Raw genomic sequence first — 72,089 nt, 5'->3', positions numbered from 1 at the left:
AGCTTAAAAGCGGTTCAGGATATGGCAAATGGAATGATTTAAAATGTTCTCCATAAATTCTTTTATTCCTAGTTTCCAACTCTCTTAATGAAGGACACCAGGCAAAGTGACCTGGATCTTTGGAGGGAAACAGGGGGTTGGAGGCAGAAGATCCTGCAGCAAGAGGAACATGAGGGATCAAATTCTGGGTGTGTAGCAGGAGTTGTGAAAGCCAATGGATATTGCAGGCTAGTTAGAACACTCCCCAAACAGAGTGCACAAAAGAAGAGAGAGATGGGGATGGTTGTAAGTAGGCTGGAAGGGAAGGGATGGAAATAGTAGGGCTGAAATACTTAAGTCTATGGGATAAAAAAATGACAAAATTTCGGATATTGTAGTCAAGAAGTTGTAAGATTTCCCTGAGTATACACAGAGGGCATGGTGGGTGTGACTGGTCCCAGCCACAGTCCTGCCATTCATGAGTCTGTAACTGGTTTTCTGGGAAGTCATGGTGTTAATTCTGGCTTTCTGGACTAATTCCAGCAAAAAACATCTGTGTTTCAACCTATCTGCAGCTAATATTTAACAGTGAATTTTACAGGAATTTGAATTTATAATCAAATATTTACAAGTCACAGACATTACGTAATAGTTATTGCACAGTAGTAATTAATGAAGACAGCAGGAACAGGCTGGGACAACCTGGGCTGGCTATTTGAAAGCTGTAGTGACACAGTCTGTGAAATCAGACTTGTTCTTAACTTCATACCATGGAAACAGCTATGGAGATGCTGCTGGCACTTCTGTGCTGTCACCAGGGTGCCTTCTTGCCAAAATGCCCCTTGTTGCCTGTTGGAGCAACCCATGCCCTGAGATTCTAGGACAAAATCAGGCAATACCATTCTTCACTGGGATTTTGGACCATGCTATAATGTGACTCAGAACTGCACTGTTTGAGCTTCAGCTGACAGAGGAAAACAACAGAGCACAGAAACAATGTATGGAAGAAGCACACCTCACAGTTCCAACATTACACAGTGACAATTGCAGAAAACCCTGCTTATAATAAGGTTTTGTTTAGAACAACCAGGATGTGTTTTCTCTTCAGTACCGTGACTATATAAAAACTATCTGGATGCAGCATTCTTCCCAATCTTGTTTTGAATAATATGTGATGAATGTTGTGTTTCTTTCCCCTGTTCTCTAACTGTTTGCCTTATCTGGCAGGCTTTCCATACAATGGCAAGAGACATTTAATTGAAATAAAAGGTTTTTTTCCACTTTGGGTCATAGAGTAATCTCAGTATAGTGACAGAGAATATATATGAACATGTATCCAGATCCTATACACTGAAGTCTTCTAAAGACAGAGATTAACCTTTCCTGTCTAGCAGACAGATGCTTTGTGAAAATAGAAAACAGAGGAAAATAATTTTCATCTTTCTTTGCACTGTGTAATACCCAGAATCATGTTCTGCTTTCTGGGACTGCAGCACTCTCCCCACTCTGACATTTCCCCATCTCTCTTCTGGAGCAACTGAAAACTGTGTTTTCAGCTTACCCTCCATCACTGCCTTCTCCAACCCTTTCAGCCATGTCTTTGTGACTGCAGAGCTAGTATTTCAGACCTAGTAAGCGACCATCGATGGTTTTCAGTGAGAGAGGAGGATCATATTTATTCAATCACCATTTTGCAGGGTTTTGGCTTCTGAGCTTCCTCTGGTAGCACATGATGAGAAAAGGCTTGATGAATTTTAAAAGGGATTCCTGTGGAAAACTGGGATCAGAGATTATTATCTTACTATGGACAAAGGTGTTGTGCTTGAAACCTAGAAAAGGGGTTGTGGAAAAAATTTTCTCCTAAATATTTTAGGATTGCTTCAGTTCCTTACTGGGGCTTCTTCAATGGATCAGAATGACATGAGGCCATTTTTTCCTGGTGTATTTCTTAGGATGACTGTGGTTATGTCTGTACTAGCAGGGGAACCTGAACATCTGCTCAATTTAAATTTTTAGTGCAGGCCCTCATCTTACCAAAGAAACCTCAGCCACTGCTCAAAGTCTAGCAAGGACTAAAAGCTGTTCTTGGCAGACAGTTTGGATGTACCTGCCATGCTTTAGAGGCTATGGGAATTCAATACAACAGACACGGCCAGGCAGGGACTCAGAAACACAGGATGTGCTGTAGCCCTGCTTAGTCCAAAGACACCTGACCTCTAGTAGTGAATCTTAACAGGATTAACTACTAAAAGTGAATGGTATCGTGCACAGCACTGCAAACCTGAGCTGTTCTTCTTCATCCAGTGGTTAGGAAAGATGTGGCCCACAGGGTCATGTAGAAAAAATTGCAGGAGTGTAAAACCAGAACAATCCCAGTGATGCCCTGGACAGCAGATGCTCCTCAGAGCTGGGTGGTTTGAGCTTTCCTTTCCTGTTTTCTGTTCTCCACTTCTGACCACAATCTCACTTGGTTGTCTGGACTCTTACCAGGTACTGAAAGTTAATTTGGTCCTGGATTAAAAAAGGAATTTAAATTATGGAATACCACTACACCTGTTACATCACCAAAGTATTATGATACTGATCAAAGACAATGACCTGTACATTTTATGACCTATGACTAGAGTTTCTTAGAGGCCAGTTTATAAACAAAACCATTTAAAAATAATTTTGGAATTTGGTCTGTGTAAATGTTAATATAATTTTGGAACTAGATCATAAATTTTTTCCTTGCATAAATGAGGTGCAGGGTATGACTAGGGCTCTTCTGTGCCATCATAATGAAAACAACAGTAGTCCAGGGTATTCCTGCAGACAATAGGAAATTTTTTTAACAAAGGAAGGCAGCCAAGGAAAAAGTGGACATGTACTCTATTTTGCAGGAAAGTTTCTCACCTCAAAATCTTCATGGTAGCAATTTAAAAAAATAGCCCTAAAAAGAGCACCCCACCAAAACCAGCCCAAAACCTCAAGCCAAACTGGGAAGCCTGGAAAGCATTGAGAACTAAAACATGCAGTAGGCTGAGGAGTAAAATACCATTATCCAAAGCATCCATTTGTAGCACTGCAGCACCTCTGAGATGTGGGGAAAATAAAAGAAAGTAAACCAGTAATGTTTTTCAATGAGATTTTTAGTATTGTATTTTAGTTCAGAATTTCAGGAAAAAATAAATAATTTGTGAAATTCTTTCGATTGCTATGTCATCTGCACATACTTATTTTAGTATTAGAAAGGAGCAAGACATCAGTAGTAATTATTATTAATATATTAATCCAGTCAATGCCTAGATGAAAGCTATCAGCGGAAATCATATAGTAATGTTTTTCATCATAATAACAAGAGGACTACAGAGAGATATAAATTTTTCCCTGGAGTAGTGATACTCCAGCGTGGAGATGTGTGAGCAGGTGGGTGGCACCTCACAGGCAAGCCAGAGTGCTGCTGGCTGGTGTGCAGCAGGGGCAGGGCAGAAGGATGAGAATGAGTCAGAGGGAAGGACATCAGTGTGCACATCCATCCACAGCTGCTTTACTTGTCTTCACTGCTGGCCAGAACACATTTCCATATCTGGGGAGATATGGCCTTGAAATTATTATGTATTTCATAATCTATCTACAGTGCAAGGCTGAGGACTAATGATGGAGAAAACCATGTACTCATGGAAAAGTCTCTTTTGGAAGGCTTTCAAGATCCTCTGTTTACTCTGTTCTAGACACCAATCTCTTGGAAACTGTGGACTGGCAGTTTGCATCACTTGGATGTGAGGACAGTGGGCATTCTTGTGACAATGAAGATGGCAGAGCCCCACGGCTTAATAAGAAGTTGTCACAATAAGATTAGTAAGAGAGATGATAATAAAATTATTGTGACTCTATAAAACAATCCTTTATTTATATCATGCCCACAGAAAGGCTGTGGGTGCATAACTTTTATCATCTCAAGGTTAAAATGGAAGACAGGTCAAGCCACAGGTATCCTAGCTTATCCAACATCACAAATGGAGAGAAAATTCCTAAAATAAAAATTTAAATCAGCTAGGTTCATCCTGAATTACATCTCAGTGCTTATAAATGCTTTCCCTTTGTATTAATACAAGTCTGTATTAATGCTGTGCAGGTGCCTCAGCTTTGGTGCTCAGCTCCCAGCTGCCTCAGTTTTGGCAGCACTCAGACACCCAGTGGTTCAGTCACCCTTGTACCCTGAAAGAAGGCACAAATTAAACACTTCCTCTCAGCCCCCTCACAGCCTACACCCTACAGAATGGACTCCAGGCAAAGCATTACAATTCCCTGTCTTTTATCCCACACCACTGCCTGTCCTTCTTGTAGAGCATCTGAGAGGGGCCTCCCATCCTTAGCTCAGCCGTGGGTTTGTGCAGGACCTGTGTGGGAGGGTGGATGGAGGGGCTGGAAGGATGGCTCCCTCTGCTCAGACAACACACAGGTGAAACCAGCCACACCAGCTGAAAAGTGAGCACAAAGGGGTTGCTCTGGCAGGGCTATTTTTAGCTTCATCTGGATCATATTAAGTATTCACTGGTGTCCAGGATGACCTTTCTCCCATTCAGTGATGCTACAGAGCCAGATTTGATCCTTCCAAAGGACCTATGAAGAAGAAAGAGCAGTGACAGCCTTGATCCAAAACAATTGCTGTAACTAATGTGTTGTCAGTAGTGACAAATGAGGAGGAAATATTATTTTTTCAGCTGTGAAAAAAAGGAAGGGTGCAGATTCCTTACTGAGCTGAGCCCTGGCTCCTGAGCTCCACAGCAGCACTGACAAATGTGAATCCTAAGAAGGAGGGATGCTTTGGTCCCAGAGGAGCAGGATTTTAGCCACATGCTTCCTTGTTCACCCATTGTCTATCATCTGCATTGGTCAGTTTTCTACTAAGTAACTTGGATTTGACAAATCTTCAGAATTGGAACAGAACTGCCTTTTCCAGTAGTGCAGGTCACTGTTTTCTGCTAATCCATTTTCTTTCACTGAGCACAAATCTTTCATGTCTCTCTCTAAATACTTTTTGCCACCATACTAGATTATATTCATTAAGAATTTTGTATGATCCTGGTTGGAGCTTGGGAGGATGAACATGGATTTAGCAGACAGAATGACTACTGAGTAAATCAGAGAGAAAACAACTTTTTCTAGTATTGTCAGACATTTCTTGTTTCCCCATGACAGGGTAACATGTTACTACCACTAATGCAGGAGAAAAAAAGGAGCAGAAAGAAAGCACTCAACAGAAGAAATTGTTTAATAAAGCTCCAAACTAAACCCAAAACCTCTTGCTCGTTGGGCACTGGCAGGTCACACATTGCTGCTCTGATATCTGATAAAGTGCAAATGGATTGAAGCACAGGAAGGTGTTCCATACTATAAATATTTTCTGAAGCAGGAACTCTAGATGCTGCTAACAGATTGAGACTTGTATAACACTCTTGCAAGTTTCTAGAAACTTGGATACTCTATAACTTTTTTGTAATGCACCATCTTTCCATAATGCAAAGTGCTCAAAAATAGCAATTAATGCTGTGATTTGTATTTACATAGCAGAGAGTATTAGGAATATGAGAGAGGTTGACAAAGATTGGTAGATGAAATGCTTTTCCAGTATCTATAAAGCTGGGGTATTTGGCACTTGGAAGGAATGAATATTCCATATTGAGGATTTAGAACTTTCCGTAATTCTCCCATATATAATTTGCAATTTTGACACCTGCCCTGTAAAGTGCAAGTGTGAGGAATGGACTCACAGGCATAATCATCTTCCATATACTTTTTTAAACATTCATATGACTTTTCCAAATAATTACTCTTTGAATTTTATACATTGTTATACCAGGTGGCAAACTGCAGTGGAATAAACTGCACAGTGCCATGTTATGTAATGGGAAATCACGCAATACCAGGCGACATATCCAATAAAATCTGCACCTATCACCTCATCCAGATGAATGGCTTGTTTACTACACTTCGTGGGTTGGATTTGTGTTTTCTGTCTGCAGGTTTCATGGGCTCTGTCTTCATTGTGTAAACCAATTTGCAGCATTCCTTCATGCCAAGACACTTGTATATGGTTTTATCAGAGGTGACAGTGATTTATTCAAAGAAAAATTTCTGTCACATTTCATGGTGAGTTTGGCAATAATTTTATTTCCAAACTTGCCATATCCTTCAAGAAAGAGGAATTAGGCTTAAGAGACTCTGCAGCTGTTTGGCATCTGATATTCAGAGCTTATTATTATTAGTGATTTGTAATCTCTAACCAGTCAGATCATTGCTTTCTCTAAACATTTTTTACTTTATTTTTTTCACAGGGAATGTAAAACTTTCCTTCTTTAAAGTCCAATGAAGGGAGGTGAAGACATTTACTTTTCAAATGTAATAAAATGAATTTTATATTATTATTTCAATGACTGATTAAAAATATTATTTATACCATTCCAGTGCTTCCATGCATATTATAGGGTGTTTCATTTGTGATCCAGCCGAGATAGAACAGTTCCCTTTCACTTAAGAGTCCTAGAGAATGACCCCAAATTATTCACAACCTTGTGCAATGTAAACAGAAGTACCTCTGAATAACTTATATGTTTATGGTTATATACATTTATTCTGTGGAAAAAAGAGATTTGTGTTTGCAAAGATTTTGAGAAGTCCTGTGGCTTGTTTTAAGTGGGAGGTCAAATAACTGAGCACAGTGATCTCGTTGGTGTTACACCCTATGAATCTATAATGAGCCACACTATGCACAGCAATCCCAGACCTCATTCCAATGGCTTTGAACGGCTTCCAGTGGCTTCCAGTGGCAGCAAACCCACTGGAAATGGTGGGGGGGATTTAGCTCAACATCCCCTCTTTCTCTCCTTTCACCAAATCTTGCTAATTGAATTGTCCTGGGCAGGTTCAGAATAAGCCTCCCCATGGTTTTTGTGAAAGCAAATCCATGAGTTTGTCCTGGTTCTGCAGAACAATCCGTGTGTGCTGAGCTGTGCCAGACTTGGCACTGGCTGTGAGCCACGATGGGAAACATGGTCAGGGCTAAAGGCCAACCAAAAGCTCTGCTTTCTAAGGAAACCTTTGCACACATTTCTAGCACCAGGGGTCAGTGCCATCAACTGTGTTTCCTGAAATTACATCTCATTCAAAAATTATTTTTTCCTTAGTATGGATCTGAAGTAATGTTTCCTTTGCCATGTGTTTCCTTGGAACTTGCTTTTGCTGGAGCCTTGAGTCGGTACTGGGGCCAACAGTTTGCCACAATCTGCATATGAGTGATAATAATTGCTGCAGAAAATAGCTTATTCTGCCCTTTAATGCACCCTTCATCTGGAAATCCTTCAAGAACTATAGCATTGTTACTGAAGTATGAAAACGTTCCTGAGGAGCATTAATTTAATTATTCTGCAGGAGAATGAATGTGACAGACCCTAGGGTTATGAAGCAGTCTCAACTCCTAGTTGCCTACCATAGCTACTAGAAAATATTATGTAAAAGACACTATGTTAAACTTAAAAAATCTTATTAAAAAGTATTTTAGTTGCATTTACATCATTCTCCTGAGTACAGCAAGCTTTTACTGGAGACTTTTGTTTTGTTGTTTCAGGATGTCCAAAACAAATTGTGTGATTGTTGTGTTAAAAATCCTCATGGAAATCCGTACTAAAAATGTGATTTTTCTACCTCATTCTTTGGCTTTTTCCCTTTTTTTTCCAAGACTCTGTTCTGTAAAATGCAGAGGAGCTTCCAAGATGACTCTTGCACTCAGAGATACTCACGGTACTCCCGGGTTGTCGCCAGTGGGGCTTTGGCCAGCTGTCCCAGCCCACAGAACTGGCAGAGTACACTCAGAGCTCTTGGCCAGGAACCCAGAGCCATTCCCAAAGCAGAAAATTAGTCCTTAAAAATACTGGTCTGGCCACTACAGCCGAGGAACAGTTTCAGTGCTATACTTGTAAGATGCAATTCTCATCTCCATCAAAAAGTTTTCTGGCTAAAACTTATTAGATTACAGCAAGAATAGGGTTTATATCAAGTGTTCAAAGACATCCTACAGTGACTATTAGATACAGTCTGGGAATCCAGCAAACTGATTTCTCCTACTGGCATGTGAGTGTTCATAAAAAATAATCTGGTTTTTCTGTTCTTCAGTTCCTGTGTTTGTCCAAAGTGAGTGATTACATGGATGACATTTATAAAGCACCTTGAGACCTGCAGACTACTAGTCTAACAGCTGGGTGTTATTATTACTCTGTTCAGCTGATGTTTTATACTATAACCATAGCAATGCTATATCTGAATGACTTCCAAAGGTAAAAATAAACAATGTGGTTATTTAACATAATTTCTCCCGTAAAGGGAGATATGTATTTCTCTTTAGCTCAGGCCTAAAAAATATCAGCAAAATCCAGATTGGGAGGATAAGCAGAAAGGAAAGTACAAACAAAAAGTTGGAATTGGACTGAAAAGTGAGATTTGCGTACCTCCCATCGGAATTAATTTTAGTGTTCTAACTTATAAATATTAACTTATGTAAATGAGTTTCACTGATTGAAAGGTTTCCAGAGAGAAGCTCCTAACAGTGGTTAATATCTCGATGGAGGGAGAGTCCTTTACATACGGTAATCTCTGTAGGCAAAAAGAAACACCAGAGTTTATCTTTTATGCATCATGGGTAAATGTTTAACACTGTGGGGAAGATTTCAAAGGCTAAAAGAAGTAGTTGATAGGAAGGCGTAACATTTGACCAAGGACAGCTGCAATTTTTTTTTCCTCCTGTATGCTGAAAAACAGTTAGAAAGATCTACTTGAGACTACAAACCAGTGGTTTTGCAGGTTTTTGATATAATTTCAGAGAAAGTTATAGTTCTATGTTTATTCTATTGTCTTGTATTTCCTTGGTGTCAGTTTTAAAGATTCTTAGAATTATGGTATAGAGTCATCCCCACTTGTAGATCCATCAGGCTTAAAAAAAAAAGTAATGATGTCCCCAGTGATTTCTCTCACTGTTGTGCCTTCATAGCTCCCTTGCCCACTGTATCCTTTGAGAATTCATGATATTACAAGCACAGCTCTGCAAAAAGAAGAATGAGGAGCTAAGCCCAGAAGCTACTGGCTACTTCAATTACTATTCTATATGCTAAAAATATTTGCCCTGGGGAGTGATTTGAGCTTGGGGGTGCAGCATGGTCACACCCCGGCTGTCCAGAGCACACTAACCATACACATACAGACAGCACATCCCTGTAGCTCTCCTTTGTCTCTGTGGGCCATGAGATTTGATTATTTTATTACATTTATCAGTTTATGGTGTTAAAAATAATTTCAGTGCTGTGCTGCAGCCCACTAGAATAGCATTTTCATGGCATGAGACAGACATTATGTGCTGCGTACCTTGGCACATCACAGTGTTGGGGAGTCTCCAAGCACCCTGCCTGGAGAGGGTCACAGGGCTGTGTAGAGATCTAAGCCAGGTACATTTATCTGTTCTGCCTACTGGGAGCAGTCTGGAAGTGAAATTTCCCCAATAAACACACCTGATAGTTTCTAATAGACCTAACTAACCCATTCCTGAAGGAAGCCCAGAAGTGAACTGCACTGCATCTGTGCAGGGTAGATTGCTATGGAACCACGGTGGTTGAAGGAAGTGGGGACAGTCATTTGAAAGTACAGACACATCCAGATGAAAAAAGATATGTACTCATGAGCTGAGTGAAGTTACAAATGCATTTAATAGTCTGGGTTCTGCAGAGAAGTCCACAAAGGCAGAACAAAGACAGTGCACTAAAGCAGCCAGTGAGACTGTCCCAAAGAGTCTGTGGAAACACAGAAACTTCAGCTAAAAGAGAGAATGATGCCAAGCACCCATTCCTTTGTTTCTTTTTATACACATGTGACTGTTTTTTGCTTATTATCACTGGTGTCTTAATCATCAAACACCAAGAACTGAGTCTCCATAAGCAGCTGCTTTAGAAGATGAAATATATGTGGTCAGTTCTGTCTATGAAGTTCTTTTGATGTGCAGCTACAGCAGCGAGCAGGAATCTGCAGCTGCAAGCAGAGGAGCAGAAAAGGAAAATCCAGATTTTATAGATTTATTTATTTAAAGCAAATCCCTTGATTAAGCATTGCCATCAACTCTGTCAGATGGGCAAGTCACACGATGTGAGTGAAGGCTGAAGTGCTGATTCTTGCTTAGAGTTATTCTAAAGCCAATTGTCACTTCCATCTTTAGTACACCAGCTTCTCTCAGTTAGTGTACTTCATGGGCAGTGAGGTAAATCCAACAAGATTCATCCAATCCAGGGCAAAATGAATGGGTCGGTGGCCTAAGGCCAAGTGCATGGGGTTTAACAAGTTGAGTCTCGATCTTGGGTCACAAAAACCCCTGCAGCGCTACAGGCTTGGGAAGAGTGGCTGGAAAGCAGCCCAGAGGAGAAGGACCTGGGGGTGCTGGTCAGCAGCAACTGAACATGAGCCAGCAGTGCCCAGGTGGCCAAGAAGGCCAGTGCCACCCAGCCTGTATCAGCAATAGCATGGCCAGCAGGAGCAGTGACATTGTCCTGCCTGTAAATCTCATCTCCACAGTAGACAGAGCCTCCGAGTGGACTACTTGTTTGGGCATCATAAGGGGTTATCCTTTACAGCTTTGATGGCCGAGGTTGTCCTGGTTAAGACACCTAATTCCAAAAAAAATTAACAGTCATTAAAACAGCGAACATGATGGACTGAGTTCTCGAGGGTCAGCAGAAATTCAGCTCAGCCTCTTCAGCATTTCCTCCTGAAAGAGCTGGTATTTTACCACTCTGGGAGCTCACTCTTCCGTGCTCAGGTTTTGTGATTGTTGGAGAAACTGGACAGATAATTATTGTCTTCTGATTCTTGTAGCTTGGGATGTATCTGAATGTAAAGATTTGCAACACTAGAGTTTGTCCATGCAGCTGAGAGTAGCAGCCTGATATGCACTCCAGTCACAGATCATCAGTCCAGGGGGCATCTACTGTGAAGTTGTGGTGGGCTGGCTTGGCTTGCCACCAGCTGTCCAGCAACTCACTCAATAAATCAAACACAATTTAAGGAAGCACCACCTTCTGGCTCTAGCAATATCTTTAGTCTTAGCAGACAGCATCAGACTGAATGTGGCAAGACAGAAATGAAAGTGCAAGTGAGCTGGTGATGGGATATGAACGCCTTGACTGTTACTCTACAGGATTGATGCCCAAATACCTCTTGAGATGTAGCCCTGATGACTGTGTTGTTGTGTTGTATCAATTTTTTTCACGATACCAAACATGCAGCCTGTATGATGTACGTGACCATCAGGACAAATCAGTCACCCAGAGACACTGCCTTGCTCACCTTTGTTTTTTGACATTAAGAAATCTAGAACAGGCATTTGACTATAAATGTATTTTATATTCCTAGTGTTTCAAGGAAACATGGGATTACAACATACACACAGCTAAACTTTCTTTACTCTAATGAATAAGAAAAACAGTATTTCCCAATGTGGCCTACTTAGCAGGAAGGTCTCTGCTCAGCCAGTGTAGTGGAATTGTACTTGACGAGTAACATTGTAAAGCAGCAATCTGAACAGCAGCTTCTTCCAAATAGTAATGACACAATTAACAGAAGTGTTTCTCCATTCCCCTACAACATAGCTGCTTCTGAAGCCTGATTATAATAATGACATCTGATGACTTGCAGGCCAAACACAAACCAGTTATTCCATACTTTTACATGAAGTAGAAGATAATTATTTTTTGGAAATTTTATTAAAGACACCCAGAAGCTGCAGTAGTTTATGCTTCTACTGACACAGATATATCTGAGGTATCAAAGTTGGTGGATAAAGGACCAATTCAGTTTACATTTTCTTTCCACTCTGCTACTGCACAGAGCTGGAGAGAGCTGAGTCCCACTGTTCCTACAAAGTGATATTATCCTTACAGCTACTTGTGTCAGCCAAGCCATATGGACCATGCATTTGAAGAATGACCTTGGTTTGGGTTATATTTTCACAACATTTTAAAAACAACAGGATCATTTCCTTTTGTTTATCTATTCCCTTGTTCAAATAAAAGAAGTTGAAATAATATGAAACATGTCGAGTTTTGTTATCAGTTGGACTAACTTACATAGGCATAGAACTATTCTAAGTATTTAGAGCCTTTAATTAGTATGTTTTCAGGAACGGACATTTGTAATCTCCTTGGACTTTCAAGCAGATGTTTCTGAATTAAAATCATTCTATTTCAAAAGACATCATTGAGTTTATTATAATATTTAAATAATACAATCCTTTTGATCATGGTATTGTGACATACCTCAGACATCTTCATTGTTTGTGCTATTTCTTCAGAGCCCCAATGAAATATGATATTTTGTTGGCACTGAATCAAGTGGTTGTGCTAGGCACTGCTCTATGTTATGCAGTGTTTATTAAAATCTACCCTATATACAATTTAAATCTATTATTATTACACAGGAGGCCTTTAAATTAATTTGTGCTGACAGAAAAATTACAAACTCTGACCTGCTTCAACAGTTTGCCCGTGAAAGCAAGAGCAATTTTTCAAATATTATATATAAAAGATAAAAATCTAAATTTCATACTACCTATTCCATAAATTACATTTGACTGGGGAAAGTATTCAACCAGAATATCATGTGTGACCAAAAAAAGGCTACCAGGTACATGGCAAAGGGACTGGCCAGTTCACCTTGGTTTTACTTTCAGCTCACATCTAACCTGTACATACGATATTACAAACTATTACAGATCTGAGATTCCCCCTCACTGCTGTTATCAATCTTTAAAAGAACTATTGCCACAACTCTGCTAAAAAGGAAGTGCCAATCTTGAGCTGCCATATGGGTATCTCCATTTTCCAGAAGAAGCAAATCCATTTTCTGAGTAAGAGGAGAAGCAAAACTTTTAAAAAGAAAAATGTTTATGGTTATTAGCTGCTACTTTTGATATGAATCAAAATTCTTATGTGATAACAAATACATGAGAGGATAAGTTTCATCTGAAATAGGCTTAATTCTGTCCCAAGTAGTCAATGTCCTGATTCAATAAATACTTATGTTTTGGTTAGCCTTAGAGGAATTTAGACATATGTGTCAGTACCCTGCGGATATAGGTTGCTATCCCAAATCACTAGGATACTTTTTATTCTGTCTTATTTAGCAGCATTACCAAAGCTGTAGAATTCAGATCTCTAGGCTAGAATGGGCAGAATGTGCATATATTAAATTTAGTCAAAGGGGGAATTTCACTGCAATGGTCTAGACACCAGCTTGAAAATAGTAAAATGTCTCCTAGGATATGAAGGTATCAGTAATATCTGTTCTCTGTCACATGTATTTGTGTATTTTATACCAAATGCATAATTAGCCCTTCAAAGCACATGGAACATTACATTTTTAATTTCTTCCTGCCTTCTTAAGATGCAAAAGAAAAATATGAACATATTCTTTCTGCTACTTCTAAAATTTAGAAATACAAGAGGCAATTTTACTGGAAAATGAATTAGGTATATCTGTCTACCAAGAAGTTAAACAGAAAACTTTCTTTACTCAAAATGCTCATTGGTTCAGTCTTTAATAACAACATATTTTAAGAAGTCTGATAAACATCCTTTACTTTGAAAATCTCCCAACCACCAGTTATTCTTCCAGACCATTCATTTATCAATTTTTCTAGGCAACAGAAGATCCACATTTCTTGTCAGTGAAAAGGGTAAAAACATATCTTGAGCAACATTTACAAAAATCCCAAAACCACAGACAATTTTACAGGCTGGGGTTTTTAGCTGGTTACCATCAGAGGCTGATTATCATTATCAATAAACTTGGCAAAATGATCTGAAATTATTTAATTTCTTCCTTGAAATCTCACTGGGTCCTTTGCTAACATGAAACTCAGGGTGAATTCATAGGGAGTAATGAAAAGGAATTTTTAAATTTATGAACAGAGAGCAGATGCATCCTTGAAACATATGTACAAACACATGGCCGTGCCCCAGTGCGAATTTCAAGCAAACAGTATGTTTCATAAGAAACAGCCAGTTTGCTCATTTCTAGAGAACTGGCAGCCACTTTGACTTGCTGAAAGATCCAAAAAACATAATTTAAGTACTGTATTTAAAGTTAATCCAGCTAACAAAAAACAGGGACAAACTTTCCTAGACTAAAATTGTAAATTAGATGCAAATTGACAATAGGAGTGGAACTTTAATGAAGTACAGTATTCCTCACTGCTGAGGAAGTCAAGTTGATGGTTAATGACATTCATTTACACATGGGTTCATTTGTTGACTTCCTCCAGTGCAATGGCACTAGCTACCCTGTTGGCAGTTAGCAATCAGGAAGGAGTTTTTTAAAAAAACTCATCTAAGAGAATTAGGAACAAGCAAAAGGGGGGAAAAAAAGAAAAAATCAATGGGACTGACATTTCTGAATCTGCCCCATTGACCAGTGGAAAGCTTTAAGCAGAAAGACTGACACTTGAGTAAGTATTTCCCTGATTCTCTAAAGGATGGTTACTGGGATGCTCTAAGGGTACCCAGTGGCCTGCCTGGTGGGATGCCAGTGGGCACATGGGGTCTGATGGTGAAGCACCTTCAGTCCTGCACCATCATGGGGTCTGATGGTGAAGCATCCTCAACCCTTTGGAGAAGGCTCAGCAGCTTGTAGGAGTGGAGCAACAAAGAAAGGAATCCAGCTTTTAGAGTCAAAAATTCCCAGGCTTTTCCAAGTTAACCGAGTCATGTCCTGCTCATTACAATTTTCTTCCAGCCATTCTATATAAGCCCTAAATGCATTCAACAAAGCTGTGACCAAGCCCTTAGTCTCTCTTGGCAGAGATCAAATCAATAGCACACCAAATAAATTAGTGAGTCAACAATGCAAATGGATTTTTCACTATATTAGTGGCTTCACTATTGACTGTGCCCTACTTTGTTCTGTTTCAATCATCTTCAGCAGTGGAGCTCCAATTTGCTCAGCTGCTTGGCATCCCTACCAGAAAAGAAACATAGAATTTATTAATATCTCTGTGAATTACACTGGATTCTGGACTGTTTTCCATGCCATATTATTTATTGTACATAGGGTGAACAGGAACCTACTGGAACAGAGTTCACAGCTGAGGAGAATTTATTTTTTTACAGATGGTAACATCTATGTTTTGTAATTTTTTTATTTGAAGAAAACAAAGGGGAGATTGAGAGAGAAAAAAACCCTAAAAATGAGAAAGAGAAATACTTTTATTAGAGTATTATGAAAACATTTGCCGTGCATATTTTGTTTCAAAATATATTAACTGTCTACCAAGATCAGATAAACTACAGCATAAAAAGAGAGCATTTGTTTTCTCTGTACTCAGCAGGATTATTCACATTTGTTGTTTCATCAGATATTATTAATATAATAAATTGCACATGTTACATGTTTGCCAACTTTCCTAAATTAATCTTCAAAGAAACATCTACATGATCTTCCACTATAAAGGGAAGAAAATCCTGAATGTACAGTGCACTAAAAATAACAAAGTGGCATCATAAATATCTGCATGCACATTCATTTTTGCTAACCCAATCTGCCCAGAGGTTTCACTGCCAGGGATCTCTAAATCCAAACTAGACCAATGGTGATATATTTGCTCAGGAAGCCTTTGTTTTAAGTAATCTCATCTCTTTGATCAGCTGTAAAAGTGGAAATCTAAAATCAACGGTGGCAGAACAAACTTCAGCAAACAAAGACTTGCCAGATGGGCAGGTGTTGAGAAATATTAGACTGCAGTTGTAGTGTTTAACTCCCTTACAGGGTGATGAAAGAAACACTGCATGTGCCACTGAAGGTGATGATAATAAATGTAATGAAAGTAATAATGAATCCCCACTGTATGTCTGCAACAGGCTTTGCCCCGTTTCATGCCATATCAGCTATTCAAATTATTCCTGAACACAGGTGTTTCTGAGGTAAGAACCACAATTTGTACTTTTTCAGTACTCACACAAATGAATATTAAAGATGGTTTATAAGTGAGAAGAAAGTCTAGACTGCTATTCATGTTTGTCAATAGATCTGCCTCAAGTGGCTGGGACTTATGATATCTGCTATCTCTTTCCCTCTCCACAAAGAGTAATTGTCCTCCAAGTATGACTGAACAGAGCAGTATTTTGGTCTCAAACTACCACAATCCACAGCACACTCTACAGCCCAAACTGGTGACGGCCTCTAAATATGAGTCTCATATTCACAATTTGAATATGCTGTGCTCAGCACTCCATACTTCAGTGAAAGCAGTTGCAAGGACCTTCCATGGCTTTCACCCAACCAGTGCATGCACGAACACACTACTGTTTGAATTTTGAAAACGCAGGAGAGAAGGCTCTATTTAATGTACAATTCTTACTGTAAGAGTCAGAGAAAATGAATTGAAAGTCTGTTTATCGCATCCATGCAACTATATTATATTCGTGGGTAATTTGGGCAAAAAACCTTTCTGTGATTTAGATGCATAACTATCTCCATAGGATTAGGAGTTGTGCACAAAAGTGAAGCTGAGCAGGAGTTCTTTCATCTAAGTGTTGTCATGAGAAGTTGAACTTGGGCTTTTAATTGTTCGAGTACCCTTACTGTCAGCTGTGAAGTGGGGAGAGGCAAATCCTACCAAAGAAAGAAACTGTTCAAAAACAGGCATCTGAGGAAAATGGGGTGAATGAAAATCAGGACATCTCTAACTTGACAATATCTCCATCTAGCTGAGATTATCAGTTGAGTCTATACATCCGTCTTCTAGATTCTTAAAGCAAAAATGAAAAATGTGTCTTTTTTTAATACTTTCACTGAAGCTAAAAATATCTGATGCCGAGAGGGTAACTTGACCATTTTAGGCTACCATATTGAACAAAAAAATCCGAGGAAATATTCCTAGAGGTAAACCCTTGAGCATACATGACATGGGATGTTTTTTTTCATCCCTGGCATGGTTTTAGCCTCTGCCAGCATTTTCCCAGATTTAAATGCCAACTCAGTGCTAGAAATTGACAGGAAGCAATACCAAAAAGTAGTCTGGATGTCGACATCCTGTTGTGAAAGATTAAAAGCATTCAAGAGTAGTGATGCAAACTATGATATTCCAGCTGGCCTCGGTGCCAGGGGGCTGCCCAAGGCATTATTATTATTATATCTAAAGCTATCAAATTAGTGATAACTTTAGAGTAACTGAGGGAAAGCACTGAGAAGCACTAGGATTGCCTACAAACGGACACACTGGAGTATTACATCCAGTTCTTGTTTCCTTGTGTCACAAAAGAGGTGAAACATTGGCTGGGATGTGGAGGAGAGCCACAGATATTATTGGAAATCTTGGAAAAGGGCCTTGCAATAAGAAAATAAAGGGGTTCAGTCTGTTGAATTTAATAAAAACATCCAGTGGTGATTTCAGTGATTGCAGTGTGCAAGTATCAGCACGGGGAGAAAATACAGAGCAGTAACAGCAGCACCCTCATCTCACACAGAACAGCATAATGAGAGGTGATGGCTGGAAGTGAAAGCCAGACAAATTCAGGCAAAACTCAAACCACACATTTTTAAGAGGGTGGGCTGCAGTCCCAAAGGAAGTGATGGATTCTCCCAACTACTGATGGCTTAGATCTTGAATGCACATTGTTCTAGAAGATAAGCCTTAGCCAAACCCAGATTGCTGGACTAACTGGGTTAAATTAAATGTCTTGTGTCATTCAGGGAGTTAGACTAAATAATCTAAGGGCCTTTTCTGGCTTTAAAAAAATCTATGGATCTATAAAATGTAACAGCATAACTCTGAATCTAGTCCAAGAATAACACATTTTGATAAAATAAGGTTTCCATAGTCCAGTGCTGATAGCAGATACAATTCCAAGAGATCAGACTATTGTTATAAAATTGGAAATGAATAAAGCATGATGACATGGTGATGTTACTAATACCAATTTCCCATCTGTTTACAGGGTCAGTCCATAGAAATTGCAGCAAAGTCAGTGGAATTTTCACACTATAAAATTATTAAGAGAAAATATGGTTCAGCTTTTTAGACCAGTCTCTGAATGCCATGGATATAGACTGGAAAATTACTTTTATCTATTGACATTTGAAAGAAGAAGGGCATTTTTTGGCTATGCTTATTGCACTCCACTAAGGAGTTACAGGGCACCTGCCCAAGCACTGAAATTCAATCATCAGTGCTGTTCAAGAGTTCTGGCAGTTCCTGGCACAATTCTGGCTCTAGCCGACTAATACTTTTCTAAATAGCTCCTTGCATCATTCAGGAGTCAGAATGGGCCAAGGACACTCCCAGAAAACAGTCTGGATGCACCTACACATTTTCTGGGAGAGAACAGGATATGGTAACATGAACATTGCCCAACTATCCCTGTCAACCTGTGATTAAGGAAACAATTTATTCTGGCAATAAATGCCCAGTAATACAGATACAGCCAGTGAGTTCAAAGTGTCAACTACTTTGCAAGAAAAGAGCTGAGCTCTCAATTCTTTCCCTATCTTCTACAAAAATATTTACACTATATGTATTTTAATTTTGCATTTGAGTTATAGTGATCGATATCTAAGGAAAATCAGCAATTTACAAATTGTTCAACTGCAAATGGAACCACAGAATTAACTATTTGAAGTGACCTATCAAGGCCATATCCAATTAAAAGCCAGAAGTGACTAAAAATAAGGTACACTCAATACTTATATTTTAGAACTTTAGACCAGAGAGCAGAATTTGAATACAAAATAAGAAATTTATGCACATAGAGTTAGGCACTGTGGAAAACTCAGTCAGACTACATTAAGAAGGGAGACATTACATTACATTACATTACCTTGAGCATAGAAGAGAATCAGAATACCCACCTCTCCTTAGAATTTAAACAAGAGATATAAGGGAATGCTTCTATTTAGTCACAGCTTGGGATTTGCTTCTCAAGGCATAATCCTCTGGGTATTTTACTTCCAGATATAGCCGTTCGAGGCTCTTTATTTTGCATTACGAAGTGGACTAATATTAATATAATAACGAAGTAGTTGGATCTGTTGCCTGATAAATAGAAATATCCTGATCTACAGACAATTTTGGCTCAGGTTAAGAACTGAGAGAATTCCTTAATGACAAAACTACTGGTTACATCATACAGCTGTCCTGCTAAAAGAAAAAAAAAAAGCTTTATTTCCCAGGAGAAATAAAGGAGCTTCATGAAGGACCTTACAGGAGAAAATACAATTACCATCAGGGCAAGGATACCATCCCAGGGCTTGGTGCTCACCACTCTGGTCCCATCTGAGCTACATGTAAGTGCTGAAATAAATGGGCTACAGCCCAAGTAGATCTGGAGTGAATAAAACCATGAAGAGAATGAAAAGGAAACATCAAACTCAAGGCAAATGCTTAATATAGGTAAAGGCACAATGAATTTGGCACATCCTTTTCCATAATACTGTTCTAATTTTAAACAACCTATTGTACTGTGCTGTTGATAGCCTTGTGTGAGCCATGGAGGGTTCAGCCAAGTCAGCTGCATGATCAGCAAAGAGACGATGCTACCACACACGGGGTTATTTGGATTAGTGAATACCATACGCAAGTAAATCATCTGCCAGATGGCATTGGAAGAAAGCTGCAACTCTCTCACTTTCATTTCCACAGCAGCAAACAATGTTCCGTGTTTAAAATAAACTCTTCCAGATGAGTAAAAGATAAACTTTGTGGTGCTTTTTTCTTGGTCTTCTCTTTGACTTCAGCTTTTTTCCTAAAAAAAATTAACAAAAAACCAGAAAAAAAAAAATCTCATCTACTCTGATTGAGTTACATTAATGAAAAATCCCAGTTTAGACCACCGTAGTACAAAGCCGTCCCTCTAGGCAGCATCAAAATTCCACGCTATTTACTGAACAAAAGGCAAAAATGAAATACAATATTTTCATCCATCAACTTCTGTCAACAGAACCCCTAAAAATGAACACCTACCACATTAAGCCATTTCCTGTCATTTAACAGGTTTTCCACAGTGAAGAACTGTGCCTCTTTGTTGAAACATGGATGTTTTAATATTTTATACAGTTTTAACCCTTTTTAAAGAAGTAGCAAGTATCTAGAATCAAACAAACAGAACCCCTTAAAAACCCAAATTCAGAAACAACATAACTGTAATCAAAGTTTTTCAATTATTCCTTTTGAATTTTCAAGTTGCCTCTTTTGTGACTACAGATGAGCTTGTTATCTCTTAGTCTGTTCTACTGGCCCAAGACCCCAGTCTTAGCTATGCTAATACAATTATTTCATAATACATCTTACTATATAAAATAAGAATTTTTTTAAATTTTCCACTAAGAGCAAAATTTTATGGACAAAAAGCCTTCATAAAACAATCTTATTTTTATTTTCCTATCTGTGGTAATTCTTCTAAGACACATCTAGGACTCTGAATATTTTGAGGAGTGCAAACTGAAGGAAAATGAAGTCTCTTCCCAAATATGTTCAAAGCCAGGCGATGTGCCAACTAGAACTCTCAATAATTTTTACTGGACCTGTAGGATCTCAGCCCTTTACAGCAGAAAATGGGTTGGTGGTACTGAAGCAATTTTCAATTTACTATCTTTTACTCATGGGATGCATCTACAGAGATGGGTATAGAGGCCTCCAGGGAAGCCTGAAGCCTAAAATATCTATCCATGTACACTGAGGAAAGCATTTCTGTCTGTAAATAAGTGTATAAAATACCAAAACTACTTGATGCAGTGCATGTTGGTTCTGAGCTTCCAAGTTTGTCACCTGTTGTCTTGCAGATGCTGTTCATGACCCCTTTCTTGAAGCATCTAGAAAGACCTTGCTTGTCTCCAGGGCAGGTGGCATTTGGAGAGGTGATGGTCATGCCAGGACCTAGGAGGACCCAGGACACCGACCTCCTGGTGGGGAAGGTTGCAACAGGACTTAGATAAACTTAAGATAGTTTATCTTAAGATCAGTCACCATCAGACTGCAGTCCAGGTGACAGACATCCCAACAACTGCAACAATGAGCTGACGTTTCTTTGGGGAAAAAAACCACACCTTTCTGTAGAATGCTGCAGGATATTTAATATATGCATAGCACTGCTACTGCCACCACCATCCCAGCCTCCTAATTTCCTTTAAAAATGCCATACATCCACAGGAGTGCAGCAAGACTCATTCGTCAAGCTTAAAACAATCATTATCCATCTGGCCGTAAGGGTCCTACTGCCCAAACCTAAAGCCAGGAGATCAAGATCAGCAAAAATATTTAGATGTCTGACTCCCAGTGCTTTTAGTGGGATCATGATTCCAGATTGCTTGTTTTGCCCAAGAAGCAGACATAAGAAAAGCTATCACTTTCTCAGCACCATGATAAAGTGATTCAAGCATGTGATGACCTTCTGAGTCTTTCATGGCAAATAAACTGTCGATATTTTCCTTATGCAGATTAACCAAGTTTCTTCCACATTACCTGAAGTGATCATTCTTAAATGTGGAAAGAAAGGGCTCTAAACCTTGTTTGGTGGTCAATGTGCCAGGCTTCCCTCACAAAAGGCGATTAGGGAGGCATTCCTTTCCCCATGTTACACAGGACATTTGGAATTAATTAACTTTTCTAATTAATTTCTCTGATCTGAATCCAGTTACGACAGGTGTGAGGCTGCTAGTGGTAGCTAAAGCTGTAAGTAAAAAGTCTAAAGGGAACCTGTCATTTTCTGTTATGAGAAATAGCAGCACCAGTCTGGGACAGATCAAAAATAATAATTCAACTGTGGAGGCCTCCTGGATCGTTTTGCAAGTCAATTACTCTCTAAATGATTAGTTTGGAAAAAGTTACGTGAAAAAGGGAACAGGCCTTCCATTTTAAAGTTATTTGTATGACTCTTGTAAGTTGTTTATTTTGTTTATAGCCTTAGGTGAAAAGAAATTAAGTCTGTTTGAAGTGAGAATTATCCACATCTTTCAGCAAAAGCATAATCATGCCACACATTCACAGGGCTCAGGCTTTGGAGCCTGTGAAGCATTCACTTAGTAGCAAGCTTAGGCAAACCAGGCAACTGCTGAAAAGAGGAGAGTTTAAATACGCCTAGTTTTATTGCATCATGGAAAAACTGAACATTTATCTCATTAAGATGAAGAATTTTTACTGGAGGACCCCCACTGGGTTTATAAGCTTGCCTACTGTGCTGACTGGAGTAACTGAAAGAGCAGAGTTGTCCCTTTGCCTGGGGATAGACGTTGGCCTTTGTGGCAAGGAAAGAAAGGTAAATTGGTGACAGATTCAGAGTGCTTTTTAAAAAGTAAGTCAGTCTCCCTTGGCTTAAACAGATGGGGCATATAAAATGAATACATGCAACTTCAATTTAGCTCGTTTGCAGAAATCCCAGCTATAATACATAGATGTGTGCAGGGAGAGCTGGCTGACAACTAGGGCTTCCAATTTAGAATCAAAATAAAGAAGTTTAAAAAAAAAAAAAAGGAATTGTTTCAATATTTCCTTCTTAAATTCTTGGTCCGTCCATAAGGGAAGTTGGTTATTACAGGTAATTTCAAAAGCACCACAGCCAAAAGTGAATAGATTATAGTGAAACAGTTAGAAAGTGCTCCCCTTAAGATACTTGAAGACTTGAAGTTTCTCTTGACCATTACACAGAGATGTTTCCACTCTCAGCTCAACTGCTTGAGCTCAACACAAACCTGACTGCTCTATCCCCAGCCCAATGCCTCACCATGTGCTGGCCCACACATGGTATGGAGTGGGCCCAACACTGCTTGTGGACTCAAAAATCAAAACTCAAATTCTAACCATTTACCTAAGAAAGCTGAAGATACATTTTGTGTTTAAAAAAAGTCATTTAACATTTATATTTATCAGAAACTTCAGCAAGATCTGGAACTCAGATGTGGCTTTCTTTAATGTATCCACTTATGTGCAGGTGATTAGGTATTTGTACTTTCATATCTGTAATGTACTTGCCAGCTATGTTGTCAGTGTCCATATCTGTCAATGAAAGCTGCATTTCCACAGGCTTTGCCTGACATCCCTGATCACTGCCTTCCTCTTTCACCCTTATTTTAAAAACTTTAATTTAATAGTAAGTAAGTTTAATTTGAGATAGGAGTGGTGATGGTGAAAGAAGGCAACTGGAGTACACCATTTTTGGCTGCATGCTCTTGATACAAATTGGTTATACAACAGTAACAGAGAGAGCTTGCCACATCATTCTGGAGGCACTGCTACACTGAGGCAAGTGGGAAGGTGCTGATCCTCTACCAGCTCCAAAAGGAGGCATTCAGCCCACAGTCCTCAAATCATATACATACACCTGAGTTTATGAGAGGAGGGGAGAGGGAGAGGGAGAGGGAGAGGGAGAGGAGGCTTCCTTAGCCAAAATGTTTGGTTCTTACCTAGACTGAGTCAGCATTACTTTTTGTTGAAATAAGGACTCTTTGGTTTTGCACTTAGCTTTTGTAGATCTGTTGACCTGTGAGGTCTCTAGTTCCTGGATGCTACTAGAATAACAAAGGCATCACATAAAGAAACATTCACAGCAGTCTCAATGGAGTAATCAAAGCTTTCTAGTCCACAAAGGTTAAATGACACTCAACCTTGAAGGTAATACATTTTACTTATTTCAGATGTTGAAAAAAGCCCACTTTTCCATAAGTACCTCAACAATCCATCCTTTCAAATTGTTTTCAGATAATATTCATCCTCCATTAAGGATCCATTAAGGATTAGTCTACTCTAGAATGAGGCTGTAATTTAGTTATGATTACAGGAATGTAATCCCTTTCTGACAATGGCTCTTATTTCAAAACTGTTTCAAAAGAACAAAAATAAGTACATTGTAGATGTATGAAGTATGGCCTGTGGCATACAACTAGGACTTCCTATTCTGCATCTCATATTTCAGTATGAATCCACCTTTGCTGTTTTGAAGGCAAGGGCACATCCTATGTAGGTCATTCACTCTGAAAATTGCATGTATCTCTGCTCCATCAAGCAGTTTCCATGCAGCTCTTTACTGCAGTTATTTTGAGGATAATCATCCTCTCCACTGTACACCTTTGCATCCAAGGCTCTCCTTGCAAAAAATGCCCACACATTTCAGCAGAGGAACGATGCAGTAGTGTTTCTTTAGAATTGCTACAGTAGTATCGAAACACAAGTTTGGCTCAGCTCCTCTGTAACTCTTTACACAGAAGTTAATGAAGCCGTCATTCTTTAGCTGCCTGCTAAAGGTGCTGCTTGCAGCTATTCACAAGTGTTAAAAGTTAAAATGTGAAATGCATCACTGAAGATCAAAGCAGGACTTCTTTAAGTGTGTAGCACAACTCCCTCTGCATCACTTAGAGAACTCTGTTCAACACTCACATGTGCTTTGACAACACATTCACTTCTACACCTTGCCTTACAGTGAGTAGTGCAAAGTTCAACCTGTTCCATGATTTTACAAACCTGCTCTGCTTTTCAGCTTGCCTTCTGATTTTCTGGAATGCTGCTTTCTGCCCCACCCATGTCACCCAGTATAGACTCTTGCTGGGGAACAGGAAGGCAAGATCAAGTCCACTCCACTGTGCAAAAGCTAAAGTATGCTGAGAGTCCAAGTAAACAGAGAAACAATTTTTAAAAATTAGTAGGGCACCACCTGAAGTGCAGAATTGATGTATTTATAACTAAGGAACTACTGAATATATAATTTATTATTGATTCTCCTTCCTTTGAGTAACAGTAATATAGATCACTCTAAACCATTCTTCCATATTCATACTATATATCCTAACTACTAGAACTTTTTAATAATGTAGACCAAACCAAAAAGGCATGTCACCATGAAATCATAAGTTACATGAACAAAAAAAAAAAAAAAGAAATCAGTACAGACTCACTCAACACATGTGTATTTCATTGTTTCATTGGGGCCCATTTTATTTCTACCAGCCCCACAGCACAGGCTCCCTAAACCAACACATGGGTTCATGTTCTGCTTTGGAACAAGGCTACTCTATCAAGGCTGCCGGTTTCTGACACATCTCCCACAATAAAAGAATAATGCTATGTCTTCTTTTTAAAAGATTTTATTAAAGAATACTCAGTCAGCTGTATGAGACATTTATGGAACCTCATTACTGAGTTAAAGTGCCATCAGTCAAGCCAAACACACTGAGCAGCTTATTCTCTTCAGTCTAATTTGCATGAGGTCTTACACAGTTCATGCCATGCAAAGCCCTACCAAGACCATTACACATTTTGCAACTACCCTTTTAATGAAACCCAAGGTTTCAAGAAACAGCAAGTTCAACACATGTGAAAATAAAAATACAACTTGCACAACCAAGTGTACTTACACACTGAACAGCAGCAACATCACAAAATAGCTGACTTTGTGCTTCATAGCAAAACTCAGCATGGCTCAACGATTTTGTTCACTGAACCATGGGGCTGAAAGCCTTTGAAAGGCACTCACAGGCCTCAGCAATTACAGTGCAAGATATCAGGAAAACTCTTAATTCCATTTGGCATTGTGATGGCTCAAAAAAAGATGACTATTATCAAGACTTATTTTCAAATAATTTTTTACAGAAGTGTTTCACCATCAGTACCCTGCATTGTCCAACAAGACATGTATTGACAAATATGTTTATATATTGCAAAACAAACTTCTGCTTAATTTTTATTTGTAAAACATGAGTTTCTAAGCAGATTTAACCAGAAATTATATTCACACTCACAATTTTTAAAAAAATTTCTCTGAATGCTTGTGCCTCTTGAAGATTGTCTTTCATTTCAAAACTGAGTTCCAAAATAAATCACTCTCTTATTTCATACTTACTGGGCAAAATTCTGTATTCCCACAGCATTTAAAGTGAGAATTTCACTGCTGCCAAAATGCACTGCATAGCTATCTGCATTCTTTTTTGCAGACAGTCCCTGTCACTTACTTCAGTAAGCCAACCATCACTTCACTGATATCCCATAATTTTCTTGCAACCAAGTCATCCATGGCTTTGGGCAGAAGTTCTTCCTCTTTGCAATCTCCAAAATACTTTCCTGACACGCCCTCAACGTCAGGAGAAGAGGCCAAATAAATAGATGTCTGGGCTCCTTCCAGAGGCGTTTTGAAGAAAGCCCACGACACCAAGTTGAACAGAGGTTTGGCCAGCAAAGGAATATTCACATGTCTGCCCAGATTTGTTCTGACAATCCCAGGATGAAGGGAGTTGACAGTGACTCCCGTCCCTTCCAGCCGACGGGCCAGCTCCCTGGCAAATAAGATGTTGGCCAGTTTACTTCGGCTGTAACAAAAGCTTTTGTTGTAGCTTATTTCACTGTTCAAGTCTTCAAAGTTGATCTCTCCATATTTGTAAAGCTTTGAGGACACTACAACAATTCTGCTTGGGGCAGAATTTTTGAGGAGGCCCAGAAGAAGGTTGGTGAGCAAGAAGTGGCCCAAGTGGTTTACACCAAATTGCATCTCAAAACCATCCTCTGTCTTCATGTATGGACACTGGAATATCCCTGCATTATTTATCAAAACATCCAGCCTTGACTCTTCCTTTAAAAAAAAGAAAGAAAAAAAAATCATTCAGGTTTAGAACTCCCACATATAACATTACTATGCTTCAAGTTCTCATTGGGGACTGTAAATAGAAATAATTTAATTTCTAGTTTTCTGAATTGTAACTTTCTGACATTCTCTTAAAGCATTGCTGGGAAAAAAACACCGTTAAGTTGAACTACCACTAACTGTGCACTGGACCCTGGTAGGATGCAAGTACCTGAGAGGAAGTCTGTATCAACTTCTAATGCAGGCAAAGAAAAACCACTGCCTTCTCCAAGAGCAGCTTTTTCTACAGCAATTCAGTGATAAATTACCTTTGTGAGCATTTTTTTCCTCTTCATAAAGCAACCTGTCTTTTGAACTGCAAGAGGACACACATTAATTTATGGCAAATCTCTGCTATAGCAGAGGGATCTAGTGTGCAGAAGACACGCAAGCATGGAGCACAAGGAATTAACCTCAGGGCTGAAGAGGAACCATTACACTGTAGACCCATCTTCTCACTGGGATGATATGAAAAACTCTGCCAAATAATGTTTTCATGATTTTAAACTTGTCTTACTTTAAAACCAGTACATATAACTTTGCTGCTGGTTGAGAAGTATGGAGCAGGACTCATAGAGAAGTAAGACATTTCACATCACTTGAGTCCAATAGGTCTACTCAGGAACTAAGGAATGGAGGCTCTATGAGGTGCGTGGCACATGAGATTTGATGGACCACTGTTCTGGTTCAGGTTAGTAAAAATCAGACTCAAGGATATATGTCACACTCTCCAGGATCAGAAAATATAAGTAATTAACAGAGAGATGGCATTGATAACTTAGATATATGCATCATGCACTTCATGCTCCAGAATCCACTCAAAAATTAAGAGCTCTCCAATTTACCCAAAACTGTAATTAAAAAAAAATTAAAAACCCAAGTTAAAAGTAAGCTGCATAAATAAGCTCTGAAATTCAACACTCTTACCCACCTCTGACAAAAGACTGTGAAAGAACAATTTAAGCTTGCATGAATCAGAGGCAAAGGTATTCATTTTCTCTAAGAGCACTGGGAGTTTTCTTTGCCTTTAATTCTTTAAACTCAACACAGGGACTGGAAGGCAAGCTGAGACAATCTTGAACCATTTTGATGATAAAAATAGAGACCCTCATAAATGACTTCTGCATCATTTCCTTTTTATTTCATTGCCATTAGCAGCAAAGATACAAAAAGCAAACCCCAAATTTGCACTTGGCATTCAGTTAAAGGTGCGGGCATCTGATCACTCAGAACTTCAAGTACTTCAACCTCAGACTGATTTCCGTGGAACTTGTGGCTGCTCAGTGTTTCATATAACTGGGTCCCAGAGACATGATCCAAAGAGCACCAAACTCACTTCTCCTCTTCACCCAAAGGGACACAATGGTCAGTCACTATCACTAAATCAGGACAGGAGTGAAGAAGCACTGACTGCAGAACTGCTCAGTGAAGCGATTCTCCTTTCTTCTTTAGTGAAAAACATCTGACTGGAGGATTTAGTTTGCAAGACTTAACACTTCAAGAAGCAAGACCTCCACACTTGCAATTCTGTGAAATTCCTACATGCAATAACCTAGAGGTATGTGATCAATGCCAAGAAGGCAGCTTCCACAACCAAGGGCAGCAGAGTGCACAAAACATTGCTTTGATGGGCAGTGATATTCCCTCCAGCCTCTAAGCTCACTTTCACTTTCTCCATTTTCCCATTGAACCCTCCAACATCTTAGTCCTTAATTTTTTTTTCAGTGAGACTAAGGAGTGAGAGATATAATCACTTTCAGTCATGCAAAGTAAAGCTCCCACAAATAAGGCTAAGCAGTGGGAGTGCACTGTCTCTCCATCTGCTGATGTTTATATCTTCTTTGTGTCAAACAAAAAACCACAAGAACCCTCAAACAAATCCCAAAATAACAGCTCCAAAAAGGACTCAAAGATAGGGAAGGTAAATAACATAAACTTGGGCGGAAAAGTTCTTGAAAGTATCTCTTGAGTGTGCATCCCTTGTCATTCAAGTTATAATGCAGGCATCAGCAATACTCTGAAGATAGCACACTCTCTTTTCCTTTATCTATTTCTCTATTTAAGAGCCACTCTGATACTATAAAAGATATAATCCCTAAAAGTTAAACAGTATGTATTTTCTTTTTGCTGTGTGCTTACTACACAAATTTTATATCCTTTCATTTATGCAGATTTTCCCACAGCATTGAAACAAGATTAGACCTTACCACTGGATTCATATATATATATAGACTACAAAGTATCCTACTGGAGAACTTGACACTTAACTTTTAAAAAAGCAGTTTTAAAATTAATACTATATAGTCCATGTTTCCTTCACCTCTTACAATAGGGTCTGAGCATCTTTTAAGTACTTAACAAATCCCTGAGCAGCAGCAGAACTTATTAAGCTTGGCTCCCCATGACTTCATGTCTCCTGACTTGAGTAGCTAGATGTGGTGAGATCAAAGTCCCAAAAGATGCTTTTGGTGGGAATGAAATAATGCCTCCAACAGTGCTTCCCTTTGCTCTACAAATCTAGCGGCATTTCTGTCAGGCAAAGCAATTGGATGTCCCCATTCCCCTTGAACTCAGGTTTTTATAGAATCTGCAAAAATTTTATATATTCAAAAATGTCTATTGACTAGCTTCTGCTGGTGGTGGGTGAGAGACTTAAATCCTTGTGGGGATACAACCTAAGGAGGCAGCAGAAGAATGTCTGGAGCATGTCAGCAGTGCACTTGGCAACTTTTCTTTTTCTGGTGGCAAGGCTGAGCTGTAACACTAATTTAAACCAACAAAGGTTAAACTAGTTAATTCAGAGAGAAAATAAGAAAAATCATTTATTTCACACAGAAACAAGCATTGCCTTCCCAGAACAGAAAAGATCCAGAATATTTTAAACCAAAACAGACCGAACTATCACGAAGTTCATGCTTCCACGAGCCAATTCACGGCCTGTTTGCTTACACCTTCTTCACCCTGCGGTGACCTCAGCGATTTCCCAGCCCCCGAGCGCGCTGCTGGCCGCAGGGACTGCCTCGTCCAACCCACACGGAAACCCGGGAGCCACCAGGGAGCCCAGAGACCGCCACCAGCACCGCCCAGCCCGTGCCTGCCGTGCCCTCCCCGGGCCAGGGCAACGGGGCCGGGGAGCCGCGGGCCCGGCCGTACCTGCAGGACGCGGTGGCAGAAGGCGCGCACGGAGCGCAGCGAGGCCAGGTCCAGCTCCCGCACCACCAGCTCGCCCCCGCCGTCCGCCCGCTCGCCCACCTCGGCCCGGATCTCGCGGGCCGCCCGCTCGGCCCGAGCCCGGTCGCGGCAGCCCATGATGACGCGGGCCCGCATCCGCAGCAGCTCGGCCGCCGCCGCCCGGCCCAGCCCGCTGTTGGCGCCGGTGATGATGACGGTCTTGCCCCGCATGGAGCCCCCGCGCCCGGGCCGCGCCGCGCCGCGCAGCCAGCGCCAGGCGGCCACCAGCAGCCCCGCGCCCAGCACCAGCGCCGGCAGCGCCGCGGCCATGCCGGGCCTGGCCGGGCCGCGCGGGGCCTGCTGGGGCTTGTGGTCCCGGAGCGGCTCGGGAGCCTGCGCGCTGCCCGGGGCCGGGCCCGGTGCCCGCAGCGCGGCCGTGACGGGGCGGGGCCGGGCGGGGCTGCGAGCCCTGAGGGCTCCGCTGCCCTTCCGCGGGACCGCCCGGGCTGCGGAGCTGGGCGGAGACAAACCTAGTGGGGCTCGACCGGCAGAAGTGTAGGGTGCGAGTACCCGCACGCGTTGGGGGCTGATTGAACGTCTTTAGCTGTTGGTGCTGAAGCTCTTGGGCGGCCTCTCACCTCTGCCAACTTTGTTGTGAATCCTTAACCCAAAATCTGTTTTCAGCCACCGACTTCATGTCATGTTTCTAGGCACTGTTACTAATCCCAACCACCCTGATGATCCCAACCAGGCATCATGAACCCATTGAGGGAGGCAGGAGTGGCCACTGAGGTTCACCCACTCAAAGTCCTTTTCACCCTAGCCATCGGAGAGTCAGTAGTAGAAATATACAGAGAGAGAATTAAAAGGTAACTGAATTTAAATCAAGAGCAAGGAGGTTTAAACAAAACAAACAAAAAAACCCCCAACAACAACAGCAACAAAAACAACTGACTAAACAAACAAAAAAACTCCCCAAAAACCACCCTAAAATCACACTTCTGGATTTCATTGCAGATTTAGGAATAAGATAAGAGTCAAAGAGGACAGAACAACACAGATTAAGAGAAGTTTGTGATGAGGACAGCAAGCAGAAGAATACAGGGAGACAAGAAACAAGTTTGACTTGGCTGATAAGGAGTATGTCTGTCCTGAATCAAGACCTGGCATGTTTGGGGAAATGACTAAGAAACCAAGAGGAAACCCATGAGCCTTTAATCAGGTCCCTTGTGGCTTGTCTGGACATGACAACTGTTTGCAATAACAAGCTCCCCTGAACTGTCACATGTTGGTGCTACCTGCAGGCTGTCACGTGGCTGCAGTCAGTTCTGAGGCTGACCTCAGCTCATGTTACAGCAGCAGAAAGAGCAGATTCCTCTGGAAGTACCCTTACCATGTCTTTTCTGACTGTCTCTCACACTTCTCAGGCAGTTTAAAGGCTGTATAGGCAGCACACCTTCTAAACACTCCAGATTTGTTGACAAACCTCTTCTGTCTTTGTCTTCACTACAAAAACCACTTTCTTCATTCTCAGTCCTTCACTCCATTGTGAGCCTCATGGTGACACCAAAGGGTATTTTAGCCAGGCCACACCATTGCATCTGTGAATGAAATGTGAAATTTTACATCCTTAACGTGGTGTAAGAGCCATGTTGGGGTGTTCTTCCATATGTTTTTCTCACAGTAAACATGTACTGGGAGGCGTTGCAGCCACACCCAAGTCAAGGACCATGAGGAAGGAAGAGTAGTTGCCAAAGAGATGTCAAAATAGGAGAACCAGGAAATGCCCTGTTGGAGGAACAGATTCATTCTGTAAGAAATCGTCCTGGTGGGAGGTAAAGAATCTGCTGTTCATCACCTGGCTGTGAGGACTCTCCAGTCATCTTTGATGACTGGAGATGACCCTACTTAGAAGGCCGCAGATGTGTTGGAGAGGGCACTGCCCCGAGGGTGCTGCCTGTGTTGATATCTGTCCAGCCTTCAGTGCAAGGAGCATTGTACTCAGGAGCTCGTGGTGATCAGAAGCTGCTCGTGCAGGCAGGAATGATGTGTCCATCCAGATGTTGATCCCAGATACTGAGCATGATAACTGGAAATTATTTCTTCTGGCATTGACCTGCTCCACAGATGTATGTACCCCTCTATTGCATTCAAGTTTGTGTTTAGTGGCAAGTTACAGGATCTGGCAGAGAAGCCTGAGGGGGTACCTGAGGATCCTCCTCAGAATGTAGGAGCCCTCTGAATCCCACATCCTCAGACCCCAGTCCAGAATGCATGCTGGAAGATATGTGATGATGACTATCTCAAATTTTTTGATCTGAAATACTTTATATTTTTGGTCCTTCAGATGACATGCTAGCCTGGAAATTAAAAGGGTGTCTTAAAGATGGGAAGGAACTGGGAATATGGTGATGGGAAATATCAAACACACTCTGAGAATATGTTCTGTAAAACAAAAATCTGAAACCACCTTCAGAATCCTATTTATAACATTTTTCTCCACAGGAATTGGTAGCAGTTGGAGACATTCTCATTTGACTTACTGTCTTTCCTGGACTCTTATGCAGTGCAGGAACCTGGAAACTACGGGAACAAGAACTGGGTTTCCCTGATGGAGCTCTGTTTGTACACAATCCATCTGTGTTATTACTAGTCCTCCCCAGATTTTGTCTAGGATGACAATTTCCTTTTCATGAATCTGTCTTTCAGTGTTGAAAACAGACTGATAAAGGACAGTTCTCTCTATTTCCCTACTGAAAAATATTTCTGCTGTTTTAATTGTGACTACCTTAGGGTTACAAGGGCATAAACTCATGGAAGCTTGATAAGCGTGAGAAGCAAGAAATTTTTTGTTGAGTTTTGTGGCTGTTGTTGTTTGCTTGTTTGTTTTGTTTTGTGGATTGGAATGCTATTAAGAGACAATTCTCTTCTATGTCTACAAAAATAGAAAACACTTTTCCTCAGCTCCCACCCCACTTCACAGAATTTTCTTGAAAAAGATTATTTCGGTCCACTAGCTAAGCTGTGCCTTGGAGCAGAAGAAAATAATTTTAACAGGCAGAGGCTGCTTGGCAAGCTGATTCTCCCAAACATCCAGATTAGTCTGGAAGGTACTTGCATGTACTAGTAGGCTCCACTCCACCACCATGCTGCCAGCTGGATATGCAGAGAAGCAGCCATTGAGCCTGGGGACAGTTGCCTGACAATCAAAGGACAGTGTATGATCTGAAACATCTAAGAGCATTTTGCTCAACTAATTTAGGAAAAGTGTGGGCCTTAACATCAGTTTCTGATCTTTAATGTCAATTTGAATTCTGTGACTAAGAATGTAAATTCTACTGGAATAGTAGATTTGTGAACTCTTTTTACACATGCCTTAGTGCTGTCAGGAGGACACTGCAAGAGGGAGTCCCCTAGTACTGTGTGTGCACAGATCAAAAAAATACTTGGAAGCTCTGGTGTCCTGGACAGTAGGTTTCATTCTTGTTGTACATGGATGGTTTGTTGGAAATAAAGGTAAACATAATAGAACACATGACTCAGCTTCCAATTTATTCACTGATTTGCATGCTTGCCCTGTCAGGTATGAGATTCACCTCTGCACTCCTACAGGGATTAAGGATTCCATTAACCTTCTCATTATCAAGATGTGATTGTTCAGTGGGAGTCAAATGCCAGTTTTATTTCCTGCACCCAACCTCTACAGCTCTAACAATGCATGGATGAAAACCAGATAATACATGTTCTGCTTCAAAAAGGCAGGACTGGTCTTTCTGAAATTTGCAGCCATGCTTTTGTGGTACACACACAATTTATATTCCACAGCTAAGGAATATTTTTGAATTCCTTGTGGAGTCTGATCTCTCACATAAAAACATCTGCTAATAACATTTTTCATAATCTCCATTTGGTAACTCTATCCCATCCTGGCAGACAATGACCAGGCCTCAGTTAATTCTTGTCTTCCTCACCTCCTGGCTGGGCTGGGAAATGTGATACGTTTTGGGCACCAAGCCTTTAGCACATACGAAGCTCCAAGTACACCAGAAATCTGCAGTGCATCCCATCGACATCACATACTGGTGTGAACACTTGAAAACCTTTCCAACTCTATTTGTGTTTCATGCAGGATCAAGGCTTTTGCCTTTGCTTCCAAAGAACTTTGTGGCTTGGACCCAGAACATTTAAATGATTGCCTGTGTTCCTGGGAGGGAAACCATAATTGATGCAGTGGAGCTTTCTATAATACCAGGACAGTTCATCTGGACAGAGGAGACCAAACTTTCAGAGGCTAACATGAGATCCTGGGCCGAATTCCCCCAGGAACCACAGATCATGACAAACTTGATTCACCATTTCTACTCCCACTGCAAAGCACATTCTTTTGGTTTTGTCTCTTCTGGTATGAATATATGACAACAATAAATAATAAAACAGGACAGTTGTTCCAGTAGGGAGAGAAAGAGAGCAAACACCACCTGAGAGATGTTAGTGGTGTCTTTTGGAGATCACTTAGTTACATGGATAACAATGAGACACAGGAATTTAGTATAAAAGAGAGAGAATAGACCTATGGTGTAAATATGAAGTCATGCAGCAACAGGCACCTGTCCCCTGGAAACTCATCAGAAGTTGCCAAATTGAGTTCACGCAGATCACAGAACAGTTGTAAATCCTCAGGGAATCTAGTTAAGAAGAAAGTAGTTCCATCAACAGTATTATTTCCAGGGAGATTATCTGCTGTTATGGAGGTGTGCTCTAAAGCTTCAGCCTTTGTCCCAGCCAAGATACAGCACCTCAGACTTCTACCCAGTTTTGTGAAGTATGTTGGGTCAAGGTGAGACCTCTAGTTCTCAGATTAGACTGAAAGTAGTCACTGCTGGTTCCAAACATCAGGAACATTCTAATTACACAAACTCTGCCTAGGAAACTATGCTAAAAGCTCTACATAGAAAAATGACAATGTTCTGTAAAGCCAGCTTTATTAAGATAAGAAAACAGTATAGAAAAATACGTGCAAACACAACCAAATGCCCTAATATTTTACTAGAAGCCAAAACCATGTGGTGACAGACCTACTGAACACATACTTAACCAGCAAACCACCAACAGGTAAACAGTTACATGTAAACTGTGCTTTTGAGAACTTCAGAAATAACTGTCAAGAACCAGCATTGCAGCATGAATTTTCTTATAAATAACCTGTCAACAATTTTTTAGATAAAATATAACTGTTATAAGTGTTCTGTCTTTCAGAATATGTCTCAAGCTATAAAAACAGTACAAATCTCTTAATATCAAAACCACAGTGTTAAGATACAGTCAGGTAAAAAAATCTAAACTCTTTAAGAACTATATTAAAATAACTCTATTAAAAACTTACCAATATTAAAAAACTTCCTTTAAAGGCTGTTCTAGCCAGAAGTTAAATCTTTAGACACAGTGCTCACAATACACAAATGTATAGGTTTACAGATGTTACTATTGGTAGATTAGAGGCTGGCTGAGTTAAGAACCTTATCCTTAATGGTACCCTCCAGTCATGAAGATTTTTGGTACTTCTGAGAAATGCCATAGGGGACATGCGCAGCTATGGCGCCTAATTTCTGTGCTCCTTCAATGTGGAACATCTGGTCATCAAAGAAAATGTGAGGGTGGATTTTCACCAGGATTGGTCCTTTCGGTGCTCCTGCCAGGAAAAGGGCCTCATCAATCTCCAGACCCCAGCTACGGAGAGTCTTCAGCACTCTGGCTCCAGAGCTCGCTGCACTTCTGGCTGTGACCAGGTAGGTCCTTATAGGACAATTTAGTCGTTCGTTTTTTGCATAGAACTTCTTCTGGAGCTTCCCCAGGTCTTCCAGAAAACCCTTCAAAGGACCCTGAGTATGAAATACAAGAAGCATATTAAGTATATGTCCACAGTTTCCAAAAGAATTCTTTTGCTTTCTTCCAAACTGCCAGTTAAACACAGAATTCCTTTTTTCAGTGCTGTGCTCCTCCACAAATTCTCTATGTAACATCTCCAAATGGGTCTGCACCCTCACTAGGAATTCACATGTTGGCAAAAAGTTAAAACCATAACACTACATGGTAGGATAAGTGGGAAAGTAATTCTCACTAAGGTTTACAAGATCTCTTACAATATTAATTTTTAATTATAGTCTTTAATAAAATGTTCATTGAAAACATGGAACTCTTTTTGCTATGAACCACAAACTGTAACATTTTTTCCTGCAAAAAATACAGTACAAGACTTAGTACAAAGCCATCAATGAACTCTTTCCAGACTAATGACTATAGTATATTCCAATTAATAGAAACAAATGACAATTTTGTTCAAATTGCAATATATTGTACTGTCCAGTACTTTCATAAATAAAGCTTTTACTCTGAATTTACACTATTTTTAACAATGGCAGAATCGGTCTTTCAGTTTAAGCTAATGTTAAAATATTTGTGTTTTTAGACAAATAGCATAGCTCTGCTTGAGAATAAGCAGATATTATCTTGTTTTAATAACCAGAATATCTCACTGTTTGAAATTAACATTACCTACTCTGATAAAAAAAAAGAGAGAAATCAGTACAAATATTTCTTTTTCTAATACTATTAGAAGACAACTGTAAGTCACTGTCTTATATATGCAGTTCTCTCAGAGAAATGAGAGAGGACTGCAGTGATGGCCTGGTAAAAGGACTGCAGTGGCGACCTCTTTTATGTGAAACATGCATTTTAAAGATTAACTTTGAAGAAGGAAATAAATAAAGGCATCAGCTTTCACAAAGAACACATCTACATGGGGGAAACAGAGAAATACAGCAGCAATGAAAATCATCAGATCTTTTGGAAACTCCCTTTAAACAAGAAATTAAAGAAATACAAACCTGTGCAAGAGGCTTATTTTCATTCAGCTGTTCATGTTCAAAAAATCTATCTAATCCTTGCTCTTTGAAAATCTGTTCTGATTCATCAGAAAATATAACAGCATCCCCATCAAAAGCCACCCTTAGCTGTGTATCCGAGTAAACAACATCTTTGTTAGCAGTGAACATCGTAGCTGATGCAATGCCTGAAAATGGATCAGAGAGCCTCGGTTAGCATGTCCTGCAGAGTCAGTCATGAAACCGTCAGCAGTTTGGTTCCAACAACTCATTGGTGGTGACCCTTCTATATGGTGAGCAATCCAAACACAAAAGCTAATTAGAGATGGCTGTTCTGTAACACAAATGCATGGAAGCTGTCCCACTGCCAAAACTTCTTGGACATTCTTCCTTCCGCTTTCACATAAGACTGTATAAAACTGCTTCCCATGCTGTGCTGCAAATAAGAGAAAAGTAGGGAATCCCAAGTAGACCACTCAATCAAAGTATTTGTTACTTGTTAACAAAAATGGGACACAGAAGTTGCTTTTTTAAGTTGTATCAAAAAGATGATGCTATTCAAACAGAAGTTGAATAGAGGTGGGAGTCTTGTTTTTGAAGGGGAGAAGACAAAGGTGTAGAGTGGTTGTCACTATCAGCAGGCTGAAGAGTCAAAGAAGAACCATATCAACCGATTTTATTTGGTTGAGTAAAAGTAAGTGATAAGCTTGCACCACACAAAGTGGTGACTTTCTCCATTTGATAAAGCAGAACTACTTTCTATGAGACACACAATGTATATAATTTTTGAACAAGCTCAACAGATAACGAAAGATATCAACAGATAGCAAAAGAAAGTCAGTTCAAACCTGCTTCTATAGCTTCCTGCACTTTGTCGGAATCCGCTGAGAGGTACAGGTTCGTGAGGTACGCAGTCAGGTAACCAATGGGGCTCTGTCCTCCCGTCATACAGAAACGTTCAATTGTTAAGCCTAAAGTAAGAACAGCACAAGGTGTGGCTCTGCTTGACACTACAAACCTGTAAAAGGAACCTATGAAAAGGTGCACTAGCCTAGCTTACAGTAAACTTAAAAAAAAATTCATTTTAATTTCAACAAGTTACACAACTTCAAATAATTACAATGTTTGATCAGCTCATCCTCATTAAGAATTTAGGGGAAAAAATTTCCCCTGTGACAGCAGAGTAACTGCTGTGAAGATGTATGTGTAGGGAGCACAGATACCAAATATGAAAAAGTTTAAGGACTTCTCAGAAGTTATGGTTCACACCTGACAAATCTAGAGCACTGGATCAAATTCTGTCTAATACTATTTCACTTATGCTGACACCCAAAAATAAATATCCAAGAATCTGCTTTTCCCAAAGTCAGAACAGGAAGAATAAAATTAATTCATATTATTATGTTACAGATGGCAATTCTACACATCAGTAATTATTTTATTTACCATAGTGATTGATGCTGTTTATGAGCCTCACTCCCACCTGAGCATGGACATTAGTCATCAGGACAATATCAAACCGTTCCTCATCATCAGGGTACAGCTCGAGAAGCCGGGTATTGACATGCTCCAGTGCCTGCAGGTTGGAAATGTGGAAGTCAATAGTCCAGTGTGCCTCCTTTCTTAGTCACTGTACTTTTAGTGATAGGATTGTCTTGAAGGAGGGTGTAAAATACCTGATAGTTTAACTTGCTGAACTTCTTTAACTCCTTTCTGCTTTGCTGCCCCCAGCAACCATTTGATTTGGGTTCATTTGAAAGGAAGCAAGTAAATTTTTTTTTTTGAGCTATGGAATTTCCTTTTACTGATTTACTGACAGTTCAGGTCATCAGGTGTCAAAGACAATCCTTAAGTAATGAGTACAAAATCACATGATTAGCTTGAGAGTTTGTGATTGCAGCAATGAATGAGACAGATTTTGATATGAGATCTCTTCTAAGATAATTGGCCAACATGTTATACCCATAGTCTGGCATTCTTATTTCCTTGACCTTTCATCTGCTCATCTCTCTCTGTATCCATCTGTTCTCCTATCTAGAACTTCATCTTGACCTTGAATGGAATTCTTTGGGACTGCAGCAACAAAATCAATAATGAATCATCAAATGAATGCAAGATAGAGTGATTTTTATTAAGGTGCTTTAAAAAGTCAGGCCAGTTGTTCAGAATTAAAACACAGATTTCATAATTAAATTCTGGAAATCTCACCTTTGAAAGCTATGTTATTATGGGACTGTGCTTAGGAAAATTCTAAGTTACAGCCTGGTGTAAGGCCTAGAAAAAAAATGTTAGTATGTGATCATAACTCACTTCTATTGTTAATACTCTACTACACAGTCAATTTCTTAAATTTTTAGAGAATAAGGGTGAGTGGAGGAGGGGATTCCATTTTTTGTCCAGTGTCTTTATACTTTGCAATCTAAGGACACTGTGGCCTGTACTACAAGCATGAGATATAATACTTTCAAGTTAGAATCTTAAATGTTTCAATAAGGGAACCCAAAGAAAAATACATTATTTCTTTTTTGCTTTCTTTGTCTCCAAGTAGAAAGGATGACTCAACAAAGCCACAGTTCTTTAGCCTAATGATTCCTGTGACTAAGCAATATAAAGAATTCAAACAAAAATACATGTCAGAAGGGAACAGAGGTCAAGGTGCATTGGGCTGGGCATAGCTAACAGCTCTGATTTCCAAAGTGTGAGCAGTTAAAGAGTCAAATCATGCTTATACTCTAAATTTGACACTGAACTCTAATCTTAAAAACTGACTGTGCTGGCAGGGCTGCTACACATAGGAAAAGATGCAGTTAATTCCCAAGTCAGTCTGCCCTCACTGGTGTACACTGTGCATTATTTTATGGTCACACTTTTATGTTAGAAACACCTTTACAGTGCTTGTGTCATTAATGCTACTAATAGCTATGTTATATTTACAGCAGCATGGGTATTGACATAAATGTGTGTGTTCATAAAGTTAGTAATGAAGAAAATGTTTTAAATTCCTGAGGCCAAAACTGAAATAATGCAAAATCATTTTAAAACCTGAAATGTTCTGCCACAACTCTAATTTGGAGGTATGATTTCTAGTTATGATTTCATTAATTTTCTAAAATTGTTGTAGTAAAGCTCAGCAAGTGGACATAAAATTAACTCTGTAGCCAGTGTTTTTCAAGACAGTCCTACTAAATCCTGTGCTCTTCAAAAACATACATCTTTTCACTTTTTTCGCTTTTCTGTAATTTCACTTCCTTTCCATTCTGCAGGGTGTTTTCCTTGGCCATTTCTCTTTTGTTGTGCAATGAAAGCAGAATATTCCATTTCAGCTCTTCTTAAACCCTGACTAAGAAGTAGGGAGTCCATTTTTTTTGCTGGTCCTCAAGAACAATTTCCAAGGAGACAACAAAAGCAAGGAAAAATTAAAGCTGACCAAAATAAATTTAAATCAACACTGTTTGTGTTTGGTTGTGTTTTGGGTGTTTTTTTGTTTTGGTTTTCTTTTTTGAGGTGAGGAGGGTAACTGAGTTGGTTTATTTGTTTTGTTTTGGGTGGTTTTGGGGAGGAGGTTGTGACAAACTTCAACAAAAAAAATTGGGGCTCATCTTGACAGAAATGGTCTTAAAAGGAGAGGCGCCTCATATGCCCCATGTCCAGCAGAAAAAGCAGGCTGCTCCTTACCCACACCCGGGCTGTGAGCCGGGTACAAACCGGGATGCTGAGGGTACCACTCCGGTCCTGGTGACGCGAGCAGTACGTGCTCTGCCGCAGGCGTTCGGCATTAGAGCCGGCGGGAGGGGAGGGCAGGAGAGGAGGAGAGGGAATGGAAGAGGAGAGAGAAGCGGTGGCCGCGGGACCAGGGTGCGCAGAGAGATGCGGGGAATGCTCCCGGGCTGCCCCGCCGCGACGAGCTCGGCGCTGGGAGAACAGCTCCCAAAGCATCTCCCCGAGGCAGGATTATCTCCGCTGAAGGAGGCTTCGGGCTCCTCCTCTTCCCGAAATTTGGCCTCGCAGCATCCTCCGTGCCCCGCCGCACCCCACACCCTCTCCCGCCCCGCCGGGCCTCCCGCTCCGGGCCGCCTCCTGGCTACCTTGACGAAGTAGAACGCCGGTCCGGGCTTGAGGATGATGTTCTCGTTTTTCTGCTGGTACTCCACGTACTTCTCCACGCCTTGCTCTTCGTAGATCCGCTGCTCCTCGACCAGGTTGAAGAGGGCTCGGGAGGACACGGCCACCGTGATGGCGTTCTGGGGCTTGGGCTGCGGAGCGAGCGCAGGGTAGCGCCGGCCCGCGGCCCTCAGCCCCCGGGCCCCCAGCCTCCCCCCGGACGCCCGAGCTCCGGACCCCCGGCCCGCCCGCACTCACCGGCCGGGGCCTCTGGGTAACCAGATTGTCGTAGAAAGCCTTGGCCGCCGCCCAGTCCTGCTCGGCCTCCTGCTGCCGGTCCTCCTCCGACGCCTGGCTGGGCTGCGGCTCCTCCGGGCCGGAGCCGCTCATGGTTCCTGGCGCGGCCGGGGCCGTAGCGGGCGACCGGGAAGCGGCGGCAGCGGCCGCCTCCCTGCCCCGCCCCGGCCAGGCGGGGAAGGCACCGGCGCTGCCTCTCCTTGGCGCTGTGCACGCCTGGGGACGCGGCCCGGAGCGGTCCCGGCCCTCCCCCGGAGAGGAGCAGTCCCGCTCCTGGCCCCGGCCAACCCCCCGCCCCTCAGAGCCCGAGGCGCAGCCCGCCCGCAGCTCTCCTCTCACGGCGGGGTCGACGGGTGCGCGGGCGCCGGAGCCGAGGCCCATCCCCGCCGCCGTCACGGCACCTGCGGCGGCCCCTTCGGCACACGCCGAGCCCGCCGCTGCCCTCCGCGGTGCTCGGGGGAGCCGTGCCCGCGGCTGCTAGGTGCCAGGCAGCAGCCGGCAGCCCTCAGCGTACCTGCAGCATTAAACGTGTATTATTGAACTGCAGTGGCTTAATCGATTTAATGTTAACTGCAACAAGTTCCCAGGAGAACTTATATAATATATTTTGGTAATCAAAATGGGGTCGATGTCTGTGGCTTTGGGTCCTTTACGCCACATAGAAAATATCTTCAGGAAACAGCAGTTTGGGCAGTGTTGCTGAGAGTGTGTTCACACCCACAAAAAATGTTATTCTGGCATAAGGTTGGGGTGGTCCTAAAATCTAGAGTCCCACACAGAGTTATGGGCAGCATCTAATACTCATACAGCTGTCTGAAATGGTCCTGTCTGCCTCTGCAGATCACCATCTGAGCCACAGCAAAGGTTTCAGCACTGGTAAGCTGCAGGAGAGAGTGGAAAGTGAAGAAGGAATCGGATTTTCTCCTAAGCCAGTACAGGACATGGCACAGCAGACCCATAGTGATATCTATGTCATAGCACATGTGATCACCATCCAAAACCCCTTTAACATTTTGAATGAAGACTCTAAATATTGATTCCAACCCTGATCACTGCATAATCTGTATCTGATTGTCAGAATTTCTGCCTCCACCCAGTCTCCAAAAAGAAACAGGATGGTTTTGTTATTTTTGCCCTTTTTTTTAATGTGGCTTCCCAGTGAAAGGAGGCTTATGTGATTATACCATCTGTCCGTCTTTCCCCAGTGATGTTCAACTGCAAACAAATTTGACAGACGGATAAAGATCTCAAAGAGATTAAAATTGTTAAAATGTTTAATGACAATCAACAGTAACATGCAATTTGTTGCCCTGCTGGGGAAAGCACTTTATCTGCTTGTTCCCCTGCTGTGTAGTAGCAAGTGAATACTGCCTGGCTGATCTGCCACCTTCAAATCTGCCACACTGCCTGATGCCCAGCTAACCAGGGAGGGATCTGGGAGCAGGAAGTAATGGAAATGAGGAGGTTGGAAGAAATGGGAAATGGGAGTTGACCGTACTGGGGAGGGGAGCTGGGAATAGGAGGTAAAAGGAGATGCACTGAGAGCAGTGCATTGAGAAAACAAATGCAAAAAGACAAGTTAGGATCATTGTAGTGGGTATTGTCATGGGAACCTGCAAAAGGCATAACTTCCACCTGAACAAACCTGATTTTAGTAGCTATACTACTGATAAATGTGCTTTTCCCCCTTGAATTTTATCCTGAATATTTCACTCTGAGTATGTTTCCATGTCAGAGCTCAGACCTGTGGCATATGCCACACTTGCTCCCCTCCACACAGTGAGATCAGGCTGAAAAGCCAAGCTGACCTGGAAAAAGGGTTCAAGTCATACAACAGCAGCTCTTGGTCCCAGCCACCACTGCTGTCCTGCTCAGAGGCTTCAGCACTTGTCTAAGAAGATGATCTCCAAGAAGAGACTATTCCTAGTTAAACTGTTGGGTACATTGCCCATGGAGAAGTGGGGAAAAGAACAGGAGGAATCAGGAAACAATTCTTTGGTGGTTACAAAACTGAATTGTCCTCTGTGTGAACATGGGACAATACTTTTACAGAGCTGTGCACAGGTTAACTTGTTGTTCTGGGTCCTCCACCACCCTGCATCTACTACAGAGCTCCTCAGTAACATTCTTGGTTTTTATTTTTGTTACCCCCTTTCCTGTCCACCCAAGAAAAGAGTCATCACACTGTGAAGATTCCTTTTAACCTATGCAAGACATCTGAAAATGTATAAAATGATAATCTGGTGCTGGGCCCAAGCAGTGCTGTTGATGTGCTGCTGCTGAAAGCAGTGCTATGCTAACAGAAACACTTTGCTTGCCAGATGCACGTGGTATCTCCACACAGCACTCAGCTGTGTGAACATATGCACTGAGCTGCCATGTCTCTGTTCTGTGCTTGGCTGCCTGCTGCTGACATACCCTCCATTTCCTCTTTTGCTGGAGATTGTGAGCTGAGGGCCTGACATGAAAGCCTTCCAGCTTCAGCACCTTATAAATGAAATCTTGACTTCCCAAATGCAGAGTGTAGCAGCCTTATCTACATCTAAAACATGTAGTAATGCCCATGGGGTTCCAGGAAAGAGCTATGTCTTGCTTTCACTAAACCTCCTGGGGAGTCTGAGAAATAGGAATAGATCCAAAACTGAATGACTTTGTGGTTTCTGAGCTAAGCTAGAAAGGAAAGGGAAGGAAAGGAATTTTCTGTTATCGTGTATTAATTTGTAGGGCATTTACATGAAAAAAAATTGTGTTTCTATCTTTGTATGTACATTTTTATAGTTAGTCATGCATATTCTCTGAAGTCTGTTACAAGTATTCAAATAAAAAGAAAGTGCCCCTGCTTGACCTGCTGATTTTTTTTTTTCTGTGTTAAGAACTACCAGTCAGAATGATTTATATGTTCTTTTTCAAGAAGGAGCTCAAATTGCATTACTGAAAATAATAAAAACATTGTAGGTTTTTTTTCTTCTCTTGATACCTATTTCTATTTGGAAAGACATGAAATATTTCCAAATATTTAAAATGATGAGAGCAAAATGATGAGAAATTTTTTATTGGAAGGATGTTATCTCTCTTTAAATGACTCCTGGAGTCATGCCAGGGTCACTGCAGAATGCAGTTGCACCGACTTTTTCATCATATATGCATTTTGATTTTTGGACTCTGAGAGCCCAAGACACATGGCATAAGTGTGGTGTTCCCAGAAAGAAGGAACCTGAGAATGGCTTTGATCTAGGTCAGCCTGGCATGGCAAAATGTGTGATAGCACTGCCACATTACATCTGACCAGCCAGATAAATAATTTTTAAAATCCTCCTGTTTGTAGATAGTATAAGCACCTCTAATACAATCCTAATATTCAGGAACTGATTCTATGAAACAGTTAACAGCTGTTTTTTTATATGGTTTCTACATTTCTACATGATTTCTACAAATCCTCAATGTGGATCTCAAGCAGTCTATATTCCTTTGTTTGCCTGCCTGCTGCTATCAAATTTACCAGAAATAAAAGAGCAGTTCCGTTGTGCCAAATACATGCGTTTTAAGCTGCATCATGCCTAGAGGGCACGTTTATTCATGCTGAAGAAACCTTCAGAATTGCATCATAATATTCACTTTCCTTTTTCATCTCATGACACTTTTCTGCAGCAGTGTTTTTCATTTTCTCTCTCTTCTTCTCCCACTTCCCACCCTCTGTGTTGTGCAGGGAATCAATAATGCAAAAAACCTGTAGCATCACATTACAATCTACGGCAACTGCCTTTCATCTTCCCCTGACATTGCTTTGCTGTGGTCTTTAACAATATGTTCATTTGCAACAGCCACATAAATTCCCTATGACAGAGATATTTTGTTCATAGATGATCTATCCCACCTCCATCATTCTAAGCATGACTCATTCCAATATTCATGAGACAGGTGACAAGGAAAGCTGAATCCAGCACAAATGCGGAGGAATGCTCAGTAAGATTTGTTATGATCTCTCTTCCCAAAGAAATCCAGTTTAATCATTGCAATCCAAGTTTCACATGCCTTATTACTAAAGTTAATTCTATTCTTTAATCTTCTCAGAAGGAAATCAAGAAGCAGCCAAGTTTTATCTTTAGCTTTTGGGAGATTTCTTCTCTTTAAAGGACTTAATATAACTTTATCCTATGAAAATATGACTGTAACTAAACTTTTAGAACTGAGCTCTCTTCCAGCTATTCTGAACAACAATATTTTACCTATCTTTACTCCAAGAAAGACTCATTACACAACTGACATGTAAAAACAAATCAAGAAGAATTTTGAAATTCAGATAAAATATTATTTTTACCTAGATGCTAACTAAAAAAGTAGAAAAATAGTGTCTTATCTCCAACGCTGAATATGTCTGCCCCATCTAGTAGTTTGCCACTGGTAGAATTGAGAAACATTCAGTGAGCAAGTAATCTTGGCCACCTTTTCAAGAATGTGGACTGTGACAAATAGGACAAAAATGGAGTCTTGTTGAAAGTCTGTGGTGAGAAAAAGGCACTACAAAAGGCACATATGCTATCAAAATAATCATAGTGGGGTTTTTTTAGTTAGACACAAATTTCTAATAAAGTCTTTACTTTTGTATCAATTAAAACAAAGACAAATGACAATAACCATATCAATAATAACAGGTTCAGCTGTTCAGGATTTGACTTTGTGGCACTGGAATCACTCTGTAGGCACTTAGCACAAATGGGGAAAAAATGAGCCAGAGAAAGGTTTGTCCCTGTTCCAAGATTAAACAGAAGAATATTTGCATTGCAAAACACTCACACGTAAGGTGGAATGCAGATAAATTGTACATACAAAAGACTCTGGGGTTCCAAGATCCTACTGAATAAAAAGTTCAATATAATGAAAAATTTTAGATTCAGTTCTCTATAATAGAGACAGTTGTTTGAGCATTTTTCATTATGCACTAATTATCTCTTTATTAATGTAAATTAATGGAGGGTCTAGTCACGCAAACAGCTCCACACAGGGACAAGTCTGTGCAAGACTGAAACCTAAATGTTGAAACCCTATTGATTCATTTTACCATAACAAAAGACATTAAACTATTCTAAGATTCACTCTGGTAATTACATGTTCTATTCTGTATTAAACATGCATGGTTTAGTTGTGCTATTTTCCATAAGGGTTCATGTTAAGTATTCAATTAGGTTAAAATCTTTAATAAGAATATCATATTGAAAAAGATTCTTAGATTTTGCTTGTGTGGTTGTGCAAAACTACCATAAAGATATCACTTAATCTCTATTGCACTGTGCTAGTTATAGTTTTAAAAGATGAAGAGAACAAGCAAGTCTATTAGATGTGTTTCTCCTCGCCCTGCTCCAGGGTGTACAGAGAAACCCATTCAAGCCAACTGGTTTCCCACCCATTTTCTGAATGGAGGAAGGTGTCAAACAATGTGTGCACCAGGGTGACACTGATGGAGCTGCTGGGCACCCCTGATGGGACAGCAGAGCAGTCCCACGGGCTTTGGACAGCGAGAGCAATGGCAGAGCAGGACTATCAGAGCAAAATCATCCACTGGCTGCTACAGCACTGATGCTATTCACACATTGGAAAAACATCCACTGCATTCCAAAACCAGAACTTCTGCCTTTCCTCTCCTCATGTACATTTGAGCCTTAACCCACAGTGTAACTCACATACAGAGCAGACTGGGCAACAGGAATTTTTTTTTACATAGCCAGCCATCCTGCTGCTGTCCTTGAGAACAAAGCTTTTTTGTTTGTCTCTTTATGAATATGAGAAAAAATACATTTTCTGCAATCTCTTAGGCAATGAAGAATAGGAATATAGTCATAAAATGTACCAATTGCTCCAAGCAAGGGATGTGGGATGATGTGAACTAAAAAAGGAGACAAAGTTTAATTGCAGCACGAGTGCTTTTGGCCGCACAGTTACCACCCAGGTCCAAAAATAGGATTGTAAGTGATTAGTGTAGCACTCCTGATGGGGAAAGAGGAGCCAGAAGTGTAAATTAAAAAGGAGATTTAGGGTTTCTCTAAGCTATGGCTTCAAACCTGTCAGCAACCTGCGCACAACATCTCTGTTACTTGAGTTATGATGTGATTCTCTTTTTCAGGGAATGTGTATCACATTTCTGGTTCAGGTCCCTTCCCGCCTTTTGGCAAGTAAAGCTTTTGGGAGAAAACAGGTAAGGACTAAAAGCAATGATAATGTGTTATTGTTTGTGTTGTGCTAGTTTCCAAGGGCCTCAGAAAGCATTGGGGAGCTCTTGTGTTTGCTGCTGTAGGAACACACAGGAAGGTGCTCCCCATATGACACCCCTCCTCCCTTCTCAAATCCTCTCAGTAGAAGGAAGATTATTTTTGCAGACCTTTCCAAGCTCAAGCATTAAGTGTGAGGCTCCCACAGTTGCCCTTCTCCACATGCTTTCCCACAGCTGTGCTGCTGCGTCGTGCATTTGCAGAGCAGTGTTTCAGTGCCTCTCCTGCACTTGGCCCCCGCAGAGCTGAGAAAACTGGGCTGACCTGGTTGGTGTGATTGCTAGTGGGAATTTCCTGGTGCAGAGGGTCATGAGCTGAGGTTATGGGACTCAGCTGCGACTCAAGGTGAGGCCCACACTCAAAACCTCCTCTTGCTATGTTTGTCCTTTTATTTTAGTGACTTGAATGTTCCTCAGACACGTTCATCAATTCTTACTGTGCTTGCATCAGCATAGAGAACACTTCAGCAGCCTGTTTTTAGTTCCCTTGAAAGTTACTTTCAAGTTGTATTATTTATATTAAAGCAGCATTTACGTTTCTCTGTTTTTAATATTTTTCTTGAGAGTGTGGAAAGATAACAACAATGACAGGAGCAACACCAGTAATAACATAAAAGTTATGTTTCCAAATGAGGCTTCTACAATTTAGTAGTAAGTACCTACATCACAAAATCATTTTAAAAGGTGCTATACCTCATTTTAGGTGGTTCTGTAAAATCACAGAAGAAAAAGACACTCAATGAGATTTCAGTAGGTCATGGATCATATAAATGGGTTATCAACTTCAGCTCCTGACTTTGAAGAAAGCACATTAACTGGTCAGCTTTCATCCTATTTTCCTTCCTGTACAGAAATTTCCAGCTTGGATGTATTCAATATGTTTTTTCTCACTAAAGAAAAAAAAATATGTGTAGAAGTCAGTTCATTGCACTGAAGGCTTAACTTGCACCCTCTTCTCTTTCACACGGAGAGCCTCAGGTGACTGTACTGCTGAGGTCAATGCCTTTGGCAAATGTATGTGTGTGTAATGCTGGCACAGTGTGGGGGAATGAATCCAGACCTCAGAATCTGAGACTTTTCAACAAGATTAATGTGAGGTCTCTCCAAAGGTACTTCAGGACTTTGCCTGGCAAACCCTCTGGAGGGCTCCGAAGCTAGAAGTTACAGACTTAAAAAAGATGGAGAGCTTGTGAGAACTACAGTCAAAGATTACCCAAGGATCTTCACCCAAGGGTCTTCAAAGTAGTTGTGTTGGGTATTGGTGTGTCAGTGTGGCAGCAGTAAAGAGCACAGGGCAACCAGCAAGTGTTTGTACAGCCTAGGCTGGCTCAGTGCTGCTGTGGCAGCTCCTGGCAGTATCAGTTTGAGTTTACTCATGGGCTGCAGCAACCAACATTGGCAGCCTGTTGCTGTGTAAGCACCACTCAACAAGTAGCTTCTGTCCATCTGAAATGCATATTCTGTTATTTTGCTGGGCTTGTATGTGTACTACTGTGTGAAATTCGGTGGTCTGTGGCATGAGGGAGGTTGTACAAGTTGATAGGAAGGGTTGTTCATGTATTTAAACTCAGTGAATCACTGGGGAATTGGATTGAGTGTAGTATTTGGAGAGACCCGACAGGTCCCAGTGGCCTGTTCAAATTTGTCACTTCTCTGGTGACAGTTCTAGCCACTGCCAGCTTTTGCTTTAAAGTGCACTTTTTAAAGTGCACTGAATGTTTTTGTGACCTGCAGCCATGTCCTTTTATTTTTGCCCTGTCTGCTCATGGAGACTCGAGGATTATTGTAAATCAGGATTTGCATGATGCCAGGACGCAACTGTTGAGTCAGAACGCTGAGCTGGTCCTGAATTCACCCTCTAGCCACATTAATGCAATATCCACTGGTAGTAAATTAATGCAATTTCTTTCTTTCTTTCTTTCTTTCTTTCTTTCTTTCTTTCTTTCTTTCTTTCTTTCTTTCTTTCTTTCTTTCTTTCTTTCTTTCTTTCTTTCTTTCTCTTCCTTCCTTCCTTCCTTCCTTCCTTCCTTCCTTCCTTCCTTCCTTCCTTCCTTCCTTCCTTCCTTCCTTCCTTCCTTCCTTCCTTCCTTCCTTCCTTCCTTCCTTCCTTCCTTCCTTCCTTCCTTCCTTCCTTCCTTCCTTCCTTCCTTCCTTCCTTCCTTCCTTCCTTCCTTCCTTCCTTCCTTCCTTCCTTCCTTCCTTCCTTCCTTCCTTCCTTCCTTCCTTCCTTCCTTCCTTCCTTCCTTCCTTCCTTCCTTCCTTCCTTCCTTCCTTCCTTCCTTCCTTCCTTCCTTCCTTCCTTCCTTCCTTCCTTCCTTCCTTCCTTCCTTCCTTCCTTCCTTCCTTCCTTCCTTCCTTCCTTCCTTCCTTCCTTCCTTCCTTCCTTCCTTCCTTCCTTCCTTCCTTCCTTCCTTCCTTCCTTCCTTCCTTCCTTCCTTCCTTCCTTCCTTCCTTCCTTCCTTCCTTCCTTCCTTCCTTCCTTCCTTCCTTCCTTCCTTCCTTCCTTCCTTCCTTCCTTCCTTCCTTCCTTCCTTCCTTCCTTCCTTCCTTCCTTCCTTCCTTCCTTCCTTCCTTCCTTCCTTCCTTCCTTCCTTCCTTCCTTCCTTCCTTCTCTCTTTCTCTCTTTCTTTCTTTCTCTCTTTCTTTCTCCCTTTCTCTCTCGTTCTTTCTTTCTCTCTTTCTCTTTTTTTCTTTCTCTCTTTCTCTCTTTCTTTCTCTCTTTCTCTCTTTGTTTTTCTTTCTATTTTTGACTCAAAGCTTTGAATACTACTTTGTATTTTCAATTTATTTTCAACTGACTTGATTGCTAGTTTTTTGATAAAAGAAACTACCCATATCTCTCTCTGTAGATACTGCTTCTCTAATATCCTTCCTATTTATGCTAATCAAGTAAAAATAACATGTCTTCTTATCCAGGCAGGAGGTGTGTGATGAAATATGTTGTTTAGAAAGTCCAGAAGTAATTAGTGCTTATCACTACTGGTACCATTTGTTCTCCAGTCTGGATCCATTCATTCCTAGTGAAGAGACACAGTTCTTGTTGATACTTGTATCTCAAATAATATCACAGATATTTGTACATGGTATTTCTCACTGTCTTCTTTAATTGGTTTTATAATATTTGTCCTTATGCATGACCTTCCTCCACATCTTTTAAATAAGTTATATGGTCAAAATCCTGTCTTTCCTGCCAGTAGTGAAGTATTTTCATCAGGAGAAATCTCAAATGAGCCACAGCAGGCCTCCAGTGACAAGGGTTGAATACAGCCCACACAGAAGTGAAATCTTTAACACTTAATAGACCATTGCAAAAATAGAAAATGGCACAGGGGTAGCTGGGTTTGTTTTGTTGGCTGAAAACTCTTTTCAAAGGGAAAAGTTGCACTATGTTGTAGCAATAGGTTTTTGTTTTCTTATTTTTGGGTTGTTTTTTTTCTGGTCCTGTAAGAATTGTTTAAGTTAGAAACCCTTTGTAAAGTCCCTTTGATCTCCAGTTCCTCTGAATTTCATAAAATTATTAATTATTGTCAGTTAATAAAGTACCACTGAGAGCAGTGAAAAAATTAAATCCTGCAGCTCTAGTTTACCTTGCTATATCAGCATCTGAATAGTTCAGAAACATTGGCCAAAAGACTCTTGATACGTTACAATAGATTTTATCTTTTGCTTTTGTTGATTTTTTTGTGGCTGTTTTTTTGTTGGTTTTGGTTTTGTTTGGATGTTTTGTGTTTTGTTTTTTGTTTGTTTGTTTGTTTGTTGGTTGGTTGGTTGGTTTTGATTTTGGCTTGGTTTTTTTTGGTTTTTTGGTTTTTTTTTTTTTTTGTTTTTTTTTTTTTTTTTTGTTTTGGTTTGGTTTTTTTTCCCTGTGAATTGCAGCATATTGCAGGAGGTTTTTGGGCATCTAGATGAGAAAAGAATATTCTCAAGTGCAGGTTAATTTTTGCTAACCCAAGTACATCTTTCCTGAGCATGTGTAAACAGATTTTCCAAAGCCTCAAAACTTGGCAAATTTAACTTTCAGAAGTATGACAAAAGTTGCCCTAAAGTATTAATGCAACACAAATTTTATATTTTCCCTAGTTACATTCTAAGAAGAGAAGAGCGAATTTTGCTTAAATAAATTTTTTCAGTGCAGGTTGAACAGAGCTATAGCATTTAAACTATATGTATTCTACCAACAGTGTATTCACTCAAAAATGGGAGAAGCCTTTGCAGCTGAATAAGCTGTAAAATAATTGGCAATCTAATTCTTGTGGTTTTTTTATTGCCATGAAAAAAGTTCTAAATGGCAGACCACACACTGTACATGATTCTGATGAAATGAAGAAGGTAAATAGTCAAATAAGTTATAAAAAGCATAGCATAAATGGATTTTTTTAGAGGATTTGAACATCAGTTTTATAATATGTTGGAAAAAGATGGGCAATAGTGTGAAATATGTGAAAACACCCATAACATTTTTCATACTAACCCTCCTTATGTCATGCAAAAAGATAATAATCTATAATCAGCACAAGTTTTCCTGTAAGACACTCCTGAGACAATTTTTTGTGAGTTGGTCTTATGTCATCTTGCATCAGTAGAGAGTTCAAATCCTGTTACCATTTCAAATACTTCCGGTTTCCATTTGTATAATTGCACTAAGAATCAACATTCTTCACAGATTAAGCTATTAAAGAAAACCAGGAGAAAAAAGAGAGAATAGACAGTTCTTATAGCTAACAGATTTTTTCCAGTTTGTTCTAAAAGTTCTTAAAAAAAAATCCAGCAAACCAAACAAACACAACCCAACACACAACTACAGATTTGACTCTTGGTGTAGGGCTTCAGGCCAGCATCAAGTGGCATTCTCTCCAGTAAATAAGCTATCCCATTGAGCTGTAGCACATGACATGCAGCACAAGCCATGCTACTCCTGATTACATGGACTGGGTGGTAAAGCCCATGCTGAACAGGTGCTCCATTTTGTGATGCTTCTGTATTTTGTTGCTAGTGAGCCCAGGAATACTCATTTGCTCCTATTTGCTAAAAACAGTCTTGGAATCCTCTACTCAAGCTTGAGGAAAGAATACTTTGGTGTTCGGGTGACTGGACACACCTTTGCCTATGCAGCATCAGTAGTTAATGATATCAGGGTTGATATGAATCAGGAGAAATATGATGCAATATTAATTTATTCCTATTAATATCTCCATCATTTAGGAAAAATAAGACTCTTTGGTATGTCTCGTCTTTCCCAACATGTCCACGAACATCTACTCAGTATTGACTCTTGGAAAAAAAATAAGGAGGTAACAAGGTGGCTCTGTGTGACTTTTTGCTGTATTTCTTCCTAATCTTCTGACACTAAAATACATAATGTGAGTTTTCCACTTCAAGGAAAACATTTTTTCTAACAGGGCTTTTTACTCCTCCATAACAAAGATGATCAGAGCCCTGGCAGGGATGTGGTGCCAGCAGAGAAGCTCCAGCCTGATAGCAGACTCAAAGCTTCTGGTCTTATGGGTGATGGTGGTGCCAGCTGTTGTGTCTCCTCGGAGATAGGAATGTCCATCTCACACCACAGTGGGACCTCTTCCCTTTGCAGCAGTCAGCAGCTGCTGCCAGGAGCAGCAGTGGTGGCATTGATTCCAGCTGCTGCTGCCCAGCTGAATGCCAAGACACATAAACTGTGGGATGTGTTAGCAACTCCTCTGTGAGGCAGTAAGATAACAACAGAAACATTAAGAGATATTAAAGAGCAGGTGATAAACCATTTTCAGGAGACAGCATTTCTCTAGGAAAAGAGGCTGAAGTTTATCAAAGGGAAAATGTCTCCTAGAGGACTTGCCAAAGAAAATCTCTTTGATGCAAATGGCTTAAGCAAAGACTTTCACCTTAATCTACTGTGTGGTGACCTGGTCTTCTGATACAGAGAATAATCATGGGTGTTTTCAGAATTGCTGTGGTATGCAAGCCCTCCAAACCTAAAATAAGTACTTACAGTATTCCCACTTCACCACTCTGATCTTAGTCACCTACATTTCTCTTAAATTTAATAATACTTAATGCCTTTAAACTTTGCTGCTTGAAAGGGATTCAGTGCCTTGTAAAAGACAGATTTAAAAAATGCAATTCCTCATAAACAAGTTTCTTTCATCTTTACAGTTTTATTATTTTGCCTGTGCTAGAAGGGATAACATCTTCTATAATGGATGACCCACAAAGAACTTGCCCAAAGGGTAGTACAAAATGGAGAGAAAAAGATGAGTGTGTAGCTGTTGAAATTTGTATTTTCTTGCAGATTGATCTCTCTGCTGGTTTGTCACCCTGGACATTTTCAGTTTAGTTTATTTGTGTTGCAGTAGAAGTGACAATGTAGTTAAATATAGCCTCTGAAAACAAGATCTATGCCTGTTTCATTTGAATTCTACTGTTCTTTCATTAAACATTTCTTCATCTTTGCAGAGCCAAATTCTTAAAATAATAAATCAGAGACACCTGAAGTTCTTGCCAAGTCAAATATCTACAGTTTCTGGCAATTATGTAATTTCCAGATTTGCTACAATGGCTCTTGCTGATAAGTCAATTGTCATAAAAAGAAATGTTCCAGACCAATCTTTATTAGGGTGTCCTTCACTGATCTATGTAAAATAATCCCCCTCCTGCCCCACTCTCTTTTAGAAAAGAGAAACATAATTACAGCTCTTTCCCTTGCTTTGAATGACTCTTCATCATAACAATTTATATCTGGAAAATGTCACAAGAAAATGTGCAAAAGGTAAGTTTAAACCAAAGAAATCAGGCACTGCTGTTATTAATAGAGCAGCTCAAGAATGTTTCCCATGATGTGTTATAAGGGCTCTGTCTTATAATAAAATTTAACAGTGATGTATTTCCCTTGTTCTCAAGTTGATTTTGTATTAGAAGTCCAGACAAAAGTAATTTGTAGCAAAGGTTTCTGATCCAATGTCTGTATATGGAAAACTCAAAGGACTTCCATGCCCATTTAAAAGCCCTTTTAAATGATTAATGGCTAAATGCATTACAAATTATCAAGTATTTCACACTGACAAAACAGAGGACTTGTCATGAGTTTTTGCCAAATTTTCCTCCTTTAGTATTTAGAGTAAAATATCTCATAAATAGTAATTTTGAGCCCCCATTCAGAGTGGTGATAAAGTAAGGGCAGATGAAATAAAGCCCTGCACCTTTTGCCCTTATTTTTTGCCTTTTTAAATGTAGTTGGTTTATATTTAAATGGATATTTGAAATCCTCATTGCCACCTCCAGCACCAAGCATTCCCTGAGTCCTTCATCATTTTGATGGCAAATGAGGAAGCACAAAATTAAATCCCAGGACTTAGATGCAAGTTCCCGATTTCTTGTCATACCTGGAAGTGATTCTGGCACAACTCTGAAAAATTGGTTATTCCTTTCTGCACTTAAAATCTAATGATTCATTTTCCAACTCTCAATATTTTTTCTTCTTCAGTGAAAAGGCAAAACTAGGTTATATAGAAATGAGACCTATCCTAACTAAATAAGCTGGTCAGTCTCATTCCCCGTGCTGTATTTGAAATAAAGTCCTAAAACACTGTTGTTGATTTTGTACAAGCAGAACTGTGGAGTATTAACACAAAGCCAGACAAAGGCAATCACAAACCCCATGTCTTTCGTGTAGTCAAAAAAGAAAACTCTTATTATATTTTACTTTACTTGTAACTGCCATGTTTGTCTCTGGTGGTGTTTTGGACTCCTCAGGGCTGTGATGGCCGCACAGGAAAGCAGAGATCTCCTCTCATGGAGGAAGGGCAGACACAGCAGTTTGTTTGCTCCCCTGGCTGTGCTGGCATCCCCCAAAGGGGCACTGCTCGCCTCACCTCTGCACAGCTCCCTGCTCACCAGCAGCCAGCACTCCCAGAGCTGGCACTGCCTGCCCGGGGGCTGCTGGCTGCCACCTCTGCCTGAGCTGCCATGCAGAAGCACCCAGAGCCCAGTCCAAAGCCTGCTGACAGCTAAGAATATGTCAAGTTATAACAGCTATTACACACATTTAATGATGGTATATTTACACAACTTTATTAGGTCATTTGCTTACTTTATGCTGAGACCTGCTACCTGTCAACAAATGTGATAAAACTGCTGATCCTATGTTTGAGATCGTTGGTACCTTTTTTTGCAGTTGCAAGAGGTTTGAAGCACACACACAGGGAGAGCAAGAGCAGAATTGTCTACCATCTCAGAAGCATTGTGGGGATTGCAACATGGAGGAGGCTAATTAATCAAGCACAAGACATGATCAGCTCTGTGTAATATCACAGAGCAAAAATGTGGACCCCTGTACGTCTGTTTATCCATTATCATATTATTTTCCAGTTTCTGTTTCTTTCTACAAAACATTGATTTTTCATCCATGCATGTCATGCCTCAATACTGTGCATATAATTCAATAACTCTTCTGAAGTCTGGCAGGTTTCCAACTGCCCTTGTGTCATCTTTATGAAATTTGAAAACATTAGGGTTGTACATATTATCTTTTGAAGTGATGATGTGATTCATTATTCTGCTGCTCTCATTACCCACAAGGGACTAAGAAATTTATATCATATGCAAACTCAACTGTTTAGTGGTTTGTCCAGGGGCAATGCTAGGGTCAAAATTAAAAATGTTGAACCTCTCTCTTCCATCTTTCATGCTCCCTGCCCTCTCTTTATTAGCAAGATCTCTGTAAGATATAAACAAACAAACCACCAAAAAAAAAATTGCTTTTAGATCTTTATAGACGTAAAGGAATATCTCACCCAATAGAAAAAAAAGTCAGTATTCATTCAAACAAGCTGAAATTCATCACAATGCTATTCTAAGAATCGTATGAAATAATTCTTTTCAAGCTTTTCATTATACCAATGCTAAAAAAAATTTTACTTCACCACCAATATCACTCCACCCTTTGCTAAGTGTTGTAGATGAGGGCTCAGTGAGCTTTCAAGGTGAGGCTCTCTGACTGATCCCCTACCCTCTGGAGGGTGAGGGGTTGGTCTCTGAGGCTTAACCTCCAGGTGGCACTTGCTATATTCTTGTCAGTAACTCTTTGTCTGCTGGCTGGGAGTCTGGAAACCTTTGCCAGCAAAGTTTTCTTTCTTCCCAATCTTGTTGGGATGCCGGGCTGGACAGGCAGGTCCATGCTAGTAAATAATGCCAGGCTGGGGAAGGACTCAGGCCTGAGCCCACGACTGCCTGCAGTGCTCTGCTGTCAGGGGGCTCCTGGGCACAATGGAGCTGTGCCATGCAGGGCTCTTCCAACCATACTCAGACCTGCTGCAGAGATTTGATGGGACAGGTATTGCTTCCAGCAAACTCTTTTCCATATAGAGACTCAGCTTTCAGAGGCAAGAAATGTTAGCCTTGTGAGCATGAGTTGTGCCCTGCCAGCCATCCTCAGCATACAGGAATAGCCTGGTCTTTATTGTAGATATGCCGTAGAATTTCCCTGAAGGCTGCACCCTCTGCTGTAGTGCTATGACTGGAAAACAGAGAAGCACATCCAGCCAAGGGAAAGGAACACAGTCCATGATCCCTCTTCAGCTCTTCTCACATCCAAGTGCTGGAGCACAGAAGGAATTCAAACAGTCTTACCTGAGCTCTGGAGCAGCAAGAAAGAGGTTAAAAAGAGGAGCAGGACACAAAATTAGCAGAGTGACTACAGTAAATCTATTAACCTCTAATAATTCTGCCTTTTTTTTTTTTTTTGAACAGGGGTATTAGGGGTATTTCCATGATATTAGTGCTTCTCCTATCACTATATTCAAGTATTAAAATATGGATTACAGTAACATTAAAATTTCCCATATGGGACCCAAGAGACACTTTGCTGAATTACAGGAATGCTTTCAGTGAAGTAGATTAATTGATGTGAATAGGGGAAAATCTACTCAAGTTTATGGCTAACACATCTGATGGATGTGTGTGTGTAAGACTATACAGTTATCCTAGCAAGTAAAAAATTTGGTTTGCACCACAGTTATCTTTTGGGTCTGTGGAACTGATATAAACTGATATAAAAAAAAATATTTCAGCAAAAGCAGCCTTACAGTTGCAGCAGAGCCAATATCTTACAGCTGTGACTGTGCTAGGAGAACTGCCATCAGTGTGGTAGTAAAAAAGAAACAGGCAGGAAATAGGTTTCACATTCTGGCCAAATGTAACAGTATGGAAAAATGTTTATGTCCTGAATCAGGACAAAGCAGTCAAAAATCTAAAAACATCATGAGCTATAAATCCAGAAGATATGGTTTTGGTTCAAATTGGGTGTAACATTTTGTTTTGGCGATTTGGAAATACTTCGGTTGTTTTCAATATATACTTTGTAATTTAAGTTGCTTATATTTCTTCATGAAATGTAATTTTGAGACATAGAATGGTCATTTTTAGAGACAAGGTCTTGGTTGCTTCAAAAAACATTTGCAAATGCTTTTCAATCCCTTTCCCAAAAACATTTCCCCTTGAAAAAATATTGTATGAAGTAATCAATATGTTCTAATTTGAGAAGTAGAACAAAAATGATTCTGACCAATTCACTGATGTATCCATAATGACAGCAATTTTCTTTGGTAAATGAGGCTTGGAACAATTCATATAAATTAGACTCATGTATGTGGGTGTTGCAGGACTGGCAATGATAGTTTTATATGTTTTGATAGTTTTATAAACTCTGTCTTCATTTGCTGCTGTTGATTCTTATTTATGATTTTCTGAAAGTATTGCAGGTTCTTTCACCACACTCACAGATGTCAATGAGCAGAGCTATTCCCACCACTTAATAATGATTTTGGATTGGTTTTAAGTTTGAGCTGGACAATTTCAGCACCCTAAATACTATGAGAAGGTAGGTCAGATTGGAAATAAAAACTGGAATGGGAACTGTAAACATTTTTGCAAAGTTGTATCACCTTTTTGTGGCCTGTAATATTTAAGAAAAATACATCTGAGGAGGCATTTTGACAGAACTTTCTGATATATGTTCACTTTGCTCCAGAGGATGACATATTCTCTCATTAATGCATGTGCAGAACACCCACATCTCTGCACGCAAGACACTCACCGCTGTTCGCAGCAGAACTAATATTAGCTAACATGATGCCATGCATTTAACAGAGGATAAATGATTAACAAATGTGATAACAAAGGCTGGCTCTAGACAAAGAGTTTGGTTTCATGGTTGGTAAGGAGTGGCAGGTTCTCCTAGGGGAGGATCCAAAGCAGAAATTTCCCAATGGGGCTCCTTGGCCGAGCCAACACTACAGGACTGACAGGTCCTTGCAGGATCCCTGCAGAATCCTTGCAGGATCCTTCCAGGCTCAGCTTATGCAGCACCATGGCCTCATTCCAGCACTGTGAGAAGGGTAGGTGGGGGTTGCGTTTCTTTCACTTGTACATCAGTATTTCATTCCAAAGGAAGTGCCAGTCCACAGGTACAGAGGATATCACACACCATTTCAGTTTACACCGTGATGGAAAAAGTTGTGGGGCAAGCTGCAGAGCTTATATTTCCCGTTGCAGGGATGCACATGTTGGGATCAGAGTTGCAAGGGGCACAATGAGGTACCCTCATGGTATTGCAGCCTCTTGCTCTCCAGGACCTCTAAGTCAGATACAGATGCAGTATAGCACGAATATACTGAAGTATAGCATGAATTACTACTTACTTCTGAAGTTATGCTCTGGATTTTTTGTCCCTCCAAACTCTGAAAAGTTTGGAGGGACAAAACTTTTGTCTGGATTCAGCTGTGAATCCAGATATTGTTTCTTTATCATCTGGAATAAAATCCAAGCACCATTGAGCAATGTCTTGCCTCTTAATTTTGATAATGCATATCCTTTAAAATATGTTATCTCCTGGAAATATATTATGGAATTGTTTTTTATAGACCAGCTCTTTACTGCTGACTATGTTAAAATACAGCTTCTCTGGAGACTGCAGATATTTATGACCATGACCAAATCAGTGCTGATCAAACTGCTTTGGTTGATATGGATATTTCAGACCTTCCCTTTTGTAACTATCTGGGAAATGCTCATTTTCATATATATATTAATAGGGTTTGTAAAGTAATACTTGAATAGTGTTCTTGTTCAGCCTAGTTTACCCCAGCATCATTTTCTCCGTATGGTCTTTTGCTGCTGAGCTATGACAACCAGAAGAAAATGACTTTGCAAAAATGGAGAGAGGATCTTGAGGCCATTATGCTTTCTGATTCCAACTGTTATTTTATATACCTATAGAAATTATATGTTAGCTAAACCATCTGCTAAAGTCATGCACAAGCTGTTGTTTAACAGGGTCTGCAAATGATCAGATAGAGCCTCACAACCAGGTCACTCAGTCATTACAAATGCGTTTCAAATAGGATAATTTGACCAGCTGAAAGATATATAGAAGTATTTTCTGAGGAGAAAAACACTAGAATCTCTCTGCCTGTTACTAGGCTTTAACCTTGAAGATATTTCTAGAAGGAGACTGGTGTCCAAACCACAAAATGCAGAGCTGGATTTTAAAATTCTTCAATTTGGGGGATCTGGTATGTAGTTTTAGTTCTACTCTGTGTTGAGGGGGAACTAATTTGTGAAATTTAGAGCTGCATCTGGGTTTCAGTTGGAAATTAATCCAGGAATGGGGTTATTTACTTCCAAGAATTTTGGTTCAGACCCCATTTCTAATTATTGTCACAACTGAGAAAGCACTGATCACTAATGCACGTCATTCAGGAACTCTGCACGAGTATACTTGCACAAAAGTTTCACTTTACTCAATTGGAAGCAAATGTAGTTTTTGCAGCCAGACCTGATTTGGCCATGAGTGAAACTGCTTACAGCTCTGTAGAATGCAAAATTGGATATTTAAGGTTAGCAGGTTAACTCCAGGAACAGTCAAAAGAACATCACTTACCTTGGACTTTGATGAAGACAAGCTGAGTTTATGTGACCACATTTGCATCTCTGAAAGCTTTTGATATTTTTGGTTAATTTCTGGAAGAACTACTGACCATACCAGGCTTCTACAGTTTTTATGTAGGATCTGTGTGAGAGTCCTCTTTGAGGAGAAGGCTGGAATGTGACTGTCAAAGGAGTTGCCTTTATGAATAAAAACAAGGTGACTGAAAGAGACTATCAGTCATTGTTAACCCTTTCTGAGGAAATGGAGAATCTATCCCTGAAATCCCAAGCCATAGGAAAACAGATTGAATTAGCTTTGTTACTTTGAGGACCATTGTTTTGTTTTGATTTTGGGTTTGGGGGGTTTTTAATATTTATGCAACTATTATGCTGTGGTTTGAGGCTTACTCTTTGCACCTCCCATGTTTCATATGATATTTTGACCAGAGAAAACATTCCTAAATCTGTACATTGAAGTCCACTTTTTAGGACAGTTCATGACAGACCAGGAAGATAAATATTTATTAACATCTTCCTAAGGCTCTGAACTTGTACTTGAGGATGATGCTGCCAGTTGAATTATTTATAGATATATGAATATATAACATATAAGCATTTTCAATAAAAGATGCTTTAATTCATTCTGATCTTTGAAGAAGAAGAATTCACTCATGTAAATGACAAATGAGATCCAACTTGTGTGAGCAAATCTCTGATTTTTGTGAAGCAAGTTGTTCTATCTTACCTACTAGAAATACCTTAGCAGATAAAAATGAAGGGGGTATGTTTCAAGTAATTTTGAAAGTAGTTTACCTCTTTCTTCTCAGAGGAAAACTTCCTTCTCAATTTGAAAGCTTAGCATACTCTGGGAATAAGGCTCTAGGAATTCCCACAGTAGATCAAATCCATTGTTAATATAATCCAGTAGTCAGTACCCAACAGCAACCAGTGACCAGAAGGAGATGCTTCAAGGGAGATATGGTTCATCTCCTCTTTCCTCAAGGTCTCACAGGATAGATCTGTTTTAACATAATATTGAGAGGGGTTTGTGACCAGATTAGTGAGGTTTAATAAGTCATATTTATTCCAACTCTGTGTAAAGGAAGAGGATGTGATGTGTTTTAAAAGGGTTAATGCTGACCTGATCCAGCCCGAGTCAATAGGGTTTATTTTACTGTTCAGCAATTGTGGAACCACAACAAGATTGGGTTTTTTTGAAGGCTTAACCCCCAACAATCCAACACTCAGCAAGCCTACTCATTGCTCATTACCAAGATTTCATTAAGGTTCCAGGATTTAAGGTTGGAAAAAACTGCATAATATACAAGCTCTGATAAGGCAAAATTGCTTTTTTTTTATTAAAGCTGAAAAATAAAGATGACCCAAATAGAATTTTGAATTCTACCTCTCTGCACTTTATTTTACACATTACTGTGTTTAACATCAAAATAGCAGATGGATCCAATACTGGAAGGGGCCTATTCTTTAGTTCAGACATTCCTGAATTTCATAAAATCAGCCTCAGGATATTGCTGTTAATATGTCTGAGCATTTGTCCAATTTGCCCTTGAAGCTAAATTTCAGCCCTAACCTAGCTCTGGACACTATCAGCCAATTCCTAATAAAAAAGTGGACTTTCTTTATCACAATGGATAGTTTTATCAGTTGTGATCCTTTGAGGCCAAATGTCCTTATAAATGATAATTCTGTAGTCTTTTATGATCTCTCTTTTGCAGTCATCTAAAAGCAGTTTACGAAAATAATTTCTTACATATCAGCAAAATACATAGTTGATATCCTATTCTTTATGGACCATTCAGTGCCCAAAGATCTCTGGAACCCAAAAAAAGAGTCTGTCTGTTCTACCTAAGAAAATCCCTGAAATCCAACCAATCTGTTTCTGTGATGAGAAAAAAAAGTTGCTTCACAATAATTGCTATTATAAAACCCTGAATTGCTAATATATAGTTTTTTTTTTTTTCATTTTTTATGCTCCTGTGATTTTCCTAATAGCCACTTGGCAAATATAAGGTGATGTGAGTTTAAGTCAATGAGCTTCTCAATGCAGAATGCACAGAGTAGAAAATAAAGCAGTGTGAGGCTGACACTAGACTAAAACACAGGACACAGAGATTCACCTCATGTATTGATCAAAGCTAACTGGGGTGACCAAGGACGTCACATTAACTCTTTGCATGTGGAGTCTCTGATGGTTTAGAGGACTAGTGACACTTCTTTATTTCTTCCCTATCTGATCTTAAAATCTTTATGGGCAAAGCTGCCATTCATTAGAAATCATTATATTATCACTGATCATCAGGCTTTGAGCCCCTCTTGAGCTTGTTGATAGTACTAGAATGCAAATTTGAAGTAACACTGTAGGAATATTACACATTTATCTGGTATCGTAAATTAACTAATAGGAGGAATTACATTAAAGTTTTGAGGTATTTCCTGTCATCTCATGGAAGCCAAAATATAGTCACTAAAATGTAAAGTGGGTTCATGTCCTGCGCTGCTTCTGCCAGAGCTTTAAGGAGCGTTTTTTTTTTTCTCTCATAGCTTTAAGGAAAATCCCAGGAAATCCTCCCGGCTCCATGCAGCACTCTGTGTAGCTGAGCACTGAGTCACCACTGGATGGCTGCACTTCCCTTCAGCATCTCCTCGCCCCTGCTCCATCCTGTCATCCCAGTATTCTGTGCTTATTAAGATGAAAAATGGAAGGATACACCCAGAAATCTGGAAGTATTCAAAACCCAGGCTTCACTGTTCTCTTATATGTACACTGTGGCCCATCAGCCTGTACACTGAAAAGTTACAGTGCTGCTGGAAAACACCATCAAAAGGCAATAAACGTGCAGGGGAGAAAGGGAGACACAGAGATGAGCTAGCAATAAAGTGAACATATTCTGCACATTTATCTTGTTAGTCTCCATGTGCTGGCCACTTCCCAACCTGAGCACTTCTGCTGGGTATCCTACTCATTCACAGCTATTTCAGATTTTGATTCTCTATCGTATGCTGGTACCCATCAAGAAGTCCCCTGCCATGTTCTTGGATGATCTCCTGGTTACTGATATGGAGCAGGGATTCTGATCTCTGCCGCCTGACTTCTCTTCATCTCAGCCCCATTAGGAGGACGATCTGTTACATTAGAGAGGTCACATGTGTGAAATCATCAGTGTAGCTTCACAGCACTCTCATTTTCAGAGATGAAATGTTCCAAACCAAACTTGTAACTGAAGGTCTATTTAAGTTCTGTCCCAAGAGCATTTGACACCAGGAGATTTCTGGTGCAATAGCAGGACCAATAATATGAAATGATAAACAGCACCAGTGCAACCAGCAGAGCAGCAGCTCAGCTGCAGCATATCCTGTGGTCCTGAGAACTGGAGGAGCATCTATTACTTTCTTAATAATGAGTGCTGTAGACTGCCATTCACAGCGCCATTGGAAATGGTAGCAGAGAAGAATGGGAAGAGAAAAAATATTCTGATTGTTTCTGTGTTTATCCTGAAAAGTGACAGTCATAACTCTTTCTGCCTGATTCTCAGTAGTCTTATGTGTCTTGGGAGGACTTTTTTTTCCTATTAACTGAAACATCATAGGGAAAAATGCATGAATTTTGCTTTATGTGAGAAAAAAATAAATGCAGGTTTAGAGCAAGGCACTGCTGTAAACAGGAGGTGTAGTAACTCAAAACTGGCAGATGCTAAGTTTAAAAAGGAAAGAGAGAAAAAGGCTGTCAGTAAAAGTGAATGTGTCAATAATTATGCAGCATGAATGGATAGATGTGTCAAGAAAATACCCACACACCACAGTCCCATTTCAACTCCAGAAAAGGTCTTTTGTTGTGGCTCACTAAAGTCAGGACAGCAGAAGGGAAGGAGAACACAATTGGTGTCTTAGTGGAGCAAATGAAGTCAAGGAGCTAGTTCTGGGTCTTGTATGCAATGCAATTTCCAGTCTCTCAATGCAGCTGGAGTGAAAGAAAACTTCTCAGTCTAAATATAGCATTGGCTGATTGCTGTGTGCTGTGCAGTCATGCTGAAAGGTTTCTGTCCTGATAGCCATGTGAGTGGGAGGCTCTTTGCAACCAGGCACCAGTGCTGTGCATTGCTGGGTGAGAGGATTTCCTGCTGCACTGAGCAATTTATACCAAGAGCTTGCAGTATTCAAAGGCTTTGATTCAAACTAGCCTCTGCAGTCTTGGCCATGTCTGCTTATGGATTTTAAAGGACAAAGTTAGGTGACAATTTGATTTAATGATTTAAAGCTTTTCTGTAGACAAAGTGTTCAGCAGTTCTCTGCTTATTCACCCATGCCCCAGTTTATGAGGCATTATTAGCCCCCAGGGCCAGGCACAGCTGGGTGTGCATGGCATGAGGGTGTCCTGGAAGGTCCCATGGCCGCTCCCTCATCACCTAACGTTAAATGTGCTGCCATGGGGAAATGCAATAGAATGAGTGAATGGAAAAAGAGGATTCAGTTTCTTGGACTGCCATTTATCTGGTCCAGTCACTAAGGTGAAAACAAGGGCTATCTTTGGGCAGCTGAATTATTAACTCAACAGAATCTTGATTCTTCCATCTTGTCAAGTGGGGATAATTTACCTTATCTACCCCTGTAAATAGTTTTAAGATATCTGGATGAAAAGTTCTAGTTAAACACTGAATGTTATTTTTAGACCACTCTGCCATCTGGCTATGCCAGATGCAAATACTCACTCCTGTTTCTTCAATAAAACTGAAGAAGACGGAATCAGAAACTTGGGACTTTTTTTGAGAACTTTTGCACACAGATATGGAGTAATGGTGCCATTCTCTCCTTTGGAATAGCATCTTCGGAACACAGGAGAGCTACTATTCCTTGTTCATTTTCAGCTTTCTCATTGACCTTCTTCACTTTTGTAATGATTAAAACTATTGCTAGCTGAGAGGAGGTCAGAGTTATTGTTTTGTTGTTTTAATTTTGGACTTCTGAGTCTCCCAGGTTTAAACTGTAAGAGTGGTGCCCGTATGATACAGCTGCTTTCCATATGTGCTGGAGGGAGGAACGTGTGATTGTGAGGAATCTGATGACATCCAAACCAATAAAACATTCATCCCAAGGTGAATGGGTGTATCAGTTATATATTTAGACATTCTCTTTTACTGGCAGATGTAGAGCAATTTAAAAGCACAAAACCATAAGAGGAGGAAGGATCATAAGGGTCTGTGAGGGAGACTGACAGGGATGGAGGAGAGGGCTCATCATGAGCTACAGTGATGAAAACAGTGGGAGGTACAGATGAAGTGGAACCACTCTGAGGCTCTCCTTCTTGCACATACTTTATACTAAGAATGGCTGGTTTCCAAAGTTTTTTCTTTTTTTAGTGCCAGGAATATCTGTTTTGCTATTGATTGTATTTTACTCTCTTAAACCCCCTGTCTTTGTTCTCAATTTGTTTTCTATATCCCATCCTGTGTCTCATTATCAGAGTCCAAAACACCTCCAAAACTGGCACCAAGTTAAAATGATGCTGGCATGGATCAGCTTAAGATATCCCAACAGCCCAGCCCAAGACAATCCTATGATTTTGACATATCACAATAGACCATTGTTTGATAAGTTTGTATCTTTGCCATATGTAAAGAAAGAACTCAGCATAAAACCAACCTATGCCTCTGGTGCTGCTTCCCTTAGGGGGAAACTTCTCCCTAGACAGAAAAATCAGGTCACGTTTGGACCTTTGAAATAAAGCATCAGTGGATGTGAACAGTGTAGAAATATCCCTCTGAGGTGCCATAGAACATGCACATCTGGGCTTTGGGAGGAAACACATCAGAATTTTCCATGAGTAGTACCAATCCCCTTTCCAGCTTTTCTCTTCTGTTAACAACATCTACTGCTAGCACATCAAGCCCAGCTGAATGAGACATGGCTTTGGCTTCCTGAATTATTAATTCTTTTGGGAATGTAACACATCTAGATGTCTGAAATATGGAGATATTTTGAGATTCCAGAAGTATTTTTTCACTTGGCACTGTTATTCCAGCATGGTTACGATCACATCACTGTAAATGTCTTGAATTTCTTTTAGGTTAAATAAAACATCAATTACTGAGCCAAGTAGTACATTTAGAGGATCAGGAATGAATAATTGGTAAAATTCCATAAAAGCAATTGATAAATAAGCAAATAAACAGTTGACGATATATGCAATAATAAATAGTTAAGGCATAAGTTTGAGCACAAAGATAGTCCTTCAAAATTATTAATCTACATGCAAGGCAAAGTTACTGGTATTTTTGCAGGTCATTCAAAAAACAGCATATCCAATTAATTGAGAAAAAAGTGCTTAAATCTGTATCAATACCTATAAGAAAGCTGAAAAGTACTACATGGAGAAATTTCAAACACAATCTGAGTGGGTATAATAGTTGAATATATCATATAATGCTAATGTGTGATGCAAGGCATGACTGTCTCACTAATCTGCAGTAGCTACTAGGCACTTTTTCCTTAAGTAACCAGAATCTGTAGTTGTGACTGTTAATTGTAAAATTAACAGGACTGGCCAATAACATGTATATTCCCAGGTTAATGCCTCTCCCAATCCCTCTCCCATCTTCCTTGAAACCATCTCAGGCAGGCTGATGAAAAGCCTGATGGTGACTAACTGGTTATACATTGAAGTATACAAAGGAACTGGTCCCAACAGGTGGAATCTGAAGGGTGACCCACCACATGGGGCTGGGACAGGCCTGGAAGACATTTATACACTGTATAATTCACATACCAAAATGGAAATAGGTATTTGTATGAAATTCCTAATACAATCAGACTTTGCTGGTGGTGTTTTCTTCAAGGCAGCAGGTTTAACATCTTCTTGATGCTTGCCAGATGTATGGTCTGATGTAGATCATCAGCTGGAGTGCTTTGTGCTTACAAGGCATTGTGGAACACATATATTTACAGTGCCACATTAAAATTCAATTGGCTGCTGCTTACCCTCAGAAGTCACTGTAAGCAGGATGCAAGTTTTAAAAGAAAAGGCCATAAGGATGTGTTTATGCTCCAAAGCAGATCTTTAGATTGACTTCTAGTGAAAGACTGAAGGAATTTCAGAGTAATTAATGCTCTTTCTCTGATTGTTGAGGTGATCTCACCCATAGCTAACCATGGCAAAATACACGCACACAAGAGAGCTGTGGATCAGTCATGCAGCAGAGCAGATCCAGCATCTAGTTAAGATATGGAAGGATTAGCAAGTGAATCTGTATGGAAAGAGGGGTACTTAAGCAAAGCATGATGACTTCATGGCATAAATAGAAGGGTGTGCTATAAAGATCATAGGTTTTACATTTTCTTTCCTGTTTTTAAATAATACTGGTTAAAACAACAGAGTTTAATGGCATTATATTTATAATTTACAATACCAATATATGTAAATTTATATCTAGGTATCTCACTACACTCAGTGCTAGAGAGTATGGTTGTATTATTTCATCTGTGCCCTAATCCTCATGCAGAAGGCTTAGCTGGCCAAGCGAATCCTCTGTATCCTCTCAGAGTGCTGTTCTATCCCAAGGTTTCCAATGTGAAATGTTGCAGAGGGAGGAGAAATGCACCAAATCAAACAATCCAAAACAACAACCCACTAGGTAAACAGAAAATGAGCAAATAAACAGAAGAGCTCTTTAAGTTGTTAAAAATATTTTTCTGGTTTCTTCAAACAACAGTCTTCAAATAGTTTGAGATTGAAACACTCACTAAACCCAGAGCAGTTGATTCTCCTTGCCTACTGCAGCAACCCACAGCCCCCAAATTCTGTAAGAATGGAGATTTACTCAATCTACACCCATCAGAGAGCCATAAATCCTTAACTTAGTGCCTATAACTTTAATCCTAGCAGCTGTCTGAGAATGCACTATAAAAAGTTACTGAACTCTTCCAATTGATGAGGATGTGATGATCTCCCCTCAGCATCTTATCATAGGCTGATATGTGTAATCTGATCTTCCAGCTCATGAGCTTTTGGCAGAAGGCTGATGTCAGCAGTTCTGCTCACTCTTATCCCTGTGCTTGCATGGTGTGATACTCACTCACCAGAAAGGAAAACCTCACTCAGGCCTCATTGAACAGCAAGGGGAAGAGAATACAAAAAAAAAAAAAATAAAAAAAAAAAAAATTGAAGTATTTGCTTGTAGTTGTCCTTGAGCTAAGCAAGAGAAAAATAGAAATTGGCTTTAATTTGGAGCTTTTTAACCATCATAATGATGTGGTTAGGGGAGTTCCACAGACTTTTTCCTAAGTGAAATCCAGTGGGTGTGAACAGATCCTGTGAATACCTCAGAGAGTCCTGCCAGGGCTCCACCAAGAAACAGTACATCTCCCTGGAGCATGGCAGACTTTGCAAAAGCAGTAAATTGCAGATTTTGTTCCTTACAGTACTTTGTTAATCAAAGTTTTACATCTGCAGATTTAAGCATTTATACAAGTTGAGCTTTCAGCTAATATTATTTAAATAGGGTTTGGAATGTTGTAGGCAGCCAAAATTAGTCTTTCCTCTTAACATATGGTATGGTATAACAGAACATCTAATCCTTTAATCTTGCTAAGTAGGAGAGAGAGGGAGAAATCAAACATTTTTTAAGTCAATAAGCAGCTGATAGCAATATTATATGCATGTGAAGTACAGCAGCTAGTGTTGGAAAAACTGTGCTTTTCAACTGCAAGGAAGAATTTTTATATTATGGATTGCTCAACAAAATCCAGGTATTTTAAAAAATCCTCTGGAATAAAAGCTAAACTTACACCTATAAGACCAATGATTCCTTTTAGCATTATGAAAAAAAAAGTACACCTAAGTATGCCAAGCCATAAAAAAGTCCCACAGATCCAGTGTGTGACAAACCATTATAGAGTAAGCCCACAGACATCAAAGGTTTGGTTCATACAGTTAAGCACTGGCATTTAGTTTGCAGAGCCAGAACCAGAATTTCATTTTCTGTAAGTTGTTTATTCTTTGCCTTAGACAGAGATTTCATGAAGCAGATTGAAGCTCCAAGGTTTTGTATTCACCTTCAGGCCATTCTGATGTATTCATTTGAATTCAAGAGCAAGAAAATCTCTACAAAGTTTTCTCTAATTTCTCTGAATTTTTATTTTGGGCACAGTCGATTGCATTCCTGATCTTGCAAACACTTTATGCATGTTCTTAATTTTGTACAACCCTTTGATCTGTGAAACTATAAAAGTTTACTCTTGTGTGTTAACATTTGAAGGACCAGACACATCAGAGTAGCAATATGTGTTTACTTTGAGAAATAAAAAGGAACAACAATACCAGAAGCTGGAGTATTTCACAATCTAAAACCAGACAAATTCTCCTTTGGGGCACATCTAGCAAATCTCAGTTCCCATGCTTTTCTCCAAAATAGCACTTGAAATTTAACTACTGAAGTAACTAGGTAGCTGCCTTAAATGAGGACACATGCTTGGAATGGCACTGCTAAATCTCTGCCTTTCTGATGTACAGGACTCCAGGACTCTTCTCCCACAGTGCAAAGGTGGGAAGACACATGGGACTGCCCAGGTGTGCCTGGCTGGGACAAACCTGCTGCGAGAGGGAGGAAGTTCAAGGGAGAAAAAGAAGGAAGAATTAAAAAGAGTGAACTCCTCAACAACACAGCTACTGTTGTTTGTGTCATATGAGAAGGGACAATTCTGCAGCTGTTCATCACTCCTGGGGCTCTGTCCTGCCTTGCTCTTCCTGCCAGAAGGGGGAGAGAGTGGCATTGTGTAATCAGGCTTCTGCTGCTGCCCTGCAATACCAACAAACTCCTGTGGAGGAGAGAGCCAACAACATCAAGTAAAGCATGCCTTGCCTTGCCTTGCTACATCTGTGCAAGACCTGTAGATATCACTCAAGGTGTGAATGGACTCTAAACAAACCAAATGGATAGATATTGTCGCTCTTGCACAGCTTAAATCCCATTTGTTTAAATATCTGCCACTTGTTACTAAAGCTGTGCCAAATAGAAGATTGCACTTGGTAAAAGATAGAAGTAATGTTCTTAATTAAAACAGATTCTTAAAATATTTTGTTTGATAAACAAGTCTCAGGATAACTTTGTTCCTTAATGAGGCAGTCCTGTTGATTTTTTATTAATCTGGCAGATTTTTGTCACTTGGAAAAAAAATAACCCAACTATAAAGTCTTTTTATCTTTATTCCATTTTCCTCTGGCTTCATTTAAAAAAATAATTTCCTTATCTGCTGTGCAGCCTCTGCTTAGTCCTGGTCAGAGATGTGTTTCTTCTTCGACACTATCAGCATTAGTACATTTGCTGAAGTTAAGCTATCTCTGTTGTCTAGAAAGCAGTTTCTTTGCTGGCTCTAGATTTAAAAGAAAAACAAACAAAAAAAAAACCTTGGCAAACTTCTTTTTAAACAATGCCTGGTATTTAATGAAGCATTCCCAGCTGTAAAGGATGTAACACCACAGGTGAATTACAAAACTGACATTAAATCTGAGTTGCTCTCAGAAGTGTGTTTTTGCCTTCCTGACACGCTGGTCCCATCCTGACACTGCTGTCTCCTCTCAGCCAAGCAGTAGCAGGCAACGAGCCCTTCGTGCTGATTTCTCTTTGGAAGATCAATCAGTAATGGTGAAACTGGGTATAATCCAAGAGTAACTGTGCTTCATTTACTGTCTTGGGCCAGAGGCAGTCAATCAACAAGCATAATAAAAATTTCTGTGTTTTCCAGAAAAAAATCGACTGCTTTAAATTGGGGACCAAACCAGAGAGTAAAGCCTTCAGCTTTTCACATAGTGCCTAACCCATATCTCTTTTTTCTATACAGAATTTGGCATAACCTAAAAACTAACTGTCCCATGCTTCATCTTAGATATTTTCTGGCATGCAAAGACAAGTACAGCACTGCCCCACACAGAGAGGAATTCAGGAGTCCTATTTAATTATCCTCCTGCATAATTCTGTCTCTAAAATATATTTCTTTATGAAACATGTATGCTACCTCGGCCTCAGATTTCACAGGTCCTGCTGTAAAAGGTGGTTTTCAGCCTGAAGAACAAAGCAAGTTTTCAAACATCAGAAGAGTCTGCGTGACAACATATTTGTGAAAATTGCGTGATTAAGAGGTGGAATTTCAGCACCATTATAATTTTTAAGTACATAAAATAAATTTTAAAAAAATCTTAATTTCTCCTCTATGGAACAATGTTTCAAACTAGGAGGCGTGGGGGTATAAAAGTTCTTTTGGCAGGAGTACTTTATAGGACGTACAGTGTCATTTAAGCCTTACAGGACATGGTGATATTCATATAAAAATTTTGCAAACCTGTCTTGTGTTGTTACCAGATATTTCTCCTCGTCTCTATTTGTGTTTGTGGAGGGAGGGAATAAAAGAAGGAAGAGGACACAATTCTAAAATGAGACATTTTTTTTCCCACTGATTGAGAAAAAAAAAGGCTGAGCTGGGTTCTTTGACCCCTCCATCCTATCATGGGTGTCAAAAATAAGATGAAGCTGGCAAAAGTAAGAATGAGCCACCTCTGTCAGAATAGAGGAAATAAAAGCAACAGGTTCAGAACACCATTTTGGAGAAAGGCACAGGGGGAAATGGATATTAATTTCTTTTCATTTTCATCTGCCAAATGTAATCAAATTCACTCCCAGAAGGCAGTTTGAAAATAAGTCTACTAAGACAACAATGTTCCTGGCTAGATAACCAAAAAGGATGAGAAAGCTATTCAAAGAACTGAGCTTTTCATGTGTGGGTACGTCCATAAAAATGGGTGCAGGCTGTATG

At 40.2% G+C, this 72,089-nt stretch overlaps 2 protein-coding genes across 2 annotated transcripts; both read right to left on the bottom strand.

Annotated features, from left to right (window-relative positions):
* Positions 1-25,132: 25,132 nt before the first annotated feature.
* RDH14 (retinol dehydrogenase 14) lies at positions 25,133-30,143 on the bottom strand. Its single transcript, XM_058801111.1, has 2 exons — positions 29,796-30,143; positions 25,133-26,591 (listed from the first exon to the last, which is right to left on the bottom strand). Exons 1-2 carry the CDS (start codon positions 30,141-30,143, stop codon positions 25,974-25,976), a joined length of 966 nt encoding a protein of 321 aa, XP_058657094.1. The 3' UTR covers positions 25,133-25,973.
* A 4,651-nt stretch (positions 30,144-34,794) lies between these two features.
* NT5C1B (5'-nucleotidase, cytosolic IB) lies at positions 34,795-41,473 on the bottom strand. The gene is made up of 6 exons (XM_058801110.1): positions 41,054-41,473; positions 40,780-40,947; positions 38,141-38,270; positions 37,543-37,665; positions 36,698-36,882; positions 34,795-35,692 (listed from the first exon to the last, which is right to left on the bottom strand). Exons 1-6 carry the CDS (start codon positions 41,471-41,473, stop codon positions 35,354-35,356), a joined length of 1,365 nt encoding a protein of 454 aa, XP_058657093.1. The 3' UTR covers positions 34,795-35,353.
* Positions 41,474-72,089: the final 30,616 nt, after the last annotated feature.

The sequence above is a fragment of the Ammospiza caudacuta genome, chromosome 3, assembly GCF_027887145.1.
Source record: "Ammospiza caudacuta isolate bAmmCau1 chromosome 3, bAmmCau1.pri, whole genome shotgun sequence".
NCBI classification, from domain to species: domain Eukaryota; kingdom Metazoa; phylum Chordata; class Aves; order Passeriformes; family Passerellidae; genus Ammospiza; species Ammospiza caudacuta.
This window is presented reverse-complemented; position numbering and strand designations above follow the sequence as displayed.

Excerpts from the sequence above, each read along its gene's own strand:
- RDH14 (XM_058801111.1), bottom strand. The coding sequence starts at position 30,143 with ATGGCCGCGGCGCTGCCGGCGCTGGTGCTGGGCGCGGGGCTGCTGGTG. Across the intron at positions 26,592-29,795 it reads TCTGCCACCGCGTCCTGCAG|GAAGAGTCAAGGCTGGATGT; the intron begins GTACGGCCGGGC and ends TTTTTTTTAAAG.
- NT5C1B (XM_058801110.1), bottom strand. The coding sequence starts at position 41,473 with ATGGGCCTCGGCTCCGGCGCCCGCGCACCCGTCGACCCCGCCGTGAGA. Across the intron at positions 40,948-41,053 it reads TTACCCAGAGGCCCCGGCCG|CCCAAGCCCCAGAACGCCAT; the intron begins GTGAGTGCGGGC and ends CTCGCTCCGCAG. Across the intron at positions 35,693-36,697 it reads AAAATAAGCCTCTTGCACAG|GGTCCTTTGAAGGGTTTTCT; the intron begins GTTTGTATTTCT and ends TTTCATACTCAG.